At 41.9% G+C, this 53,713-nt stretch overlaps 1 protein-coding gene across 2 annotated transcripts; it reads right to left on the bottom strand.

Moving 5' to 3' along the window:
• Positions 1-1,801: 1,801 nt before the first annotated feature.
• Positions 1,802-49,778, bottom strand: nexmifb (neurite extension and migration factor b). 2 transcript variants are annotated; one of them, XM_063877175.1, is made up of 4 exons: positions 49,614-49,778; positions 13,971-14,101; positions 5,045-9,260; positions 1,802-4,524 (listed from the first exon to the last, which is right to left on the bottom strand). In XM_063877175.1, the coding sequence occupies exons 2-4, from the start codon at positions 14,050-14,052 to the stop codon at positions 4,419-4,421; spliced, it is 4,404 nt and encodes a 1,467-aa protein (XP_063733245.1). In that variant the 5' UTR covers positions 14,053-14,101; positions 49,614-49,778; the 3' UTR covers positions 1,802-4,418. The 2 variants fall into 2 exon arrangements, with proteins under 2 accessions (XP_063733245.1, XP_063733246.1); XM_063877176.1 differs by having other exon boundaries at positions 1,802-9,260.
• Positions 49,779-53,713: the final 3,935 nt, after the last annotated feature.

Below are 53,713 nucleotides of genomic sequence, written 5' to 3'. Positions count from 1 at the left end.
TCATACTGTACGTTTACAGCGTACAGTGCTTACAATGGGTCAGAGGACAAGCATTTTGTCCAAGCACAAAAAAATTAAAATGTCTCTATTCGGTGTGGCAGCTTGAGTTATCCTATCTTCCTATTTATTTCAATACTAAAAGTAATCCAAGTATGTTACTAACTTTATATGCTACCTTCTGTATGTTGTTGGTTTGTATTCGTCAGACAATAGTGCTCTAAGTCGATGGCAGTTTACAGAAATGACTTGATAGACTTGTAGGACATATAGCATTTCTTAACTATTTAAATACATTTGAACATTATTTGGATATCAGTCTGCAAAAAATGTTCTATAGTCAAACAGAATTTCTCAATTTCTTTACTATTATAAATACAATGCCAGTTCTGTTAAGGACTTAAAGCCACTGCACTCACTTTCTAATGCATCCAAGTAAACATAAAAATAAAGTCCAATAGGAAAAGCAAAGTCAAGAGGAATGCATTTCTCTTCATCTTTGAAACTACAATTTAAAAGTAGAAGAACAATAGATATTTTAAAGGAAGAAACCACTCAGGCATATACTGTAGCTGGGCCAAGACTTTAGTGTGGGTGGAGGTGGGGTTGTTTTAATATTCAGCAGCAGGACAGAGGAGACCCTGGGATGACCTTTTGTCAGTAGGTGGCATCTAGTTACAGACCATTAGTAAACCAATGTGTAAAAAAACAAGCTAAACAGAACAATTGCAGCCATCACGGACCCCTGTTTGGGAAAAGTTTGTTTTTCCTAAGTTATCCTTAAAACCATGAAATAAACAACTAACAATAAAGCCAGCAACAAAAACAATGTGTGGGTAATTGTGTTGTTTGTATGTGATTTGACTCAATAAGCAAATGTCTGCATCAGAAGTAGCCATCTGAATCTTACTTGTTACTCTGCAGTCTTGTGGCTAATGATAAAAAAAAACAAAGAGAAACACTGTTCCTAATGAGAGTCTACAGCTGTCCATGCACTGTGAGCACGCACTGACAAAACAACTAGGGTCTTATTTAATAACCACAGGTGAACCTGGTCCATTGCATTAGACATTCCATCTTATAACTTGTCTGCTCCCTTAGCGGATATGGGTGACTAAAGAACAAAAACAATGCTAATACCACCTGACAATTTTGGAGGCATACATCACAGGATCTGTTTATGGTGTGAGACAGTATCTCCAGCTCCAATTAAGCATGCCAGAATGAGTTGCAGTGTGGACCACAGCAGCCCGGCTCAGAGTTATGGATGAGCAGTCACTCTAGCAATGCCTGACCCTGAGCACTAATTAGATATGACATTAAAATAACATGAGCCAAAGCCAGGCTTGTGCAGATATTAAAATGCCTTACGACTAAGAGTCTCCCAATACCAAATAGGGCCAAGCTTATTCGAGTTATTGAGGATGTATTTATACTCATACATGCTGTAGAAATAGCAAACATTGAACATATCAGATTATATTTGTTTCTCTTACTATTATTGTAGCAGCACCATAGATGGGGCTGATATTTTCTTATTAGATGTGTTACTTATTGTACTTCTAACATACAGTATCAATAAGCTGTCTATAGTATTAAGTGGCTTCACAACACTGCATGCCTTCTGACCTATTGTGCACTTATTGTAATATTTTGTTTGCAAAGAAGTAAAAAGTGTGGAGTTTTTATGTAAATTTTTATGTACATTGTATACTGTATACATCAAAGGATGGGTGGTAAAAAACACAACCTAACGCTCTTCAGAAAGCAGCATTCAAAATCTTATTTTAATTTGTATATTTACTCCATAAACATTATTACAAAACTCAGCAAGTTACCAATATTACATTATCACCATACAGGCTTGATCACAAATATTTAAAACCTTTGCAACAGTTACAACAAAACAAAAAACAAAATAATAATAATTTACATGAAAATCTATAAAACAGCAAATTGTTCACAAATTATATATTTTTTTCCAGGTTTTCATTTTTTTTTCTTTGCTTATTTGTGTTTTGCACAGTAACACAACACTCTCACAACAAGATCATGGTCTTATTACAAAACTCCCAACAAAATGTAAATATTTCTAGTTTTTCTGTTGATACTTTCATATTTTGGTTTTTAAAACCAGAAACTTGTCATTGTATATCCTTTCCACTGCCCAGAGAGGCGCATAAAAGGTTACTCACACACACAAATACTTCACAGCACTTTCTAAGAAAAATATACACTTACAAAATATGTTACAAATTGGCACACAAAAAATATACAAGATTTTGTAGTGTCAAGAGTTCATTAAGATTCCTTCTGGTAACAACTCTAGACAGTATATATAAAGCTCGGTAATCTTTTAATGAAAAGAGCAAAAGTAATTTCAATCAATGTCAAAGAATCATGAAGTGAATACATCAAACATAACATTTTAATTTACATTCATAAGAGGGTTAGGTACCTAATCTATTTTGCATTTCTTTTTTGTTAACTCTGGGAAAACAAAAAAATGAAAACAAAAATGAATTAAACAAAAATAATTGTCAGCTTTCTTAGCACCATTAACATGAGGCAGCTCAACAGTGGCACATTATAAAAACAAAAACAAGAGAAACCAACAAAGAAACAATGAACTCAGAGAAGTACATTCAATTTGACAATAGGCAGAAATGAGAGAAGGCAGACTAAATGGGCTTGCAGCCCATGAGGAGCTTCCCATCAGCAGCTTGGTCCTAACCCTGATACACTGGAGAAAATAAACAAAGGATCATGGCAGAGAGGATAGAAAAAATAGGAAACAGAGAAGATTGATTTAGATTCTTGCCATATGCAATCAATCAATTACTATCACCTCAGAATGACCAAATCCAGTGTGACAAGGCCTGTTTTTGAATCAAGCTTCAATTTGTCCGCACATCTCCATGCAGTCTCATGTAATCACTGCTATGTTTAAAAAATGATGTTCAACATTCAAAAGAAAGTGAAATAAAGGCCTATTGTTTGAGTATATGTTTATAAAAGATACTCTTGTAGCAAGTTGAAGTGGCTCTGCATTTCTCCTGAAATACATTTAGTATATAAAATCAAATAATACATCTGATTTAACGTGATTGTATGGTTCATTTTAAGGTGGATTTATTTCAGTGCAGTGAGGCAGAGTGAGCCCATAATACTTAATAAAAATGGCCCCGGGAATACACTGGATCAGATAGTATCAATACATTTTGTTTTTCAACTTGTGCCTTTATCTGGCTTTGATTTTCTAGTGATATTATTTTCTGCCAAAACATTGACCCATCAACAACTGAAATGACAGTTAAGACACCATATAAAAAAGGATCTTCATGAAAAAGAAGTCAAATTAAGACATTATGTGACACAGAACATAAATAAATAGACTGAACACACCAGTGGTGCAACTTATAACGTATGGCAGTGTTAAGACACGAATTACATGAGAATGTCAAGAAAAATTACTGTTTAAATTACCTCCTCAGGTAAGATAGAAGTAAGATTCCCATGTGGAGCTAATGCAAAGACATGCTTTCCTTCATTTACAAGATTACTGATTCCATTTTTACCGAAAACTGCTTTCACATTCACATTTAATCTAACTGCAAAAATTTCATGTCCATTCATGACTGATGCGCGAATCAGAATCTCTATGGGTAATAAACTGCCTTGAATTTTCAGTACAAAACAGCTATTCAGCGAGGCACAGCCCCGACTGACAAATAGTTCCCCTGCTTACCCTCAAACATCTGCACTACACTATCCTTGGTCCACAGAAAGCTCGTTTGAGCATCTCTTCTTTTCATCGTCTTCCTCTACAGTAGCCTTCAGAGCAGATTTCCCCTTTGCCTCTTTTTTGTTGCTTCTCAGCGCCAGGCGATGTTGAGGTAAATTGAATTTGGCAAACAAAGTGGGGGTAACGAGGAGAATTCAGAGTCTTTCTGATTTGGTTTAGTGAGTGGTGGCGTACCACTGCCAGCTGTTGGTGCCTTTCATCAGAGAAGAGAGAAAAGTCCCAAATAAAGAATTCCTGTAGTGGCAAGTCTCTGTAAGGAGTCTCCAGCCCGAGCAGCCAATACTCCAATGGATAGAAAAGAGGAACAGCCAATATTCACACATATATAAGAGGTCATTTACACAGCATTGTTACTTTTGGCACATTGATTTTAAGATTATAATCATCTTTTTTTGCAAATATTGCATGTCTCTGTACAACAACATTGACAAAAATACTCTGAGGGTGGAGCTTTTATGAATTTGCAAGGCGTAAAAATGTAAATTTAGATAACCAGTTCCTCTTAACTCCAGAGGAAAAATAAACGCTTGATAAAAGGAAATGGGGAGTCGTTCCAACTTTGGGAGGGAAAAAAACACGTCTGATATGTCATCAATACAAAATTGTCCCATCTTGTTTATTCAAGATGTCTCGGGCTTAAAATGGGCTCATTAATCGTAGGTTTCCTTCTTGAAATGAGCCAGGCAGTGTATGAAGGACAGCAACAACAGGACATCCATATTCTGCATACAAAAACAGATGAGGAGGAGGGGTGCGTAGATGTCACTCAATGCATTTGTGTATATAGCTACATCTTTAGGGAAAAGGGGGATAAATACATAATTCAGGGGAGCAAGTTCTGCTGTGATAGTACAAAAACAAAGTTCCTCAAAAAAGGCGACAGAACTTTTTTCAAGGCTTATTCTTTTTTCAGACAAAAGTAAAACAAAAACGACTATAAGAAGAACAAACAAAGCAGAAACAACAAAAGCAAGAAAAATGCAGCCATGGTCGTTTCAAATCTCAATCAAGCTTGACACAATCACTCAATAGGTAGTTTGCAAAGTACAAGAAGTTTTTCATGCAGATATTAATATCCTCTTCGGGTGGGGGTTAAAAGGAAGTGGGAGTAGTCAGGGGGAACGTAGTACTCATGCAGCTCTGGCATAGCGTCAGTGTAGGTATGCTTGGGAGGGAGGGCTGAGCAGGTAGTGGGGGGACAGAGAGAAGGGGGTGCAACAGCAGCTGATAACAAAATATTACCTCAGTTTCTCAAAAGAGGTCATCAGTGCTATGTCCTTATTTGGGTCTCTCTCAGCTCGCTTCCCCTTCAGTGTCTCAATCCGCGGGAACTTTGCACTGGTCTTGTGGCGGTACAGCTTTTTGTGTGCGGGCCCAGGGTTAATAAAGTTGGGTTTATCAAACATGTTACAGCCCAGCGCTAGTTGAGGGAATAAGGGATGAGAGGGGTTGAATTTGGCCTGGTTTTTCCCTCCCTTTCCCCCTGCCTTCCTGCCTCTCCCGGCCCCCGTTAGCGCAGCTCCTTTTTTCTTCAGGTCGGCCTCTGTGCCTGCCAAGATTTTTAAGGTCTTTAGGTTGAGGCTATTGGCCTCAGAGGGCATGCAGGCCTCCGACATGGGATTCCACAGTGGCTCAATGGAGGCCATCATGAACCTTTGGACCTCAGCCATGCCAGAGACAATGTTGGACAGAATGTTTGAGGGCTCCTCGAATTCTCTCTGGTCGTCCCCAACCAGGCTGTTGCTCTCTGACCAGCCGGGGCCAGACCAGTCTCCAGTGCTGCTACTATCAGTCAGGCCCGGGCCACAACTACCCGCCTGGTTCTTTGCTGCCTTGCCCTCCAACATGGCCTTTATCTTTTTGGTAGAACGTGAGTTCTGTTTGGGGGTTTTAACCTTTTCTGACTTAGGAGCTCTGGGAGCCCGGACTTTCTTTGGGCTCTGTCCAGCAGCTGTCTGTTTGCAATTGCCTTTCCTCTTTGACTTAATGCTTTTTGCACCAGCCAAAATTTCACCAGTCTTTTCATCAAATTCAGAAACTCCCAGCTCCTTTTTCTCTAAGTGCAGCACATCCTGACTGTTGAAGTTGTGCAGCGGAAACTGTCTGTCTTCCACTGTGTATGCATTCGCTGTGTGCTCTTGTTGCTGCATGACATCACAGTTCCACTTTACCTCTCTGTTGCAGTCCATGGTCATATCATTAACATCCTGGTAATCTCCAACATTCCCTGCCATCTTCATCTCACGCCCCACCACCTGGGGGGACAGGTTGGGGGTCTCGGGAGGGGAGAGCTCTGACAGTGATGAGTGTCTAAACTTGTCTGGGGTGAAGTTGGAGATGTCCAGCAGGTCTGAGGACTCCCTGAGAGGGGTGAGGGCGTCCACACTCTGCTGAATCACCACTTTAGGGCTGCAATGAGCTAAGAAACTGTCGCGGCCCTCCTCCTCACCCTCTCGCTCGCAGGACTTGAGGCTGAGGGAGCTGTAATTGCTGGAGGAAGCTGACAGAGAGCCCACTGAGTCATAACTGATGAGCCTGCCGTTGTCTGTGCACAAGGACCCTCTCTGGTATTGCACCTGGCCCTCCACACAGGCAGTCTGACACACTTGCAGATCTGCCCCAGGCTGCAGCCCGGCCTCCGTCAGGTAGTTCTTCTCATAAAGTAGCCTGTCAGCCTCGGGGCTCAGCTGGCTGTAGTTAGACACTGGCAGGCTGTCGTTCAGGGGCACAGCAGCTGGGAAGGTGTTGGGTAAGATGGGAGTCTCAGGGGTCTCTGGCCCAAAGCTCTGGTTGTGACTTGCGCAGAGCTGCGAGTGCCACATCTGTGGGAAGCTGGGGCAGTTCTGGGGAGACTGCTGGAGCTCTGACTCCGAGGGGGGGGAGAGGACGCAGCTCTGAGCCAGCTGCAGAGAAGAAAACTGTTTCTCCTCAAGGGATAGCCCCAGAGGATACTGCTGCCTAGAGGGCTGCTGGGGGAAAAAGGAGATAGCTGCCCCATTGGAGGAGTCTGTGGCATCTAACAGGGTCTGCAGGTAGCCCCCAGGGATAACAGGGACCCCCTCTTCCACTGCCTCTGAGGGGGGAGCTTTGTCAGGAGAGCAAGTGGATGAAACAAAGGAGAATTTATCCTCAGATGTGTGAGCGGTGGTGGTGTTGTCAGCGAAATGGGGTTTGACTGTAGTTGAACTGATGCCTGCCTCCTCTAACCCAGCAGCGGGGTTCTCAGTCTGTGCTGCAGCGACACAGACATCCGATTCATTTGTCACGCTCCTCCCTTCCTCTCCTTCTGCCTCTTTCATTTTCTTGCTCCTCAGCCTGGCTTCGCTTTTGAATTTCCTTATCCTCACTGTTTTATTTCCTCCCAATCTCCTCCCCTCCCTCTCCTCTCTCTCCTGGGAGCGGCTCTTGGCTGTGACTGTGTGTGTGATGGAGTTTGTGTCTAATGTGACTGGGAGGCCTGGGGCTGCTATTATTCCCCCCACAGTGGGGGTGGCCTCTTCTTTAGTGACACCTCCCTGGCCCCGATCAGAGAGAGGAAAGCACTGTACTGTTGCTGATTGCTCCACAGCGTGAATCCTCTGAACCTTAAGCCTGTTTGCAATCTTGTATTTCCTTTTGGGATGACTAGAATTAAAAGGGCGATGACGGCGTCCGTTTAGATGAAAACCGCGTTGTTGTTTATCTCTGGCAGCCAGCTTAAGCTGTTCCTGTCTCTCTCTTTGCCTCTCCTGCCAGAAATCCTTCAGAGGAGCCAGTGTCTCATATTTGCTCACTGTGTCTGTGTTTAAGCTCACAGTATCCACAGGGTCCAACTTGCCCAGTTTCACCGACATGAGTCTCTCTCCTTTAAACCTGTTGATGATGATGTACTTGATGACCACTGGCGGCTCTTTACGACAGGATTTCCGACGTTTTTTGGGGCACCAGTCCACATCCTCCTCCTCTTTTTGACCAACTGGAGCTTTCTCTTTTTTCTCTGCATTCTTTTCACTCTCAAGCGAGTCTACGTCATATAAGTAATCGTCACTGTATCGAACCTTTCTCTTGGAGCGCAAACCGTAGTTGAGAGGGTTTGAGGGGCTTAGCAATCTCTTTGAGTGTCCCTTCTTAAACCTGCCCTCCTGCAGGGTGTCTGAGGAGGAGCCGGTGCAGGAGCTGTCATCACTGAACTCGCCTGACTCCTCCGTGGAATTAAAGTCCATTAGGTAGTTCACTTTGGGAGTGGACATGGGTGAGCCTTGGGAACCATCAAGGGGGCTCCTGCCACTGCAGTCTGCAGCTTTTCCCTCCGGCCCTGTATCCAGTATGAGCTCATCAGATTTGGGCTGAAGCTCCTCAGTGCTCCTCCTCAATCCCCCCGCTCCTTCCTCTTTCTTGGCACAGTTGGCCAGGACACTGGGGAAGAAGTTGAACTGTGTCTCCTCCTGGAGCACATTTGTTTTCTCCCTCATGTTGTCCTGGAAAGACTCGTAGCGAATCTTCAGCGAACAGACATCACTGCTTAGAGTTGAATCATCGTCTTCATCGTCAAATAGATTGTCTACGTCTTCCTCGGAGAAGAGGTTGACTGACAGTTCATTCTTTGAACAAAGGTCCAGCAGTTCCATCTTACTCTCACTGATAAAGGATTCAAAGTAGCCCCAGTCCTGGCCGGCGTTAGCCAGCAGAACCTCCTCTCCACTCACTTTGTCCAGTAACAGTCCCTCATACAAGTTCTTAGCTGTGGCGTCATCCTCCGGGTCTTCACAATCTTCCGTTGTTTTGTTTCCGTCAGCTCTCTTGCCCTCACCTGGGGCTTTCGGCAGAGGAAAGCTAAGTAGCTGGTCAGAGAGGAGCTGTTCTCCATAGTGACTCACTGCCTCCCCCGCATGGCTCAGGCACTGGATGCTGATGTTGTTGATGTCAGAGAAGTCCTCTCGGCTCACATCGCCTATCCTCACACTGAGCCCAGTCTCTGTGTCAGGGTTGGTGCTAGGGTCGTGGGGCGGGTTTTGTATGGAATTAGGGTCAGTAGCATCACGAGTCTCGATGAAGCAGCCGAGGCAGGTGCGGGTGGGCTGAAGAAGACACTCCTCTGTCAGTGCAGACACGGTGCCAGGCTCCATCATTGTAGCTGACAGAGGGAGGGCGACAGGCAGCAGAAGGGAAGCCTTCTGGCCGTCTCCTGTTGGGCCCCAGGAGCTTACAGCTGGGGCGGGAAGTGGTGTGGGAGCGGGAGTGTGCTGAAGGTGGGGGACTACAGTTGGAGCATCATCCGAGGGAGGGCAGGGGGCCACTGTTAGGCCCAAAGAGGGCTCAGAGCTGAGGGGCAGGGAGAGGGTTGGTGATGCAGGCGTGGTCCTTTGGTGCGTGGGGCCGCCCTGCTGTGACGTCTCTGCGGCAGGAGGAGGTGAGGATGGAGTGAGGGCAGCATCAACGATGCCGCTCAGACTCAGATCGCCACTCTGCTCACATACTCCTGCAGGGGAAAAAATAGAAAAAAGTCAGGTCTTTCAACTCTTTCAACTCTAAGTCTTAAGTTAAATGTTATTAATTTTACTCTGTAGTTACATTGACATCTTTTTCTGGGCTGCTGAAATGCAATTAGTGTCAATTAACCCCCTAGAGCTCAACATGTCATTTTGTGATAATAGCCATAAACTATATTATTTCAGTTCTGGTTTAATAAGACGAAATACTAATTTTAAGGTGAGACAGTTTCTTTTTGATTGATTTTTAAATGTAAGTCATGTAAGGAGAGAAGAAACATAGCTGGTAAAATCCTACCAAATTCTCTGCACACCTAAAACAAAAGGAAGGTGATTTGGAAAAGGAGTTACCTTCTCATGTTACCATGGTGGCGCAAGTGAAAGCTTTAAAGAGCTACTAGAAATGTGGTTGTAATAAAAGAACAAAGGCTGCAGTTTTATCATACACTAACAAGAAACAGTGTAAAGTACTCGGAAGCGAAAGCTGCCTCTGAGTGTCCTGAAAGTGTTGGTGATCAATGGAATGACTTCCACAATTAAGCAACATCTATTTCATGAGATTAAAGTGACTAAATAGTTAAGCATTAGTTAAATTAACTTTGATTCATAGCCAGAGGGTAAGAAAAGTCACTCTACAATTGTGTTACTGAAAGTAATGTTAGCTCAGAAATAACCTACTTTATGGAAATAATATTTGTCTTTCTATACCAACCCAAGAGCAATATATGAGATGAAATTAATGCAGTCATCTTGAATTACCTCCCCCTCCTTTTAGAATTTCATCTCCACAGACCCACTTATCTCTAAGGTAACACGAAACCACAAAATTACACAGATTGGCAGACACAATAGCAGTAATGGCTTAATTGAAAGTAGGTTTTGGTGATTTTATACAGGTCGTTGTGACAATGTCTTAATCAGCTGAAGACATCCATCTGATGAGTTACAATCAAAACCAACAGAAGCGGGCTTGTAGCAGCAGGCAGATAGCATTGTTTGCTCTGCATAATTAGATGACAGCAGCGGAGGCAGGTACGTACACATGGGACACGACAGGCCCATATGTTGGAGACTGTACAACCAATATCATCTACACCTGCGTCCCTCCACAATCCCAGGCTGCTGCCTCACACATTTTCCTTAAAATCACACCAGGAAAAAGTGAAATAGTAAAACATACCACAGCAATTCATGAGAGCACTGAGGTTAACTGGCAACATCCCCCATTTTAGAATGGATGCGCCTAATCATTATTGAGCTAGTGATAAATGCTTGAGGGAAAGGCTGCTTAACAAACAGTATTCAACATGGCTGTATTGGCGGTGAGTAAAACTTTGAATATGGATATGATTTGAGACTGATTTAACAAGGTAATGAAATTTCTGAGAGCAGGTCTCCCTGGGTCTGTGGCCTCAAGGCACATTGAAGCTACCACAACGCCTACTAAATGCAAACAACTGCGCTCCAGTCGTCCTTAATGAAGAAAACCTCAGGAGAAATATGCATCTTCTCTCCTCCTCGCAGAGTCAAAAAACTGTTACAGTAGCATCGTGTGAGAGGCTGCAGAAGCATCACAGCGAGGCGTTTGCCATCAGTTCCCTTCAATCTGTGAGCAGGAATGACCTCAGAGCAAAAACATGTTACCGACACATGTTCTGTGTGATGGACCAAATTCCTTTCTTTTTGCTGTTGCATGTTCAGCCAGACACAGTTCATTTGTAATTTTTGGGAATTATAAGTCAACAGCAAACGTCTTTGAAATCTACCAAGTCATTTCCAAACACACATGGATAAGTAATTATTTCTCTATATTTGTCTTATCTCTTTCATTAGCCTTACAAAGCAGCAAAGCCATAAAAATAGGGAAATTACAAAAAGGGGAGGGGGTATGTAACTTCCTTTACACCCCCTTCCCCCCGTGCTCACATGAAAGCTAAGCTGCCACCTAATATTGCCAAAAGATTGTTCAAAATTGCTGTGAAACATTAAACTCATATTGAAAAATGTGTTTCCTCGGGGTTTATACTGGATTAACAATCTATCCTATCCAATGTGTGCGTGCATGTGATCTTCTGGTGTGTACAAGAGAGAAAGAGAGGGAGGGGAAGAGTGTGTGTGTGTGTGTGTGTGTGTGTGTGTGTGTGTGTGTGTGTGTGTGTGTGTGTGTGTGTGTGTGTGTATTAGAGGAAGAGTGATAGAGTGTGAGTATTGGCTTGGGGGTATAGTGTTATCGAGAGGCCATCTGTCTCCAGCTGGACCATTAGCTCTTCAGCTGTTCAGAATGTGCCACAGATCAGTCAGTCAGACAGGTACACACACACACACACACACACACACACACACACACACACACACACACACACACACACACACACACACACACACACACACACACACACACACACACACACACACACACACACTTATATATAGACTATAGATGACAAATCAATTTCGACATTAGAGGTCAAAGGGGAATTTGGCAGCCTCATGTTCAATGATACAGCACAGCATAATGTTGCTGCTGCAGCTGAGCTGGCAAATGTAAACAAGATAAACATCCAAAATACTCACAACTGCTAGAATAAATTATCTATCTTACAAAGAGAGCAGATCTAATGCTAATAAAAAACAAGCTCTATACCCTCTGAGATCATCCTAACACGTAGTTTTGTAATTGCGTTATTAGCGAAAGTGCTCCTTGAATAGAAACTGAGGCTGGATGTGGCTCAGCTCACGCAGCCTGGCATGCACATTCACCACTGAGCATATGGAAGGAGCCCGGCTGCTGGCAGGAGGTGCTGATCTTCTGATCCCAGGCCCTGCCAAGCCCAGCCATGCTAGACGGCCCGACCACCGCCAAACTAGACTAGACCAGACCGGACCAGTTAGCACTCTGGGCTCTCTGAAGCCCGCCTATCTCTCTAGCCATCATATTCAGGGCTTCATCCACCTGAGGTAAGCCCCGGCCGCTCTGTGCCAGGAGGCTCTGCAGGGGGACGGGCCCATGCCGATGGACACGGTCATGGACATGAGGAGAGGGAAAAGTTGGCGCCTGTGGCCTCGTCTATTAGTGTGTCAGATGCTACACATGCACACAAACACGTGTTTTTTCAGTTTTTGCTTACAATCCACCGTCAGTCCGTATATAAACAGGACAAAAAACTGAAGATACAAGACTGTATGAAAACCATCTTATAAAAAAGGAGCTTCTTCAGAAAGACAGTATGAAAAATTGGGTTTGTTTGAGCTGTTTTTTAAACATAAAAGCTTGTACACACATTTGACCCATAATTCAGTCGTTAAGCATGAATCAAACTTAAACCTCCGTCCTAAGTTGCAGAAAGAATAAAAAAGCCCAGATATCAGAAATTGAAGTAGAATGCAAATGAAAACAGCTGACATGGCCTTTTCTTCCTTTAATGGCTTTTTAAAATCACTCCTCCCTCCCATCCCCCCTTTTCTGTCCCCTTATTCTTTCTCCTTTTTTCCCGCTATCTCCTTCCCTTCCCACTTCTCCGCTCCTTATCCCAGCTATATGAAGGCTGTTACATTTGTAAATTGCCGAGCTAGCCGTTCTGCAGCTCAGCCACCCTGGGCGTTATCCAGCTGGTAAGCCAGCCACAGAAGCCGCTTTCTACCTATTGCTCCATCTTCACTATATGACATTTTGTGAATGGTTGGGGAAAATCAATCCAGCCAGCACAGGATGTTCATAATAAGTGGTGAGTAACTGCCGTATGATTCATGGCCATTCTCCTCAGAGAGTTGCCCTATTCCTGCTCAATGGAGCTGCTTTCACTCTTTCTTCTGCCGCTCCTTCCATACACTCTCTCCCTCTCCTCTTTTCCTCTCAGTGCCGCTGGAGGAACAGGCTACTGCTGGGGATAATCTATGTGATTCTCACATAGTCATGCTCAGTGGGGACCGGTCAGTCCCCACTGAGCATTACCAGGGCTGAGACACTAAGATAAACCTCATCTTAGGATCAGTAGTGCTTGGTAGAGGTAAACTTTAGGGGGCAGTAGGTAGTGGCTGAAACAGAAAATGCTCAATTCATCAGTGGGGCTCAAAAGTTAGCATCATGGAAATCATATTATGATGCATTGTTTATGTTATTAAGAATTCACTAAAAGACACCAGCATGTATCACCTACAAGAAAACCGAAAAGAATAAAAAATAATTTGTGTATTAAACAGGCACGTGCACACACACACACACACACCTTACTTGTCCCTGCTAATGGATGTGAATGAGTGTGAAGAATTATGGTTGCACCCTTTTTCACATTTGCAGCTTGTTATGAGAGAAGGTAGATGTCATATTTCTGGGCTGCTGGAGCATTGAGGGAAAGGATTAACAATAGCTTAAAAAGCTCCATTCAATGTTTCTTTTCCACTTTTCATTTGAAAAAGGACGGGAAGTGTTTTACCTGCCCTCCATCCGAGAGAGCTTAAATCTGAGGCGAAAAAAGCTAATTCAAGAAAGCTAATTCAACGGTTAAACCAATTGTCTTTTGAAAGTTTTAGGTTTTGCTGTCATTTCATCCAAATTAGTGCTTGATAATTCTTGAAAAAAATTGATCAGAACAAAGCAACACTTCAAAGAATCAAAAAGCAAAAAGGAATATTTTCATGCACATTTCAAAATCAGTTATGTTAAAAGCTATAGAACGAAGAAGAAAGTGAATAGTTTTCACCTGTGCTCTCCACTACATTTGCATTCTCTGGTTCTGAAGTCTTCACGATCAATGTGAGACTGCTGTCTGTTAACACATCCATCAATACGGCTCAACGCTTCACCTCCTACGCATCATTTTGACTGTCCCACCTGTTGAAAGAGAGAGCCGGAGAGAAACAAAAAGACGGAGAGAAATAAAGAAGAGATGTTAGAAAGGAAAGCAATCATTAAAAGGGTAACTGCCATGTGTCTAATGCAGAATAACATCAACAGCACTATGTTCATAAACAACAAAGTCAGACCAACAAAAAGTTAGAGTTATTGAAAAGTGGCTTCAAACATGACAGAGACATCAAAGGGGCCCATGGGGCACCAAACAATCACTAATTTATTTTCTCTTCTTGTCACAGAATCATGTCTAAGATTAATCTAAACTTTACCAACCAAGAAAGTACACCAAGAGTCACAGCGCAGATCTCTATGGCAACTGTATGCCATGCTATCCTATTTTAGGCTTCATTTAACATTTATAGCTGAGTCGTTAACCTATGCGAACCTTACATAGGCGGCTCTGAGCATATTTGTTTATTGTAATTAGCTGAATCCCTCCCTTCTGTGTGCCTCTGCATCAAGAAAACCAAGAGAGGACAGATTAAAGAGATGTGACTGGGGCGGTGACAGCAAACTGTGAACACTGACAATACTTTCTACTCCAGCAAGTGACAGTGATAGTGGGGGCGGGGATGATTGAGTATGTGCGTAGTTGCAGGATGCAGTGCAATGTAATACAAAACAATACGTTAAGGTTGAGAAGAGAAGAGAGGTGGACGTTTTTCAGCCTCCTAAAATAGGGTGGGGTGCCACAGAGAAGAAATGGCATATTAACCTTGCGTGATTCCTGAAAGAATAATGATGATACAAGAGACTCTGGGCCAGTAAATGATGAACATTTGATGTTGTGGCCTCCTGCCTGTTTATATTGTTTTCTTTTCTCAGCTCCTGCAGTCCTACTCTAGAGGAGTGCTGCTGCAGGATGACAAATGAGCCAGGGGAGGGGATCTAATAACACGATCTCCTTGTGGTGTGAAAACGGCGACTGGGAGATTAAGACAGACGGCAGACAATAAGACAAAGGTATAGTGTGCAGCTGACTACAAACAACTGCCATCTCTTTCATCCTAAATGTCATTAGCTGTTCACTGACCTAAGCAGGGAGAGCTACCTGAAGGGAACCCCTGCTTCAGCTGACAGTCGCAAACACACCGGCTCAGTGGGTAATTACCTTGTGAGCCATCACATCTGCTCATGTGTGCAGCAGGTACAAGGACCCTGTTTGCAGACCCAGCCAGAACCTGTTCCCCTCTTCATAGAGGGGCGCCATTACCCGTGTTCAGGAGAAGCTATACATGTAACGGCCTGAGGTTATTTAACAGAATACATGGAATTATTATCACTTGAAAGGAACTGGGAGAAAATTGCAAAACTAAATTACACTTGGATTATATCCAGTTATATTAATTTCAGTAACAAGCTTGTTTGTAGAAAGTAATATTCATACTCGTTTTTTGTGGTTTTGAAAGACTTTTAATAGAAATCTGACATTTGGTATAACTAGTTAATGTTTTAGCAGTTTTATTGCAGTTTAATACATTTGTTGGATAAAAAATCAAATGGAAATCAAATCTAATAACTTATTTTACGTTGATGAATTTAGTAAAATAAGTATTTTACTCATTACATATTTAACAGTGTAAATAGTAATCTGTCACTTATTACATTTCAAAAGCAACCATCCCAGCACTGCCTATAACCCATAAAGCACAGGCTTAAGTGGTCATTCTGTAACAACACACTGAGAAATTGAAATGCTACATCTAACAACAGATACATCCCCTTAAACAAAGCAAGAATTGGAATTGGATATCCCCTCCTGAACTGTCTGACCCAGATGAGCTAAGCTTTGACTTATCAATGCAACAAATCCTGAGAGTCAGAAAAAGTGAAGTCTCAGCAGCACTCTATTAGAAACAGGCTGTGGACACCGAGCAGTGTGTCTCCAGAGCGACGGTGCCACAACACACAGCCGGGATGTCGGACGGGCTGCCGAGCTCAGCGCCTAGAGCTGCATATGTGTGTGTGTGTGTGCCCAATTGCATGTGTGTGAGACAAAGCCCCAAGGCTGAGGATCCACGGCATCAGCATCCACTGGCAGAGGCTGCGCATACAATCCCATGAAGAGTGAGAGAGAAAACGAAAGCCGGGCATTTCACAACAACACCCTCCTGCCAGACACATCCAATGCTCAAATGTGTTTATTTCCCACATTATTCATGATTCTCCTGTATGCTCCCCTCCCCTTTACCATTTCTAACACTCCATCAAGACCTGACGAGAGGCAATTTCAATAATGAAGATGGACTAACTGCAATAGAGAGTGCACATAAATTGGAGCTACGGCCAACAAGCATGTCCAATTTGCCAAGCGGTTAAGCCTGATGTCTGGCGCAGCTTTAAGAGAGCGCGGCGGCGGTAGCCGTCAACAGGTTTGAGCCGACCTGATTCATCCATCCACATCATTAATACTTCACAGAGGGCAACATCATTTAACTCGGCAGTGGGAAACCGCTCTTTAAACACCACACATTAGGGCAGGTAATCACTGTGCACTCATTTCTGGAGCATTCAGCAGGTGTAGGAGAATGGCTAGCACTTCTGACCCCGCCATTGTTCTGGCGTGTGCGCCGGGGTTCTGTTCACGACGAGAAACAGAAATAGAGACAAAGAGCAGAGAGAGGGAAAAGCCAAACAGGATGATTAGGATTTGATTCATCCTTTTAAGCCATCCTCCACCTCCTCCACACACCATGTGTTAATGTGCAAGCTGGATAACAAGATAAGAACATGTTTACTCGCTCTATATGGAACTTATCAGCAACACAATCTAATTCCTGCAAGCCTCTGCTCGGATCACCGTTTCGCTGCATTTCTCCTCGATTCGATTGCATTTCTCTCCAGCGAAGCGCCAACAAGAGGCATGGCTGGAGTGGGATCGTGTATAATTGCCGAAAATACGAAGCAAGGTCCCACAGCAGTCGTACATAGGTACAAAGGGCCCATTGTGTCAACAGAGGGAAAGAGTCAAGGGCCAAGGAATAGATCCGCGACAGAGGAGCTCTCTAAGAGGGCATAGCGCCACAGGGAACACTGATCCAAACAGACAGCGCTGAAATGGCGACTCCTCTTTTCAGCACAGGTATACAATTTCAGATCACCGGCTGGCTGCGGACAGGTTGAGTAACCTGCCTCACACGCAACTCAAGGTAATACTGTTGAGCTTGCAGCAATACGTGGTATAGTGCAGAGAAAAACAAATCCAACAGAGACAGGTACACAGAAATAAACACAAAATAAATCACAGGGTTATGAGGTATACACTTTTCTTCCAAATTGAAAGCCAGAGTTTCTACCATTTTCTAAACATTATGAACAGTAGTTCAAATCTTAGCAGACACTCTTTCATGTCCAGTACGTTTCACCTGACTGCATTTGACATCTGAATTCTACCTCTCTCTTATGTTGGGACAAGGCAAAAGGCCAAGCTGCACATCTGAGATTTAAGGACAGTGTTGTGGTCGAGGAAAAACCTTGAATCAGCCACTAATATTATTCATTTCATTATCCATTGATCTGCCGTAGCTTTCACAATTAATTAATTAATGGTTTGGTCTATAAAATGTTAAAAAAATGTTGTTTCTCAAAGTCAAAGGTAAGTAAATGTCTTGTTTTGTTATTCCAATCCAGTTGGTGCGCTACCTTTCCTCATGTTCATGCTACAGTATTGCCTGTGCTGCGTACAGTATATTTCCCAGTATGTTTCTTTTATTTTGCAGGAGAAGCAGTCTCTTTATGCTTCTACCTCCCAAACATGAGCATTGTTCTGTCGAGGGTCAACAGGCCTCCGCACCACCAATATGTCGGAGTGCTCCTCTCCTGAAGGCCCTGACACAGCAAGCCACCTTCAAAGAAGCAGCCCTGTCAATGGCCGACAGATCAAACACTTTGAATCAGGTCTGTTGAATGTTTCACTTGAACATGTCGCAGGGGGGGCTACAGATGACCGACTGCCAACACACTGATCTATCAGGGGCCTGCAATAACAAGTGAGTGTTTGTAATGAGAGCTGGTCGACACGGCTCAAATCAATAGCGCAATATTAATAACAGGTTTCTTTCAGTATTGATATACTGTATCGCAGTAAAGCACACATTGGAATTACAAGAAATAATCTGACACACATTGAGCAAGAACTGTTTTCTTTGCACCTAAGAGCAACAAGCTGTATGCAAAAAACAGACATATTATCAGCTCATAAAATGGATGTGGTGAACGTGATCATTTACACATCCAGCAGACATGGACGAACAGCCTTTAATTTGGCATTATATTGTTGTTCAATATTCACGCTTTATCTCTATTTTGGTCCCCACCAACTCCTTTAGTTGCTGAATGCTCCACTGTTTTGTTTAGTATGCTGTTTGGTGCTGAGCAAGTCATAAAGAACACTTATCAGAGCTTTTCTGCTGTGAACCAAAACAGTACAGTTTCTGGGCCATGAAACCAAAACAATGACTTAAAGGCACTAAGCTTTAGTCGGGTAATTATTCTCTGTTGGTTCATCCCTGCAAGTAACTTGTGAATACATGCAGTCATTAAATATTAATATAAAAATACTGATGAAAGCTAATTTAACATTAGAAACTGTTTATATTTTAAAATTCCAATTTGCTTATTCCACATTATTCAATAATTAGAATATCAGAATATTTACAACTGATTTTATAAAATGAAATGATTCCAAGTCAATGATCCATTATAGTGAATTATTAAAGACAAAAGAACTACAATTGTTGTGTTGCTTTTTGTTATAAGAATAAAAGCAAAGACATTCTAGAAAGATTCACTTTGTTTTAAATGGCCACACATGCTTAACAACGCAGTTACACCTGAACTAAAAGATGTTGTGTGTCAGGGCCATAACACAAAGGTTTTCAGTTGGTTTTCCTAATAGTGTTTATGTTTTTATCTCCGCACAAAGCTCTGTCAAGATGACTCTTTTATGAAGATTGCTTGTCAGGTAATATCTGTGCTCCAGCTAAAGACATAACTCAATATGTAATTCTCTGGCACATGAAGAGAAGGGAAAAATCTGTATCTGTATATCTTAATGTAATGGTGTCTTCTACATGTGCTACTGCCGCTGTGTGTCCTCTCCGTCAGCTGTTTGGTGCTGTACATGTATTTGATCTAACATCCTCACCTAAAATCGCTGACATGGCCACGGTGATGGCAGACATACGGTATCTGCTTGTGATAATGATCGTCAATAAGGAAGCATCTGATAGGTAGAGATTTTCTGTGTATCAGGATTATAGAGCTCGATCTTTATCAGCACAGCACAACCTGCAGAGCCACATATGGACAATTGTATCCACTGTTACTTCTAAAGTCTCTGTCTGCTTCAGATTAAAGGGTCATGCCTTTTTCTTAGTGGACTGTACAATTTATGTCTTTATGATCACGTTTCTGCTCAGATACAGCACATGACTGAAACTTGTTGCAGAATTAATTCCTGGCTCAGTTTGTGATTTCAGAGATGGGTGGATTTTAGCTTTTTCATCAGCATTAATTGAACTTCAGGCTTACATTTGCTGACATTTTCTCAATTAAATGGAAAGTTTTGACCACCGTTTTAAGGGAGTCGAGCTTTATTTACTGACTGAAGAATATTTGCAGAGTGAATATTTACTATTCATTAAAAGGGTGTAATTTCATGGTCATGTGATTACAGCAAAAATGTCAGTTTCCCATAATTCTCAAGTCAATTACGTGAAAAGGTGTTTTGTCTATTTACATCATAACAACCAAACCATTTCCATGACAACCAAGCAAATCCATTCACAGATATGTGGAAACAAAAAAGTTGGACCTGTGCGATTTTTTTTTTATTGTTAACAAGGTCAACAAGGAACCTTCAGCCTGAATGAGTCTCTGGTTCATGTGGGACTGAGAGCTTCAAGTACCAGCATTCATTGTGCATGAGGCTATTTTAAACGAGCAAATTGAAATCCAGACAAAACTGGATTGGCTATGATTGATAATGTACATTTAAACAATTTGTGAAGATTTTAAGGTAATATTTTACAAATAAATTGGGGTATTCATTCCTGGGTCCCATTAGGTTAGAACTACAGCACAAGGCACCAATACAACACTTCATATATTGGACAGGTAATAAAATAGTAAATGACAAAAAGGGGAAGGCCCAGGGTTTTAGTTGTTGGTGCTCCGGCCCTCAGATTACAGCCCCCACATGTACAATATGAAGAGCGATACAGAGATCTGTGTAACATTGTTTCTAGACAGATAATTGTTTACCATTGAATTGCTTACACAGTCAAAATGTACAATAAACTGTTTTGAGCACAAAGTTTATTTTCGCTGATCCAACCTCTCAATGTAACTCTGTTTCTTCAACTTAAAAATGTATAAAGTATTCGTCCATTCCCCATAACCCACTTAAGGGTTTAAGGTCCACTCACTATGGTCTATCAAATTCCTGTGAAGCTACACTTCCATCTTCTTTAGCAAATAGCTTTTTAAACTTTTCCAACAGCATTGTGCTTTGTCACAACATAATGTTAAATAACCAATGATCTTCTATTATTTTCATTGGTAATATATTATTATAATATATTCTTAATAACATTGGGAAGAAGGACAAATCTAGTCATCGAGGGGACAAACTAAAGTATCATTAACGCCTTATTGATGAACCATATTGTATTCTTTTACGTAGCAAGCTGTTTATTACTTTGCCTTCACATCTGTTGCATTAGATCTTATTATGTTTTCATTGTGTATTGCAGGAATGTTCATGGAATTGTAATTTAATGTAGGAAAGCCATTACAGGTTCATCCTCTGATGAAGTCAGGTGTATGTAGGATATTAAATATTTAACAAATGTTTGTATGTATTTCCTTTACCTTGTCTTCTTAAATAGAAAAACTGTGTGCTTTACACATGAGAACATTCATTAAAAATGATTGGAGTCCTTTTAAGAAAATACATGTAAATGCTGCTCCTGATGAAGAAAATGAGGGCTATGCACTGACATTAAGTAAGTTTATTATCTTTACAAATATATATGATAGAAGGAGAAGGCAGATACACGTATAGCTAAATAGATTATTCTCAGTGTGTTCCTTTACATTCATGTAGACAGAACATTTAATAAATATATCTAATAAATGTTCTGTGTACAATGCAGAAGAAAATATATATTTACACAATATATAACGTTTAACTTTTAATATAGCAGATAACTTTCTCTGTTATATATTGTGCAACCTGAGCTTTTAAACAGCGAAGAGAGAATAGCAGAGAGAGAGAAATAGGCCAGGGAGAGGTGAAGAGTGAGCAGAAACAACCAATTACAATACATCCCTGCATGCCACCAGAGACTGCTGCTGCTGCATGTGTTTACAAAGCTGCTTCATTCATACAGTACGGATTATCAGTCAAAACAAGGCTCCTGCTAAAACCAAAAACAAAAGTAACAGAGTGTAAATGGGGGTGGGGTCCTGCCAGTGAACGGTGGAGAGAAGAACAGGAGGAAGGGATGCAGTAGGCAAGGTGTTAAAAGTTGATTAGGTTGTTAAAGGTCACATAGTCAGGCCTCATCAGCTGTCCCAATGGAGCACAAGAAGCAGCTCAGGGCCTTCGCACTGTTGCTAATGAGACAGAAGCAGTGGCACCCTCACTAACATATGGATATATCCTCCTCCCATGTACAGCAATCTTTTAATGGTACATGAGCATGCCCATGCCAGAACCAAGTTAAAGTGATGACGCTGACAGAAAAAAAAACATCTTGACTAGCCTGAAGTTACTGTAACAAGCCTCGCACAAGAAAACACAGAACTAAGTGAGGCGTGTAAAGCCACAGTATCTGATCACAGAAACTGGTAGTACCATATAGGTTTCAACATGCGTACGTACTTCCCAGCACGGAGACATTGGTTTTCACACCATAAACTTTCTCATTACAGAGTCATTTGCTCATTTGTTTGGTCCACCCACTGCTCTTGAAGGGTCATTCTTATAAAACCATTTACGTATTTAATGAGGCTTTGCATACAGGCTCTCACACACGTTCTCTCATGCACGTTCACGCAAGCAATCCCGTACACACTCATTTCGTGCAGAGAGCTCCCACTCAGTACAGTTAAAAACATGCTGATGTATGAGTAACTGCTGATAAATACAGAAGATGCATCCACCACGCAGAACCCCAGAGTCAAAACTACCAATCATGACCAAACCCTTCGAACTCCTCACAGATACACACACACACACACACACACACTTGCATTGCATGCATCAACTCATCTTTACTGCAACAATGAAAAAAGGTCAGCCATCAGAGATGCAATTATCATATTTCCAACAGGTGAATTTATTAAAGTTACGCTTCGTTTGCTTTGCTGAATCTAAATCAGGCTAAGGGGTTGGGGGCCATTACGCTGCAGTGATCAGTGCTAATACAGTGACATAATGTGCTGCAGGTTTACATGCATGCAGAGGCACTCTGTCAATGCCTGATCCTGCCACAACAATGCCTGTCAGACGCATTATGGGTTGAAGTGATCAATATTTTTTATTACACCACTTTGTTATACCTCTTGCACATAAGCTCCAGAATAATTGACATTTATGCAATTTTCGGGGCCACTGCATTTCTGTTCTTCACAATTGAGCGTGTTTGTGTCTGTGTGTGTCTGTGTGTGTGTCTCCCTCACCATAATAAACATGTGGCAGCATGAGGCCATGGCTGTGTATTAGTGAGAAAAGCATTCGGATGTGCGGGTGTGCGTTTTTGTTGAGTCTCTGTGTGCTTGAGTTATATTTTGTGCGCGGCGTGCGCATCTGTTCTTGAAAAACTTAAAGTTAGAATCCCTCATAATGAAAAGCCCATAAAGGTGAGGCTGAATCACAGGGAAAGGGCATCAGAACAAGAAGTGATGATGGTCGCTATGGTGCTTGCCTCCATGATAGCCAATCACAGCTAAGAGAGAGGGGGAAAAAAAGGACAGCACAGGTAGGAACACAGAGCTATACTGTGCCTATTTTAATTCAACTACTGCAGATCTGCCTACAGCAGAGACGTTGGGCGAAAGCAAAACCAAACGCAATAACAGTGTTGGCTACAACTGCCATCAATGGCTAATCAATAGAGCAGTGCACCTATGGGAGACGTGTTCCATTAAGTCTGCGGGTCAATGTGTTTGCCAGCAGATAGCACTGGTTTATTTTCCCTGATGCTTGTCCCAAGTCCGATACCTTCCATGCTTTATTAGCTGCCCTGCTTGGTTCCATTGATGTGTATCAGTGGTCAGCCCCGAAGTCCTATCAGTCAGTCACTCTCCAAAGAAAAAGGTTGAGCACATACGACCTCCGACCTCTGACCCAGGATGATCCCCAGTTAATTAGATGTGTGTGTGTTTACCAAACATCTTCTCCCCTCGCACCATTACTCCCCTGTCTAAAAAAAAGCATCCCATTTAAAATAAAGGCATCAATCCTAATGGTGAGTTGAGACGCAGAGGTGGGCTAAATATTGAGTGAGATTACTAACAGACAGAAAACTGCAGCCAAATTTCAACGATCCAATATGTTATTGGCTGGTTTAACTAAACTGTGAAAATGTGGGTTTCATTTTTTTTTACATCGGCGGTGATTTGTCCTTTGGCTGTTACTTTTGTTTGTCAGCAGCAAGCTCTTTTGTCAGCGTGCACATGTCATCACGACAAAGGCTTACAAACACTGTGAGAACAGACGCAACACAAGAGCTAGTAATTAATGAAATGACCTCTGAATGCTGCACCTACAGCAGCCCTTTCTCATCACACACACACACACACACACACACACACACACACACACACACACACACACACACACACACACACACACACACACACACACACACACACACACACACTCACACACACACACACACACACACTAGAATAGCAGTCTGTAGCTGCTGGAACCTGCCAATTATTCTGTACTTTACTGGACCCTCACTGCATCGGAGGTGTGATTGGAATAACAACCATTCTCCGAAACCATGCAATTCTTCTTTCCCTGTAGGGCGGCATTGAACCAGCAGTGGAAGACTAGATGGTAGCGACGATGAAGAAGACAATGTGTACGAGACAGAGGAAGAGGAGAGGGATAGGAAGCAAAAAGCCAAGGATTACACAGTGAGGGAGAGAAAGGGGAGGAGGGGGAGAAGTCAAAGCTGGGGCTCCCTGGCAACATGCAGAGGCAGAGGCAGTGTGAGAGTGAGTGCTGCCTGAGTGACACTCACTCTCATATCCCCCCCTCTGGGGAAATAACCCCCTTAATCCAGCATGCTCTTTCAGATAGACAAGATCACCCTTCTACTCCCAGCAAGGATATGAAACGCTCCCCCTTGTGATTCAAATACCAGAGATGAGGGCTCGAAATCGAATAGACAACAATATGACGTGGTGGCGCAGCTAGAGAAAGACATCAATGCCTCCGTCTCCTCCTCTCCTGCAGCTGACTCGCTGCCACGGTAGAAGGCACAAAGTCATTGGTTAGCACGGAGGAAGTGGCCTGCCATTGGCTCTTTTGTTGGGAGGTGGCATAACATTGGTAGTAGTAAGGGGCACATTTTTAGAGAGTGAGGCGCTTTTATTCTAAACACTTGCTTTTTAAAAGGACAAAGAAACCGTGTTTTATGTTAGACTACAGTTTCCAGTTTTATTTTCTTCATTTCTAAAATAACTGGCCTAAATTCACAGCTCCCTTGACTTGGTTTGTGAAAAATCATCCACTATTTCCTTTCTGCGGATTTTAAAGCCAAGCCCCTTTAGTAATATCCCTTCTAATAAGCACACACAATGAGACAAACACTTGGAGACGGAGTTAATTAACGGTACACAGCACTGGACGGCCGCAGAATCGATAAAGTAAAGGCGGGCCCGGTCGCAGCAGGCCGAGCGGCAGGACCCGCCAACCACGCAGCCTTTCAGTGTAAACCGAGGGAGGTCTTTTTCTCTCCTTACTGCTAAATCACTCCACAGCCAGGCTGCTTGGCACGCAGAGCGAACTGCAGAGCTAGGCCGACACAGTGTGATATTATATTAGCATTACAAAGGCTTTCCCACCATCTGTGACACACAGAGCAAAAAAAAAATCACTTTTCTGTTTCCAAGCTCCGATTGCTGATGTTTCCATAGGTTCGGTGAGGCGAGCTGCTGATAGCGTGGCCGAGGATGACAAACGAAACCTTCATTTATTACAGTCTCTCTGACACGTGTGACTCACCTCCAATTCAGTACATACACGTAGCCTCACGGTTATTCAAAGCCTTTTAACTTCAGCTCAGAGTTAATAAATATAGTTATTCACAGCCATTACAAACCTATCAATGATGCAACACTGTACTCTGTCGCTTGTTTACTCTGATTCAAAAAGGTAGGCCAGGTTTATGATCATCTCTAGCATAGTGTATGATAAAAGTGCAATGTTCTCCTCGGTGAGAGCAGATAAAGTTCTGTGCTTCACTCAGCAGCCTTGGGGAATGAATAGACTTGGCTCATCCACACAGCTCTCCTTGCTTTCCACTGTAGCCTGTTGTCACTAGCCCCTGGTAGTACGCCAGTCGCCTACTTGGCAGGGAGAGGTGCTGTACAAAGCAACTGGCAGGTCTGGTAAATAATGCTGATGGAGTGTGATAGAGACAGAAGCGTCTCCTTTTATACCACACAGCTACTCTATCCGTTCCGGCGAGGACAGACAAATGCCGCCTGCTTTCTCCCCCAATCTATTCGACTTAAGGAGCATAAATTTTAAAAAGATCCGACCTACCTAACTCCTCTTGTGTTATCTTTCATGATGTTCGCCAGCTTAAGAAAAACCAACAGCCCTCAGCCAATGGTTTACCAAAATACCCAGCACTGCAGTAGCAGACAACCTGCCAACAGCTGGGATTTACTGTGAAAACTTCATGCATACAATTACACAGATGAAGGAGGGACAAGTGGACAATAGCAATGCAGCGTTGAGGGGAAACACTCATCCAGGCAATCATGCAAAGCCCTCTACTTAGTTAGCGAAACAGGATAGAGGGAGAGTGAAAGTGAAAGAGAAAAACGTGATTATCATAGTGACTTTATAATTCTAGACACGAAATCAACACAGCAAGACGATCTCCCTCCTGTGTGACCTCTTTAACCTCAAAAGGTACAGGTCACCCAAAAGCAAAACAAAAAAACTTATGTTCCTCTGACATGTAGTGCTTGTTGTTGATCTAGACTGTTTTGGTGTCTAAGATATTAAACGTGACTCGACTTGTGGTGCTCAAATAACAAACAATTTCAACAGCCCAGTTACCCAAGATGATCCATAGACTTTGGGTGAGGTGTAGTTTGGCAGAAGGAAATAGTTCCTACATGAAATGAGACATAGCTCTAGTTTTTCAAATGTATTTGTTTGGGGCTTTGAGCACCACAAGTGTGCTGGTTCCATTATATTCGAGAGGAGGCAGACATCTCTATGGCCAATATCTCCAACACTCAACAACTCACACCAAAACCATCCAGATAAAAAAGCACTACAGGTAACACGAAAAATATATATTTTTGATTTTGGCATGAACCATTTCAGCCATTCTAGTAAAGAGCTCTGCAGTAGATTTCCAATGAAAGAGTTTGCATATGTGGCTTTATGCATGCTGCTGCTTTGTCAGAGCAGAACCAGAAATCCAGAAATATTGCCATTAACATTGCTCATTATCCCTATTCACTAAAATTACATCCCACCACCACGGGTTCCTGTGTAGGAACATTAAGGAGCAGTGCAGATTACCACAGGCTATATCTAAAAGGAGAAAGCCCTTCATATTATATGTGCACACATTGAGTGGAAGTTGGCAAAGGCAGCATGAACACTTATCAGTGGAAGCAAGAAATCCTGTAAATGACAGCGCATGATCTCATATAAAGGCTCTGCGCCAACCTGTAATCCGTATATTTGAATGAATGCTTTGCCCATGTGGACCCCTGTCATCTGATGTGGGTATTAACTGGAAGTATTACTGCATATAAAGAGCATATATGGCTCAGTTGCTGTATATAAAGCCACTCTCATCCATGTGGGAGTGTAAAGGGTCAATGAGGTTCCCAGCCCGGTGTAATATTCCTGTCACTGAGCCTCATTTTGAAAACACCTGTAGATGCATCCGGCATCTTCCTTTTCACTAAGAGTAATTCGCATTAGCATATGGCCCAGAATATCCAGCCTGGTGGAGCAGTCAGAAAGACAGCACGGTGAGAGCGAAGGTAGCGGGGTTAGCTCTCTTGTCAAAACCAATATCCCCCTCTTCAAGACTAGACTGGGGAGCCAAAATCATCTGCATAAAGGAGAGGCACTAAAATCACCTCTTATAAAATACGACAGCAGAGCCAGCTCACACTGGTTAAAGCATGATGAAAGGAATGGAATCCAGCACAGCTCCCTGTCTGTGGATAATCAAACAACCCTGGCGCTAAAAGCATGGCATTCAAATTCAATTGTGAAAGCTGTGGCTGTCTGAGAAAAGGAAAAGGCGCGAGAGGAAAAAACACATCCCTGTTGTTTTTAACTCTGTGGGAGCTTAAAAGATGTGTTTTATAATGGCTCACATTAGGAATAAACATACAAACCCTAAAAGCAGAAAAATAGTTAACGGTATACTTAGTGTACGCTGAAATAACGAAATGCGGCGGTAATTACGTCAAATGATGACTGATTGGCAATGCAATGAAAACAATAAAGACTTATTAAAGTACAGGCAGCTGCACGATCTCTTGATATCTTTCCACCCCGAGCATGACAGCCACATGACATCCCCAAGGAAACAGCAGTACATATTAACCAGCAGATGATGACAATACATCACATGAATTATCACTACATGTCAATGCACGAGATATCCTGGTCGCAACAAGCCAATCACCTTGTACAGCAAGTATCAGAAAACAAGAGAAGGAATAAAAAAAGAAAATGCCTAAAAAACATTCTTTAAATGTATCTATGGGGTAAATAACATCAGTGCACAAAAAAAGAGCTGCACATTTTTGCTGACACAACAGTAGGCTTTTAGACTTTTACATGTAGTAGTGCGGCAGAGCAGCCGGGGCAACAGTGAGGGAGTATGAATGCCTTATTACGGTGTGTGAAGTGGAGCCGGGTGCAGGGAGGGGAATGTTTCAGTGACAGAGGCAGAGGATGATGAAAGCCCTGCACAAAGAAGTCGAAAGCGCCGACACATGACACAGCTCATAACTGCTCACTATCCAGGACAGAATCGCATTCATGTAGCCCTCTGCTTCATGTATATTTAAACACTCGCAGCTCCAGTTCAATTTAAGCTTAACATTTTTTTTAAACACACACACAGATACATAAATACATATCAAATATCAGGGCCAGTCTCACACAGCCAAAAAAAGCAAAGCCACAGATGACCCCCAAACTGGATTTTATTTTTCTTTACGTCCTTATTTGAATAAATAGAAAAATTGAGCAGGCTGTAGTGGCTCTGACACATTTAGACTGTGATCTTCACACATGGGTGTATCTTCAAGGCCCTTGGTGTGTTTGTGTATGGGAGTCGATGTGAGAAAGTGCGAGGGAGTATTTGCTTGACTATATCTTTGTGTAAGAGAAAAAACGGAATGACGCGGTGATAAGAGAGACGGAGCAAGCGGGAGAGAAAGAGTATAGACGTGAAAGCTGAGAGCGAATGATAGGGAGAGAGAGAGAACATGGTGGTGATGGTAGAAAGAGAGGGGGGGTCTCAGTGAGCCCAGGGGGTAGGTAAGATTACAGATGTATACACAATGTTCTGGAGCACAGGCCAAGGGCTGAATAACAAAGTTGCTGTTTCTCCAGAGCGGCTTGCTTCAGCTCACTCTGTGCCTTGTTTTGCTCAAAACCCAGGGCAGCCATTCAGAGCCTCTCCTCAGTAACAGCAGAGAGACTCTCAAATCCTGAATAGTTCCTCCAACAGAATGGCACTGTTGTTGATGAGCCCTCACACGAAAAAAGGAAAGCTTTTCTTCACGGCGACCTTATTTGTCATTAGCCCTTCCGGAGTACATTTTCAGCATTTTTTCTTCATGTTGTTTATTCATACGTTAAAATGTAGGGCAGTAGGTAATTGCTCCTACTTTGCCTCCTTCCATTATCATTTTACCCAGATTAAGGTGATACTGCAATTATCTCAAATGTCATGTAAACACCCAGGCTAATGTTAGTCGAATTAAGGTAGAAGTAACCCGATTAACGGGGATTACATGTCAATCTTATGAATGACTGTGGCATGGGTTAAACGTGCATGTCAATACAGGCTGACTTAGTAATATCTTTATTTTTTATGTATTCACCAAGTACTGTAGTCTATTGGATAATAACGTTCTGCACGGTGACAAAAGGTACAGATTCTATGCACTGATTTCTCAGGGTTGAAGAAATAGCAGAAGGAGTAAATGCGTCTTCCTACCCAGGAAGAAAACACAGCTCTGGGTGAGATCTTTTGCGCACAAGTATGTCAAGCAGTTGACTTTATTAATCAACATTTTGTTTTTACAATGGATCTGGCAGAGTAAAACATGTTTCTTGTGAGGAGCTGGCTGACATCTAAAGAAAGAGAATGGCAAAGCTGAACACTCATTACCCAATGCAATTAGGTACTTTAACTTGCATTAACATTTCTGCAAACTTTTACCTTACTGGAATTTTTACTGACTAAACAGGTGTCTCAAATCAGCGCCAACAACTTGAGACTTTGCCAGTCCAAAAAAAGCCAGAAATCAACAGAAAATTTAACATTGAATCAAAACAACAAGCACCATGTAGAAAAATGCAGGATAAAAGAAAATATCTTCTATTAAATTGATAAAACCAACTGGACATAATGTATTTCATTTGAGTTATTGGTACAAAAAAATGGTATAAAAGCATATACGTATATTCATCTTTTGTTGATCCCTATAATTATTGATTATTATTACATTTGGGAGTGAGGCAGTTAGGAGAAACGTTAATCCCTATAAATTGTGTAATTGTATAAGTGTGTGGCTTTATAACTTTGTCTAAGGCTTCTTAATTCTGCAACATGCGATTCCTATCAAAGCATGTGTCTGTTCCAGCGTGGATGAAGTTGTGTTTAAGAAGGGGCTTGTCAGGGTGTAGGATTGTGTTTAGTTCCACAGATATCTAAAACGACACACTAAAGCAGAGTGGGCTTGATCACTAGCTGCTCCGAAAAAAAGGATGTCCAAGAAAACCTGACACTCCAGCTCTTCCAATCAGCCTCGATACTTCCTGACTGATAACATCACAAGTCTGCGCCAACTAGAAAACGTCAAGTCGTTTCAGAAGACTTCTACATATAAAGACAGCTTTGAGCAGTTAGTCAATACGGTGCAAGCTGACACACATCAGGACGTCCCTGTTCTAGCATAACATTTCACCCTCACTCCTATAGTCAACACAAGGCTAAAGAGCTTATTTTCATGGCATCGGACAAGTCCTGCATAGAAACCTGTCCAGAACTATTTGAATGAATGTTAAGTAAAATCTTTAATGAATGACATGCTTAACAGGACAATCATTTAAATGGAGCCGAGTTTGAGGTCAGGACCGTGAACTGCTTACAGGATATACAGTACGGGGCATTCACTTTACTTGATCACAGCTATCTTTATTCAAGGATGTCAAGCAGCAAAAAGAAAAAGAAAGCAGAGGAGGAAGAGAGTCATCTGCAAATCACTAGCAGGATTGGAGCTGTTACGAAAGCAAATCAGTTTTCTCAAACCACAACACTGTAAACATGGTTTTCCTATGGATAACCTGAATAATATTTCCCAACAAAAAAAAAATAGATTTGTTTAGGGAATAGCAGAAATGCAATCATGTAAGCTGCTACTGTAACACAGACAATTGCTTTCACACTTGATATGAGTGTAGCCGTTGTGTTGTATTGTCATTATGTCATTTGTTTTGTGACTATGTATGTTTATATACAATTCCCGGGAAGAATAGCTAGTGTGATTCAGCTTGTATTGGGGATCCAAATACCCAACAAAAACAAACAGAATATTGTGAGTCACTGAATGCAGACGGCTTATTAATCATTTGAGTAATCAAACATCTACAGAGAGAGAAAACTGTGCGGGCATCCCTCTCTTTGAAAAGGGTTAGTGGATCAGTACGCATAAAAAAAAACATCATCTGTCCCTTGATGTATATATTTATATATATTTAGGCGGCTGTATATTTCAGTTTTCTCATAAGAGAAGCCATCCTGGACCATCTTCAGCACTCATCAGCAATCTATCGCATGCTTTTCATCTTCCTGTTTCATACAGCACTGATCTCTGGCCAATATTGATCATAAACACACAGGTGTATCTGTCATTTTCATTTGTTTCAAGAAAACAGGATTGTTAAAAGGAAAACATTCCAAATCATTCCTTCTTGAGCATGCGGGTTAGCCTTTAAAACCTGAATTTCAGCTCATACAATAACTGTATGAATGAAATGTTAAGGAAAAGAGATTTTTTACTCTAGGGGTGTATGACTGCATGTCACAGTCCTTGGCATGTACAATTATATAAAAAAAAAGAATGAATATTTAAAAGCTTTCTCGATCCACTTCAAGGTTTTTTCTTTTTTAAATGATCTGACAGAGGAACCTCACACCAACCTTTAGGCCCACCCCCTGTTCATGAATATTTATGAAGAAATCGAGAGAGAAAAAACATCCATAATAAGATCCCACAGACCTTCAGTGCGTCTCAATTTGATGTTGCAAAGTCAGAAACCTTGACCCTAATCATCTCAGGTCAAAACATCAAGTCTAATGTTAGCGTGTCCATATAAATTCACCTCTAGCCTAAAAACACATGATGAACTAAACAGCAGTGAATTCATTCATTCTTTTTTTTTATGGTTGTTTTTGGCATGTATGAATTATGCATGCAAAACATTCAGTGTGTGAATAACCAGCGTTATATCCACCAGCATTGCCGCAGCGCAATACCTCTGCAGTACATTCGCCGTTCAAAGCAACGCACTGACCTGGTACAAACCCACATTTCCTGTTAGTCCAAACACCGTGTTGATTCTTCCTAACTGTGTTCATCACTTGGCACCGGTGTGAAAGGATTAACATGGATTTACATGATTATTACAATCGATGGGAACTTTTCAAATACATTTTACTCTCCTAAATCCCCATCAATGCAAATGCACTAAGCGTTACGGTTTGTTTTCGTTAAAGTTTGTTATAATTACTTTTCATTTCATGATGAATAAAATAAATCATTTTAGGGCTTTTCGGTTTACTTGTGGTATTAAGGGAACCACAGCTGCTGATTTGTGAATAATGACCATATCAGAGGGGCCAAACAAGGTGGACACAGTGTATATTAAGTGACACGTGTGGAGCTTCTGTGTATAGAACCTCTTTGCCTGTTGATTCAGGTGACCAAGACCAGTAAAAAAGTTTATATATGAACATTTTAGAAAGATACTTGTGACACAACACAATTCGTCCAAACTGCAGACAACAAGGAGACCTGTTTGAGTCAAACTGTGTAAACAACATTTAAATGTATGATTTTGCAGGAGCACACAGCCTGTAGTTTTCCTGAAGCACAGTGATTCAAATGCACCCCATCAACTATGTAGCTGACATCCTTTCTTTTATCAGATAATAACACAAAGATAGTGAAGCTTTTATCTAAAAACAGAAATGATGCACTAGAGATGGATCTACATGCAACAAAAATTACAAAATGTTTTACCAACATGTTAACAATAAAAAAGTCCAAACCCAAAAGGTATTCAATAAATAATCAGTCAGTGGGCCGTGATGAAAACCGATCAAATGTTTTGGTCATCAGTTTTGGTGTTCAGTGCCTATCAATGTAAAACACTAGTTATACAGCAAATGATAACTGTATTGCATTTTGTTATTTTGGAAGTTGTTTTTTTCACAAAGCTGTCAAATATTATTCTTAAAATAGCATTACCACTTTAATTACGATGGATGAAATTGTATAATTGTATACCTGTTGCATTCACAGATATCCAGATACATCCTACGTGCTAACCAACACATTATCAACCAACCAATGTGAGAGATGTGAGAATATTATCCCAGTTTTCTCTCAAAGTGCATTTGCTGATCCAAATCAAGGCCACAGTGCGGTTTTTTTTCATTGGAACAGTGCATCAAATTCACCACAGCACCCCTCTGACCTTGTTAGATGCCCTTTTTCGCCAACAATTACAGCACAGTATTAGGCTTTTGTCCAGAGCCATGCCTGGTGGCCTTGCTGCCTGTATACAGCTTCTCCTGAGTGAATGACAGCTGATAAAAGCTCTGGGCTCTTGCTGGCGTCACCACCACTATGTAATTCCACTGCAGGGGAGTTTGCTTTTAGCTATGAAGCACACTGCCACAAGAGCACTAAAGACACAGGCACAAACCCTCGCCAAATTGCCCCTAAGCTCCGGAGATATTTCATCTGCCATGTTATTGACAGAGGCAATTGTCACTATTCTAACCGTGTGTTATTTATCGTATTGCATCAGTAGCCCTGCGCATACTACCACCAAACACTGAAGCACAACAGCAAGAGATAAGGCAGTAGCTGCATCTAAAACAGCACCCTAATGATGAGGGTCCGCATTAAAATTTCATAACAAAACACAAGATGACAATAAAGCCGCTCAATTCAATAATGCACCAAGGCGGCACAACACAAAATTATTTTAAACACCCCAGAAACCACAAGTAAAATACTGAACCCGGCTTATTAATGCTTGCAAAACTGTGTGTGTGTGTGTGTGTGTGTGTGTGTGTGTTTGTGTTTGTGTTTGTGTGTGTTTATGTGTGTGTTTGTGTGTGTGTTTGTGTGTGTGTACATGAGTCCATGTGTGTCTGTAAGAGAGAGAAAGAGAGAGAGACCTTGAGTGCAATGGGAGGAGTAGATGCCGCAGCATTCAGGGAGGGAAAGCAAAGCTAACTGTGAGTCAGACTCTTTCTCTCTCTTCGGCCCTTACCTCCCTCCTTCCACTTCCACTCTCCCCTTCTCCTCCCTCTCTCAGCACTTAAGCAGCTGCCTCCACTTATGCAGGGCACATTTCAGATGACAGGAGGGGAGGGAGGGAGAAAAAAAAAGGGGAGGAAGGGAATGATGGGGGGCGGGGGGTAGCAGGAGGAGCATTGGGGGAAGGAAACAAAAGGTTGCACTATGATTGCAGAACGATTCAAAAGCTGCTGGAGGGCGACATTCCTGCCTATAGGTGAGGATGCTCCCCCCCCCCCTCAATTCCTCCCCTTCCCGCTCTAAAAACCCACGCCGCTATACATCAAAGTGGAGAAGGTTAACCGCTAGACACAGTAACCTCTGTAATAGAACTGTTTTCTAATGACCATCAACGCGTGTTTACTACCTCCGGGCCGGTGATTAATGGCTGTATGCACGGCATACTCCTACTTCACATCCTCTCTGCTCGTGCTCAGAGATGTGGAGAGAGATGTGGAGAAAATGACAGCTGGGAGTCTAAATGCTGCTGTAGGATCTTTTAGGACTTGAGAAGCTTGGCCTCCTGACCCCCTTCTACACCGGATCAGTGTCTAATAACAAAAGACAAAGAAAGAGGACATATTGAAACGTCCTGCGATAAGACGATCACTATTGTCCTGCAGCTTTTTAATGAACGGATTAGGGTGCAGCACTGACTGATCCAAAACACTTAAAGTTGCATTTACATACTTGAAATTGCTTTTACTAACAATTAAACTAATAATTGCTTTTTACAACTTAATTTTCATTTCCACAAAATATTTTAATGTTATAATGAATGTCAACTCTATCAATTTTTGTATTTAATTTTCTCATTGTCCACTTGAGTCTTTAAAACTCCATTGCTTTTTCTTGGATCGCTCCAATCGCTTTTAAAATGTTTAATAAAACATAAGAGGTAGGATAATTTGCTCATCCAATAAAAGGACATTTAATTCTAAAATTCAAAGTCACTGAATTTGATTACATATTTTTTTAGAGGAAAGCAGAGAAAAGCAGATTTGTGAATAATCCCACCGTCCTCCCCTCCCTTTAAAAAAATGCTTTTCATCATCATAACTAAAGAGGAAAATCACATTTATGGGGAACGATGCTCTGAAAATGCTGCTTCTGCGTGACATACGAACATCTAATAATTGTTATGTCAAAAAAGTTCTTCAAGTTAATCCGAACGTAACAACAAAATGCACTATAATAAGTGTTTTTGATCTAACGCCGCTCTCAGTGCTTTCTTCTTCAAACACTGTAACAGGGCTGGAAAAAAAAGTAAAGAAAAAAAGAATAAGGCCGTCGTTTAGGTTTAAAGGCTTCGTTAAGGTTAGTGGATGTTTGTCGTCATGGTTACATTAATAAGAATATGGTTAAGGTTAGGGAATAATTGCGGTCATGACTTAAAAATATTTGACAGAAAGACCTGCCTGGATCTGATGTTTGTGTGGACCGGGCTCGTTAATGCTGCAGCGTGGTTGTCTGCAGACACTAATGCAATTACTGTTTATGAAAGATTGCACCAAAATTAAGAAAAAACTGCAGACTCAAAATAAAGGGCGTTAAAACGTTTTGCAGCCTTCTCAATGGATTCAATATTAACTATAAGCCGTGCTAATTGTGTCCGCAGACTGCATGAAAATGCCTGCTATGTCAGCTAAATAAATATAAACTCTGATGCTGGAATATTTTAAGTTTCAAACAATCCAATCCAGTAAAATGATGAAGTAAATTGATGACAAAAAAACAGTACAGCTTTCGTACTGTAAGGTCCGTTTCCCCCTGTCGACTGTGCTGATGGATGAATAACACAGGGTCTTGAGCAGCTAACAGAGATGAAGTTGAGGTCTCTAAAAACATAACAATTATCTATATAACATAAAATGATTTTCGTTCACAAGATCACCTCAAAACATTTGTATGTTATTAGCACATGGTTCAAAAGGAGTAGTTTGAAATTATGGGAAATTTGCTTCAGCGCTTTCTCTCTGAGTTGAAAAGATCAATGCCACTCTCATGTGGAAAAAAAAGCAACCTTGAGGTGGTTATCTTAGTTTGGCATAACCACTGAAAGCAGAGAGAAACTTCACACCTGGCCCCAAGCATTAAATATATAACAAATTAATTTCAGCTAAACAACTCTGAATAAACATAGTATGCTTTAGCACCTGCCGCCAGCAGACAGAGTTAACAACTAGCAGGAGTTGATGGAACCAATAAAGCTGAGACTGAATATCAGACTTGCAGGTCAGGTGAACAGAAAGCACGACTCCAATTGAATGTGAATGTTGCCTCAATGTCTGGATGTGAGAATATGTATTTGTCCGCTTACATTTCAGCAACAGGAACAATGTCTTGTGCTAAGTTGTGAGGCCAGGAACAGACTGACCGCTGTTTAATTCACCTTCACTTTCATCAGTCAAGATGTGAAGAATTGTTATTTTCCATCTATTCAATGGAAAATAACTCAGTCATTATCGCCAGAAAGATCAGTAGATTTGCTGCAGCTTAGAAAAAGCCAACAAGCAATACACTGAAAGGGGTCATCAAATGCATCACAAGAGCACTTCTTCATTTTCTTTAAAAATAATTGCAAATGTAATTTTTCTAATATTTGTGACAGTTATAATGGCGCTCTTTCAGGTTTCTTTAAAAATACAGAAGAGTCTATAAGCGATTTTCCAAGTAATGGAGGCCGATTTCAAAAAGCTGAGACATTTCTATTGTTATTTCCGTCCAGAGATGGAGCTTGGTTTTCTTGCACAAACATTGCCGAGTGCAGAGAAAAACAACATTGGCTATATTATGAAGCTCTGATAGGCTCCATCAAGTGGATGATCTCCAGTAACAACTTCATGAGACCAGGAGCAAGAAGACATCATGTAATACAAAAAATATATTATATATATATATATTATATATATATATAATATATATATATATATTATATATATATATATAATATATATATAATATATTATATATATATATTATATATATATATATATATATATAATATATTATATATATATATTATATATATATATATATATAATATATTATATATATATATATATATAATATATATATATATATAATATATTATATATATATTATATATATATATATATATAATATATATATATATATATATATATATAACACAACACTCTTTTCCAGCACAATAAATGTCCTGCTAATACGTCGCCAGTCTCTTGAGCTGAGACAAAAGCAGCTCATTGATAACGGCTCAATAAGTGAGCATGGAGGTCTGTCGAGGGCTTTGAGGAATGTCCGGTCAATATGTGCTGATGAAAGATTTTACATGGCATTTTAAAACAGTATTTTGGTCCTGGAACTACAGTGGCTGCAATTTGCCAACTTCTAAAACAGTGCTCAGTAATACAATGACAAAGACAGTAGAATAATAAGCAGCTGATTAATACTTAATGCACACTAGGGCAGTTTTGTAAAATTAAAATCTAAAAGTCAGGCTCCTAAGAGTGGGACACATTTCCTCCGTCACATATTACACCCTTATTATTTTTCTCCCTAAATCGCGATCTTTCATCACTATTTTGTTTTTTCAAAATGAGAGTCCATAATGAAGACAGTTTTCATCCACATCACAAAAATCCATTCCATTACTCTCGCAGTGAAGATTTCCCTTTGTTCTCTGAGACACACATTATTTCCCTGTTGCTTCAGAAGGCGACTCCTTTACTTGGCTTCAAAACCAAAGGACGGGGGGCAGGTGGGGTGCAGGGGAGGGGGTGGCAGAGGACAGAAGGAGAAGAAAGGAGATACACAGATAAAAAGAGGGAGATGAAAAAGGGAGGGCAGAGTGACAAAAAGGCCACAGAGAGAGAGAGAGAGAGAGGGAGAGAGAGAGAGAGAGAGAGAGAGAGAGAGAGAAAGAGAGAGAGAGACAAGGCAGAGAGGGATGTCAGTCACAGAAAGAGTGTGTGCCCTATGTGTCTGCATGTGATGGGGGGGTAATAATGAGGAGGGCATGGGACACAAGAAATCGGACCGTCTACAAACTCAAATCTCAATATTCACCCCCATCTCCCCCTGCTAATACCCTGCCTTCCTTTGATATTTGTTTTCCCTTTTAAAGTCATTGATGTTATTAGTTTTTGAAACCCGGCTTAGTGGCTTATTGATAGGCTGCACAGATGGAAAAATAAATGGCCTCAGAATCTCTGATGAGAGAGAACAATAATTCTTGTCTATGGCTCATGTGAGGCTGCAGCACATCTACAAAACTAACACTGCGCCAGGAGGGAGTTTCTGTGTTTTCCTGCGTGAAAGACACTCTTGCATATCGCATTTTGGGCTCCCCTCTTTCCAGTGGACTTCACCAATAATGAAAAAAATCTCAGCTTTTCTGAGAAACACAGGCAGTATGGAATCAGGGAGAGAAGTAAAAGGAGCACACACTGTCACGGTTTTAATGTGAGTCTCTCTGTGTTCAGAAGGGGGGGGTTAGCCTCTCTGATGTGCCACAGCTGAAATTGGCAGGCTATCAGTCACAACCCTGTAACACAATGTACAGCATTTCTAAACGGTATAAAGAGATATGACAGCCAAGAAGGCAGAGATGCAGATTGAACGAGGGAGAGGGAGAAGACACGGAGACAGAGAGCAAAGCAGGGAGTGAGAGTGAGAGAAATGCCATTTTTAGAAGCCTGATGTGTTAGTCTAAATGTTTTCTTTACAACTGGGTCGGAACAGCACATTATTCAAGACACGGAGAACAAGCATTTAAGTATTTTGACACCGACTGATCCAACTCTCGGCGCCGCAGGTCCCATTTCTCAACAGAATAATAATAAACGCGTTGCATCGTGCGGTCCTTAAAAGATACCATATTGTGTCTAAACGAAGCAAAAGCTGTCAAAACGTTTGGAAATGGGGCAAGCTCTTCTGTTGACAAATGAGAACAAAGCCGGCTCAGCCTCCCTGTTGGTAATCAGGCCTATTGATTAGTGGCTGTGTGGGTCTGTGAGGGGCTGCAGAAGCCTGGGAGCCAGTGGCTGTGTGCATATGCACAGGGGTATTAGCAGCGCTTATTCTCCCGGCCTGTGGGACAATGCAGCCTCTGAGCGAGGTGATTAAAAGGCCCGAGCTATTGAGCTCCTTCAATCAATGCCCTCCTGTGCTGCTGGACAGAGCCAGAGGCCACTTCCTAAACAACAGCCTTGCACACATGCTAAAATACTATCACTTTCTCGACCCTACATTTTTCCTCTCCCTCCCCCAAATCTTAAACCAACTTCGTTAAGTTTCGAGCCAAAGGGGACCAAATCCCCATTGCCTTGCTGCATGGCTTGCCTTGACCACACAACATTACAAAGAGGCTTGCCATTTTCATCATGTACAATGGCCAATTAAACCAATCGGGAGAGAAGAAGGGGGTGTGGGATAAAAGTAGGAGCTTTTCATTTAAATGGATAAGGTTAATGAGTTATTTGTATGGTTGACGTGTTTCGATGGTTGGAAAGGTTAGGCACATCTACAGAGCTGCCCTTTGGAGTGATCTCCTCTGTTTCACACTCTCTCAAGCAGTGGTAATGAGGGGTCACTGTGCACCATGAGGGCCCTGGGAGCCAGTAGCCCCGGCCTGACAACCACACAGCCACCGTCATGTTAGCATTTCCTCCTAAATAAACAAGCCATGTGCAGGTAATTTCTCTTTCTCTCTCTTTCAATATCCTGACAAGTGGTTTGCTCTCAGCTCGCCCTGAACAGAGAAAACGCCCCCCTCGTTTTTTTAGGAACATCCACTTCCATATTTTCAATAACTGCCGGATCCTATGCTCATTTTCTAATGGAGCCACTCTCTGAATTCCATTTCAAAGAACTGGCCCATCTTCAGTTCCTCCACTGTCATAATCATATCTGCTACTTTTTTTCCATTTTGTGTCTCATCAACACCTTGGTTAATCCAGTTAAAAATGTCAGATAATGCATGATTTTAAAATAACTAAGCAAATATATATATGTTAATATCATGGCAATCACAAACCAGTCCTTTTCCAGGCATAAACTTAAGCTGTTGGTGAGGTTCATGACAAAAGACCTGGCTTTCCTCAATCTGGATCTATTAATTTAGTAATTATTTTCAGAAACTGATATCCCAAATTCTCACAGGCACAGAAAAGTCCGTATCGCAGGCAGCCAGGCAGCCCAGGGTGTGCTGCTGTCAGGTTTGCCAGTGTGAGCGGACAGAGGCGGTGGGCTCTGCTTAAGACAGAGTATTGGACAAACACAAACAAACGAGGCAGCGGCCACTGTGACTCAGTGCTCTAATGAACCAGCGTATTGACTTGCTGGCTTTCTGTTTCTCTCTGCCTCTATGTCTCTCTTTCTCTCCCTCTCTCCCTCTCTCCACACAACACACACACACACACACACACACACACACACACACACACACACACACACACACACACACACACACACACACACACACACACACACACACACACACACACACACACACACACACACACACACACACACACACACACACACACACACTGCCTCGCTCTCTCTCTCCCTCTGTCTGCCGTGTTTGTATGGATCCCAGCTGCCACTCGGAATACCAATTACTGTAGGCCCAGGAGTGGGGGAAGGAGAGAGGTAGAAGGAAAGGGAGGATGAGGGAGAGGAAGAGAGGGATGTTGGGAAAGCGATGAAGGATAGAAGGTGGAAATAGGAGGAAAGAGTTGAAGCGGCGGAGGGAATGGAGGGGAAATGGCAAGCAATGCAGGAGGCTTGTCCTTACTTGGTGGCCGTGAGAAGAAGCTTGTCGGGTGATGGGGGGGTGGGGGGGGGAGTCTTCATCCCTGATGCTGTCATACCTCAAGAGGAGGGAAAATCAAAAAGTGTCTCCATGTGAGACACTTCCATCCCTGATGCTGTGACACTCTTACAGCAGACGCACAGGGTGGGAAAATCAAAGGGGACCTTTTTGTGTTCTGCCACAAATAGGTGCACCCCCTGCACAGAAACGAAGGGAGGGGTGGTGTGAGGTGTTTCATGGGTAAAAATAAGATTTTCCCTGAGCCTTCCCGGGACAAGAGCCTGGGCGCTACATCTCCCATTACAAGATATTTGTATTTGATAAAGGGATTTGGACTGTTGTAAGCTTTGGGTTCCAGCGACACTCCTTCTTTCCCTCTCCCTTTCTCTTCTTCAACCACCGCAACAATTCTCATGACAACCGTAATGAGCATGCTCACATTCTGCACGATACCACTAATTTGAGAAATTTCCAGCACAAAGACATAATTAGACAAACTAATTAGACGAAGACTTCGCTGCACAGAGATCCTCCGCAGTTCAACTCATCCGCCTACCTGCCGATGACTAAAATAGGAAGCAGCCGTCAAGCCCATCCATGCTTATTCCCCTCAGTTAGCGCGGTGAGGTGTTTGTGAGATGGCGCACAAGGGAGAATAACATGATCCCTCCCGAGGGCTGCAGCCGCTCCTCACTAGCAGTACAGCAGTGTCTTCGTTGTGGCTTTAGTGTCACATAGGGCTAACAGGTCCTACCAAGCCACAGATTGTCTTACTATTTTTATCTGAGGCGGCGGCGTTGTCTAGAGACTGTGAAAAAAGCCGGCTGAGAACATTCTGCGCAGGCCAACAGCTATATGTAAGACAGATGAATAAATCAGAGAGAGACACTCATTTGTGCCATGAACACTTTAAAATACACAGTTCCGGTTGAGGTGTTCATAGTGAGCTATAGGTGAAGTGGTGGGTTTTCTAATGAAGAATAAGAGTAGAGTACTTAGAGAGTTGGAGAGGCGAGGGAGGTAGAAAGGTAATTGATTTTAAAAGTGATGGGAAAACCCACAGGTCTCAGGAGGGGGCAGCAAACCGTCTCGACGGATACAGAAACCCCAACTGCCTCCAAGAATAATGGAATTAATTCTTAGTCTGATTTAAATACATGTTATAATGGAATCTTAAATTAACATTTCCTAAAGCCCCCAGAGATTGAGTCAAAGATGTTACAGCATTTTTTTTACTTTTCTCTCGACAATGGAGCATTTGTCCTCTGAATATGTGTTCCCTGTACACGCTCTGTGTTATCCAAACAACAGTGTTGGCTCGTTATCGTTTTTGTACAGAGTACGATGAAAAAAGAAATATAATCATTATAAGAATGTGGACTTGCTCGTGCATACACAAAACCAACTTGCTAGCCCACATAAAAGCTCAGAGGGCCAAATAAGCATGTGCACATGCTTACATACACATTCATATTTTTAACTGCTTGGCAGGCTGTCAACGTGGAGTTTCAGTGACGGCAGATTTGTAAAAGAGAGGGAGAGACAGACGGGTGTTTGTTTTTGCTAATTTTCTGTCAGTTCACTAAGTCCAGGTAGACTGGATGCACCTCGGGATTAACAGTCAGCACAGAGGGCTTCTTTAAGCACCATCTGCCCCTTCAACAGTTAATACATATGCAAAAGCACACACACACACACACACACACACACATACACACACACACACACACACACAGTAACACACAAACACTTTGCACATAGATACCTTACCCGGCCTCTCCAGAGGCTTCATCACAGGAACCAAAACACCGCAGTAGCATACATCTTTGATAGTGAGTTTTAAACCTATTAGATCCTATGGCTATAAAGTATGCATGCAGATGGTACACTTGCTCTCCTCTGACAAAGACTTTCTCTCAATGGAATAAACTGCATAAATAAACCATAAGCAAATCCTAAATAGTGCACACAAAAGGCAAAAAGGCGTGCTTATACGCAAGCTTATATACACGCCTCAGAGACAGATATCAAAGGAGCAGGTTATTCGAAGCGTCATTTCAATATAAAAGGAAAATACCTGCAGTTGTGATGCTCCAAAAGTATTTAGCCCATGGTGACAGAAACATCGCTGTATGACAGTAATAGAAGCAGCAAAATGAATTATCCCACCGGGTGAGAGTGTTCTGGACAGTATGGATGAGGCGCTGTATATATTGTAGGCCTCACATGTGGAGCTGTGTTTGATATGAGGTTTACTGCCAATACCATCCTGTATTTATCCTTTTCTTGGGATGGGTCAGTAAAGTATACTTTGAGGAATATTAAAAGGATTTTCAACATAACGGTTTTATCGATTTCAAAAAGGTCAAACTACTCAAATTCAAACGCTCTTGTTTTGACTAGCTCTAAATATAATAATTGTTTTAATTATGGATTTATACGCTGATTGTTTAATCAATTCAACACTTGTTCTTGAATTATGAAAAAACAGGGCTCTACAAAAATAAGGAGACCAATGTGACATCTTCAGATTGCTTGTTTTGACTTAGAGTCCAAAACCTGAAGACATATTACATTGTTTATTAGAAAGTAAAACAAGAAAAGTCAGCATAACCTCAACATTTCGGTGTTAAAAATGTGTAATATTTGACAATTTACAAAAAAAAAATGTTTTCTGCTGATTGACTCTACAAATGAATTGACTAATCATGTGCAACCAGAAGAACGTTAATTTAAAAAAAGTCTAAACATGAGGAAGTACATAATTAGAAGTTAAGGATCTGACAAAGCATACAGTGCCAGTCTTCAAATCTTGACAGCTTAGTCAGTATTTAAAAAAGGGGTCAGAATACAGGTTGTGTTGATTACAAGTAACTTAATAGTGTGAACAACTATAATTCCTTTTTGATAGGGCTCCAGCAAAATTGCAAGCGTTTCAACTGACAACTTCAATAACAATAAAATATTACGTCGGCTATTTTTCAAAAACAAAGCTTAAACTTGGTATAAAACAAAAAGCCAGAAAAAGATTTAGCAAAATCCAGACCTACTGAATTCCAACAGTATACAAGATATTACAAAGAATCTCTGAGGCTTTGTGTGACTAAATGATGAATTAGCTCTTTATCAGCGCCAGCTATGCGGCGTTGCATATTTGACTCCTTCTAGAAAGCATTTTACTTGCTCAACTGTGATATATGTGGGCTGTATTCTGACATTGTTGCTGAATGATGACTTGGGGAAATGGGTTGCAAGAGCACTGAAAAACGGTGAGTTAAAAAAAAAAAATCTGTTCGCACACGACAGAGCTTCAGTACGTCACTGACAATAAATGTGAAGCAGGCATCCTGGCTTACCATGTATATTTTTATGCTACAATTGGCTATTTGTGTGTGACAGCAGAGACTGGGTCACTGTCATAATGCTAAAACATGTGCGTGTGTGAATGTGAGAAATAACAGCAGTCACATAGCTGAAGAATACACCGGAGCCAGCAAAAACTCTTACTGAGGCATGCTGGAGCTGACAGAGAAACAAGCAAGAATACACACAGCTGTACATCCTAGAAGTCAGAGAGCCGCAGTAGACACTTCATACACCCTTCTGAGATGCATCTGAAATGAGAAGTCCTAATTATTATTTCCATTGTGCCCCACTCCTGTGACAAGGACCACTAGCTGTGAATGATTATAATTATTACCCGTTGTAGAATAGCAGTCGTGCTGTTGTATCATCAGCAACATCATCCAACAGATCAGGGTCAAATCCAACTTGAAATTCATGTATGCAATTCAATTCACATCCTCCGTGTTAAGATATTCAAAAACATTCCTCATTTGACTTCTTAGATGTGTCGCGCATGGATTGTGTTTTGCCTCTGGCGTGCTATGGTAAATGAAAAGTAAAGCGCTATTCTTCAGCTGAGCGTATCTGACAGGAAGACTATCGCAACAGGCTCTCTCATCGCGGTATGATAAAATAGATATTCAATTCAATTTTCACTAATGTTTGATTAGGGCACAAATGGCACGGTCTCCACAAACAGCAGCACAATTAAAGTGAAATAAATTACAGTTAATCTTAGACCCATCGCTGGCAATGCCCGTAAACACTGAACTTGTTCGCTGTGAAAAGATTTACAGCAAAATATAGCCTGTCTCATATTTGCACAAAAATTCACAACATCGTTTAGAGTAGCAAACAAGCCCGTCTTGAATGGCTGGTAATTATGTACAGCAGCAAATAAAGCGTGGTTCCTTTCTGAGGCACTGGTGGCTTGTTAAGTGGTGAACAGACAAAACAGCATTTACAAAATGAAAGGTGCAGGGAAACATCCAGGGCACAGCCAGCTTCTCTCCCATTAGAGACAACACTGTCTGTCTCATGACCGTTTGTTTGTTCCAACTGGCTTTGCTGGAAGGACGCACCCTGAACCCCCACCTTCAGCAGTAACTACGTCTCTCCCTTTTTTCTGTCCACACTCCCTCCGTCTATCCAGCCCTTCCTCTAATCTTCCCACCATGTCCATCCCCCCTCTCATCTCCGGCTCCTCTGTTTTCTCCTCTCTCACAGTACAACCTATGTTTGGCTCTCTTTCTCATCATCAACCCCTTTTTTCATCTCCCCCCACCTCCTCCCCCTGTTTCCATCCACCAAATCAAAGATAAGGCTAATGAAGGTGGCTTATTATTCCAGCATTCAGGACCCTGGATGTATACACGTTTAGCACAACATGGATATGCGACTCCTCCGGCTCCAACATGAGGAATTAGACAGGGGGCAATAAATCTATTAGTGTTATTATATAACAAAAAAACAGAGTTGTTATTGCCACCGTGTGTGCCGTTACAAAGGGAACAATACATGGGAGCACACTGTGAGAAACCAATTAAAATCCAGCCTTGTCATATAGCTTCCTCCCTCCCGAGTCATGTCTTGAATATACCGCTTTCACACCATTCATGTCAGTGCACCTGTGTCCACTGCATTAAATCCCAACCTCTTTCTCAAATTTCCCAGCATCACATCTCACTATCTGTTTCAAGAATCCCATGAGTTGAAATGCAAGGGGACCCGGGAGAGAGTGAGCCAAACTGGGGAAATTTTGCATTATCTATCCATCTGCAATATAAAGGTCTGATGTGAAAGCAGGAAATGAACGGCAAGCCTGCATGCTCATGGTCCCAGTGGCCAGCAGCCTACATGTTGATATCAAGTAGGCAACGCGGAAAGTGATTTAATAGACCCCAGTTTAATTAGATTAGTATTTGTTTATGGCAGAAATCCTGATGCATTACTTGAATTATCCTGGCAGAACCAATTCATGAACACGGGGCAAAAATGTGGCTGGCCTTGGCATTTAAATTGCACCCAACTGCTTTTCCTTTTTTTTCTGAACCTCTCCTCAAAGTGATTTTCTGCCTTCCACTGGAATCTCTCTGATAGGACTTGTAAGGATGGTTTAACCCCTCAGCGTACTTAAACCCGCCAGCTGTCATGAATGAATCCAGAGAATGAGGAGAGGAGAGCACTGAGGCCATTTTTCCCCTAAAAGCGCTGGGGCCAACCCATATCCTATATGTGAGCATGTCCATGTTTGCCAGGCCCTCAGAGTGCAGAGCAGCCCTCTTCAGTTTGGCTACTGTTATGGAGGGAGGCAGGATGGGGAGGCACAGCTCCCCCTGCAGAGCGCTGGTCCAAGACAACCACAGGCAGTCTCTGCTCACATCTACACTCAGCCCAATCAACTTCTCTGTCAATGCCGACCGGCAGCCAATCGAAGGAGAGATCCTTAATGTCTTTCTGATTGCGCTGTTTTTAATTCATTACTTGACTGCACTCTTACAGTTTTGCCTCAGTGCCTCACGCCTCGTACTGACACATATTTTCTTAAACGGGGCATTCTTTAAATTAGATTAGCTCAGTTTGCCTGTCAGCTACAGCTGTCATTTTTGCCTCTCTCAGCCACTGTGCATTTACCATACTGTACATATGTGTGTCTGCGGCAGGACGATTATGAGTATGTTTACGTGTGTATACATAAGTATGCCAGTAGCGTCTGAGTACAAGTGTGTGTGTCTTCCTGGAACAGCTCCTGTCTGGGGGGCAGAGCAGGCGGCAAAGAGCTCAGCAGCGCCTCAGTCCCTCAGGACACGCTGCAGCTCTCTCCTCACGGCCATGAAAAGCAATCAGAACCCAGCCTTCTCCCCTGGACGTACCTCTGTCTTTAATTACAGAACTCAGCAGCGGCAGCAGCACAGGGAAAGACTGCCTCCGCTGGGCCGCATTCAGCGAGGCACAGCCCAAACGCTGGCTGGGGCAAGCGCAGCAGGCCTCTGCATACAGTGGCCTGACATAAACACAGTGCGCTTACACAGACAGTCACTGATGGGCTCAGCATGCTTCAACTGGGACAGACACAAGGTGCTTCCATAATACTTTAGCGACACAATGAACAGAGGAACTGCAGAGCTCCAGACATAAAACACAGCAGGCCCCATAGGCGGGAAGCCCTTTCTGTATCCTTAACGAGATGTTCTCCCCTCTAGTCTCCTTTTCAAAAAGTATTGTAGTGCAACCTGTCAGGCAATACCAGATTATATTAAAAAATCCATTTTATAGACATTTATGGTACGAGCTGTTGTATCCTTTTCTCTAAAATGCCTTATACTGATTAGAACATTTAAGGTTTAAATGATTGAAAAGGAACACAATCTTTATATCCGAATAATGTATCCACTGGCAAGAAAAAAGAATGATTGACGAGGATCAGCTCATTCGGTATAATTGAGACTCTCTCCCATTCAACAGACGCAGTAGTAGAGGCCCAACACATGTGCCTGAGGCAGAAGCAGAGGAGAAGCCACAGAGCACACATGGGCAGGAGAAGATAAGAGACTATGTACACAAGCTGCTGGTTTTATTGCAGCAACATAACGCTCGGATAACATTTTCAGAAAACCTTCCAGCGCTGTCCTTGCTACTGTGGAACAGAGCCATGGTGGTGAAATGTGTCGTTGGACTCAATTTTTCACCCAATTTGAAGATGAACGGAGAATGGCGCTCAAGTGAAAGCAGTGAGACTGACCAGTGACCAGGAGGAGATGAATGGCAAATTCTGTAACCTCCATGGCGAGCTTGGCGGCACGTCACAGAAGAAGATGCAGTTTGATATGTGAGCTTCTGTTAGTTTCAGTATCTATGATCTTCAAACAAGGCTGCAGCCGGCCAGAGCAAGGAGACCCACTCCCCGGCACACGTCACATAGCCCCAGGCCCAATGACGGCACACATTATCATGTATGTTAATGACACCCACATCAACATGTCAACTCAATTTGGCCCTCTTAAAGGCTCTCTTTGACTCAATCAATGCATGGCCTTCCATCTGGTTTACACTGCTGTCTTCACATTAGAGAAGCAGAGGGCAGTGACAGGCTGGCCTACATCAGTTTAACACTACATTTCATTTCTTAAATAGATCTTCCAATAGGAACCAGATGCATGCAGAAAAGCCAAAACAAGTCCTCTCAAATAGGCTAATTATAAAAGCTGCAAAACATAAATCAAACTATGTCATGTCAGATCAATAATTGTGCAGATCATTAATTGTGGCAATAAATTCACCACGTTAAAAATCCCTTCTTACAAGGCTTTCCAATAAACATTAGCCAGGGAAATGTCTAGCCCGTTTAAATGTTATCCAATTACAAAACCCTATTTAAAACAAAGTTAACAACTGATTGTAACACCTCCACAAAACCAGAGCACAGAGGCTGTTATTATGGGCTGCAGCTCATTATTCTCTCGCAGGGCTTGTCTGGCTCGCAGTGTGGCTGCCTGGGACATCCAGTAAACATCTGTCATGAGGCATCCTTTAAGGGGAGCACAGACACAGTAAGTTACTGATCTAGTGACCCGACAGTGCAGGCATTCACACCGCCTTAGTGCACCTGTGCGTGCTCTGCCATCATGGTGTTTAGGCCAATTTTAGGAATCTGTGCTCATAAACCGTTTATGAATCATTTATTCATCTTATCACAGTGGAGGGGCCTAGCTGTAAGATGATGTGTTATCCCATTGGGTTTCAATAGCCCATTCATGAATCATTCATTAGTTTGGACTATAGATGATTCCCCTTTATTCATCTCTTATTTATTTTGGGGCAGCACTGCTCCGGATGCATAGCTTGATTCAAAATGACGTCCACAGGCCAGTGTTTGCCTTCAAAACACACAAACAGTGCAGGGTAACTGGCTTCAATGTGAACAACCACACGTGGCACCTGTATCTGTGTTGATTTCTGAGCATTAGAATAGGTCAGTGTCTGCGCTTTAAATAAGTGGGGGTATTTTTCGCAGGGAATGGGTAGTCGATGGAGCAGAGACGAATGAATGTAGCCTACGACAGCTGTCCCAAGGAGGCAGGGTAGCTACTACACCGCATGCTTGGTGTGTTCTCCCTTTGAATAAAATGTCCGATCAGATAAAGCAAATCAAGCAAAGCTGGGATATAATTCCGTGTGTGTACAAATCGAGCTGTCATGTGCATACCTAATAGAGCTCGCTCCCTATTGAAATACACACCGCACGCTGAATAGCAGCATAATAACGTTTTCACTGCCTACCTCCAGAGCGTATGCGCCCAAACTGCGTTTTTCCCCCGTCGCAATGGGATCCTCCTCAGCTTCTTTGGACAGTATCAGAGACGGGTCTTTCCCCAGAAATGCAAACACTTCCCATGCATGTTCCCCCCCACCCTCCCCGCCACCACCAGCAGCAGCAGCAGCCCGGGCCTCCAGTAATAGCAGGTGGACGCGCCTCTCAACGATGGAGACAGCGCGACTCTCCTCTCCCCCGCCGCTCCATTTTCAATTACGGAAGAATTCGTATTCCAGGAAACGCGCTATAGGACAGCCAGCGTGTCCTAATGTCGCCGCTTCTTCTCGGGACAAACAGGGGCCGTCGCCTCTCAAACTCCCGATTCGCGGCGCCCCCTCGCCTGTTATCTGCCTTTTACGAGGTGCTTGATGTTGCCATTGTCACGGCGTATTTTTTCTCCCTTTTTTTTGCAGCTGGACCTCTCCCCCTCCTTGCGGCGCGCAGTCTCGTAGGCGCGCACTTTGCCTGCTCCCCCTCCGATTCTTCTCGGTCCGACCTATGAGCGCGCACAGCCAGCCGACGCAGGGCCACGCACCGCTTTGACGGACGCGCTGAGCAAATCAGGTAGCCCACTCCAAATAGGACTGTATCATAACAGGGCAACTGCAATGACATGAATAATGAATAGGCTACTCATGTATGCCTATGCAGGATTATAGGCCCACTCATAACACTTACCGGACTGGAAGCAATATTTGGGTAGTCTCTCACTATCTCTCCCTCTGTGTGTGTGTGTGTGTGTGTGTGTGTGTGTGTGTGTGTGTGTGTGTGTGTGTGTGTGTGTGTGTGTGTGTGTGTGTGTGTGTGTGTGTGTGTGTGTGTGTGTGTGTGTGTGTGTGTGTGTCAATATATGAGTTAGGTCTGCAAACAGAAAAAAGAGAATAAGAAATAGATCAATCAGTGATTAATTGATCGATTTAGATTCAAATATTTTAAGGAAAATTACATTTGGTTCGTCATACCTGTTTTATATCCTGCCGTTACAATGCAGTTTTGTCATTATACAGTTTACAATGCAGGCTATGTGATGTATTATATACAAAAGCACAAGTAGTTTCATTGTATTTTTTGGAAAGCTGTACAAGGTGAATTTTCTTTTTATTCAGAACGTTTTCATTTATAGGACTCTCTGGTTGAAAGGAAACATATTTTCTTGGTTGATGTATCTTTGTGAATCTGCCTAATTGATGAAAAATTGTCAAAAACATTTTGATTTCTTTAAAAGGTGTATGCCAAATCAAGCCAGAATGTACCCACTTTCCAGTTTCTCTGTTTTCTATCACAGAACATAAAGCTTAGTTGGGGCTTTGACTGTGGGTTGGAAAAAACAGGAAATTTGAAGATGTTATGTTGGGCTTTTAATGTTATGATGGTCATTTTTATTTCCTATTAGGCATTGGTAGGTGCTGCAACAAACTGTTATATCTATGATTAATTAATATGACAATTAACTTTTATTTCTCTGGTTATAAAATGTCAGTTCACTTCAAAATGCATTCTCCAAAATAGATGTTGACATATCCAAACTGATTGTTTTACAAGGCTATTCCAAGAATATTCAGTTTCATAAAAGAAGAAGAAATATTCACATTGGAAAACTAGTAGCAGTGAATATATTTTTGCTTAAAAAATGATAAATGAGGTATCTTCATTTCTTAGGATTACTTTTTTGTTGATCCACTGATTATCACAAATAATCAACTGTGTCTCAGCTCTGGAATTATTAAGGTTCATCAGCCCCTAAGTCTATTGGTATAAATATTCAGACATTTTGGAGAGACTCAGTTTCTGTCTTTCCCGATGTTAAATGTGTGCAGTCAAAATGTGTAATAATGCCCAATAAAACAGAACTGCTAAACTAAAACGTTTATTCAAGCTTGATGTGAATACGTGCAGATTAATATGACAGGGACAAAATCTGTCTTTCTACAGCAGCACCATCACACACTGAGAGATTTGACAAACACACACACACACACACACACACACACACACACACACACACACACACACACACACACACACACACACACACACACACACACCTTTGTGGCCTTGATCTGCATTATCTATAACTCTCTAACTTAGCACACACAAATTAGAAAATTAACTTAGAAAGAGATGATGGCATTTCTTTTATGAGCCATGTTTTCACTTTTCCCTTAAAGTAGCAGATGTGTGAACTGAAATTATATCCACATTTCTTAAAATACCTTTCCAACTGCAGTCATCATTACAGATGTTTATACTGAGGAGACAAATTGGCTTACAGCTTTTCTTAAAGCCCAGCAAGTCGATAACAAAACTCAAAGCTGACAAAAGCGGAACATTTCCATGCTGGTATAATTACAGAGTTTCTTTATGTCGTTGCAGTAAACAGAGGTAATCACTACTGCAGTGTGATGAGTGTAATATAAAATAATAGGCTCAGCTATGCAAATTAACTCTGAAACTTGTTGCATATAATGAAGAGTGTGTTGAAAAGTTTAGATAACGAAATGGTTTACTTATGTAAAGATCCATGCATCATCAGTATAAAACAAATCACTGATAACCAAAGATGATATCATTATTATAAAGACTCATAACGGTTGTTGCAGCAAGTTTCATAGCCTATTAACTTAATGTATCTTTACCATCCAGTTTGTGCATAAATATAAACAATACATTATTAACTGATTCGACACAAAGTGAATTCAAAGAGAAGATTTTGTTTTACTTACATTATGTTTTTTTTTTCGCCATTGGGGTTCTCAGTGAGAAATTGTCGATGCTATGATAGTGTGGGATGATGGGAGTTGTCTTCAACACCATTGCCCTTATTACAATCAGCGGTTAGGATCGGCTGAGTGTTCATTGTTCAGGAGGTTTGTATCCGTAGAGGTCTCCCCCTCCTGAAAAAAAATGGATATGGTTATTTAAGAAATCAGTTTTTGCATTTTTCTGACATTGTTTGGCGGACAAAGGAGGTCTTGGTTTGCCACCGTTAACTCAGGCTTTGTCTCTTACGTTTGATGACTAAAATACTTCATCGGATTGATATATAGATTTAAAAACCATCAAGATCTAATTAGTTTATTGTAAAACTTAGATCGTGGCTTCAAATGAATAGATAAAGAAGTCAATTTATGAAAGCTTCTGGTAGACAACCACAACACAAACCGTTGTGAATAGGGGTTTGTCACCATTACAGATGACCAGATAAAACAAGGCTTATGAAACTTTGGGGAATTGGAAAGTAAGTACACAAATAAAACATGGAGACAATGGTGCATAAAATACATTCAAAACAAAAAACTTCTTCTCCAAAATCAGATATAATACCATTTGCAAACTTTAACAACATACCAACTTACTTGCTGGATTTCGGTGCTTTTGTATTATTCTTTTGATACAATGAACAGCCATTCAGTTGAGTTTTGGTAAGAAGAAAACGTGTTATGGTACAAAATCTGAACTTGCAACTCATAAAAACATTTTGAATAGAGTTGATGTCAAGGTGCTGTAAGGAACTGCACAGAATGGCCTAGGCACATGCTGACAGATACAATGTTTTACATTATCAAATAAAGTGAGGTTTACCAGGCTGAGCAGCTGAAAAGATAATCTGAACTGAATGTGAAAAACGGGCAGATTCTCCTCAACACAGTTTAAATAAATCTACAGGAGGCGACTGGCATTGAAGCTCATGGAAAATTAAAGGCTGCAAGGAGTTCAGAGCCGAATGTAAATGCTGGAATCTCAGGCTTTGACGCTCACCAGGTCTGACAGTCGGTGTGAAATCTCCAATAAGATTATGACAGTTGTAACCTGCATGCATCCATCTTTGTATTAGCAACACTGTGCCTGACCAAACAGTCTCCGGGCCATTGGGTGTAATTCGTCAGCTCTGTTTGAGATGGGGAGAGCTTGATTCAAAAAGGTTCACACTTCTTCATGTGAATCCAGCTAAAAGTCTTAAAGACCATTGACGATAGGTTGAGACCTTAATACATTCATTGTTGGATTTTTGTTGGACAATAAAATGAACGCACCTGGCCAGTGGTGGAAAGTAGTAGCCTACATT

This window comes from Eleginops maclovinus, chromosome 23 (assembly GCF_036324505.1).
Source record: "Eleginops maclovinus isolate JMC-PN-2008 ecotype Puerto Natales chromosome 23, JC_Emac_rtc_rv5, whole genome shotgun sequence".
Classification (NCBI taxonomy): Eukaryota; Metazoa; Chordata; class Actinopteri; order Perciformes; family Eleginopidae; genus Eleginops; species Eleginops maclovinus.
Note: the sequence above shows the minus strand (reverse complement) of the source record. Positions and strands in the feature narration are given on the sequence as shown.

Excerpts from the sequence above, each read along its gene's own strand:
- nexmifb (XM_063877175.1), bottom strand. The coding sequence starts at position 14,052 with ATGGATGTGTTAACAGACAGCAGTCTCACATTGATCGTGAAGACTTCA. Across the intron at positions 9,261-13,970 it reads AAATGTAGTGGAGAGCACAG|GAGTATGTGAGCAGAGTGGC; the intron begins GTGAAAACTATT and ends TTTCCCCTGCAG. Across the intron at positions 4,525-5,044 it reads ACCTCTTTTGAGAAACTGAG|AATATGGATGTCCTGTTGTT; the intron begins GTAATATTTTGT and ends TTTTGTATGCAG.